The 72089-nt window shown below is 42.9% G+C and overlaps 3 protein-coding genes and 2 pseudogenes across 5 annotated transcripts in view; 1 reads left to right on the top strand and 4 right to left on the bottom strand.

Annotated features, from left to right (window-relative positions):
* LOC123491174 overlaps positions 1-6528 on the bottom strand; it is an 11043-nt pseudogene extending 4515 nt beyond the window's left edge.
* Positions 6529-7600: 1072 nt separating this feature from the next.
* LOC121569485 lies at positions 7601-21817 on the bottom strand (annotated as a pseudogene).
* An 8170-nt stretch (positions 21818-29987) lies between these two features.
* On the top strand, positions 29988-39763 carry LOC121569641 (NEDD8-conjugating enzyme Ubc12). Its single transcript, XM_041880774.2, has 6 exons — positions 29988-30308; positions 32126-32220; positions 32531-32569; positions 36536-36639; positions 36788-36851; positions 38761-39763. The coding sequence occupies exons 1-6, from the start codon at positions 30194-30196 to the stop codon at positions 38899-38901; spliced, it is 558 nt and encodes a 185-aa protein (XP_041736708.1). The 5' UTR covers positions 29988-30193; the 3' UTR covers positions 38902-39763.
* Positions 39764-40908: 1145 nt separating this feature from the next.
* Positions 40909-53906, bottom strand: LOC121570547 (zinc finger protein RFP). 3 transcript variants are annotated; one of them, XM_041882020.1, is made up of 10 exons: positions 53667-53906; positions 49756-50388; positions 48060-48155; positions 47391-47624; positions 46946-47117; positions 46198-46275; positions 44207-44233; positions 42515-42541; positions 42116-42291; positions 40909-41871 (listed from the first exon to the last, which is right to left on the bottom strand). In XM_041882020.1, exons 2-10 carry the CDS (start codon positions 50380-50382, stop codon positions 41506-41508), a joined length of 1803 nt encoding a protein of 600 aa, XP_041737954.1. In that variant the 5' UTR covers positions 50383-50388; positions 53667-53906; the 3' UTR covers positions 40909-41505. The 3 variants fall into 3 exon arrangements, with proteins under 3 accessions (XP_041737954.1, XP_041737953.1, XP_041737955.1); XM_041882019.1 differs by lacking the exon at positions 53667-53906 and adding an exon at positions 51100-51186; XM_041882021.1 differs by lacking the exon at positions 53667-53906 and adding an exon at positions 51105-51181.
* A 2825-nt stretch (positions 53907-56731) lies between these two features.
* The window catches only part of LOC121569642 (U3 small nucleolar RNA-associated protein 18 homolog), an 18163-nt gene continuing 2805 nt past the window's right edge, over positions 56732-72089 (bottom strand). Inside the window, exons 3-13 of the mRNA XM_041880776.2 lie at positions 69717-69812; positions 69553-69629; positions 68965-69068; positions 68578-68703; positions 68111-68285; positions 63763-63863; positions 63537-63627; positions 60412-60535; positions 57514-57688; positions 57181-57323; positions 56732-57032 (exon numbers count right to left, since the gene is read on the bottom strand). Of these exons, the coding sequence (XP_041736710.1) occupies positions 57008-57032; positions 57181-57323; positions 57514-57688; positions 60412-60535; positions 63537-63627; positions 63763-63863; positions 68111-68285; positions 68578-68703; positions 68965-69068; positions 69553-69629; positions 69717-69812 (1237 nt within the window). The 3' untranslated portion in view covers positions 56732-57007. The remainder of the gene's footprint in view (positions 57033-57180; positions 57324-57513; positions 57689-60411; positions 60536-63536; positions 63628-63762; positions 63864-68110; positions 68286-68577; positions 68704-68964; positions 69069-69552; positions 69630-69716; positions 69813-72089) is intronic.

Here is a 72089-nt window from a genome sequence, read left to right as displayed (position 1 = left end):
GCGTCCTGGTGCTGCACCTTCCTCAGCACATTCTATAGAGAAGTGGGGAGGGAAAGGTTTTAACCTAACATAGCACAGGCTAACTATCATCATTTAACTACAGTGAGGAGACGCGTGGAAAGAGGCTAGCATTGAGACAAACTCCAACCCACAACTTGTTTCCTTGTTGGGTGCCGGTCTCGGTATCTTTCCTCATAAAGCACTCTCCTTTACTAGTCTCTTATTGATCATGTCTGTGCAGGTCTCAGATTCTTCCTATTAGTGTCATCAGGGTTTTCAGTACACGATTTCTCGTCACAGACCAGACAGGTACTAAATGTATATTTTTCTAAGGCTTTCAAATACTCAAGACAGCTAAATGTATTCATGGAACCCCCTAGGTATTCTACTCCTACCTCTAGTTCGAGGAGGTTGAAATGGTTTCAGGGTCAAACTGAATGAAGCCAGCTCGTCTCACCTGCAGTGTGGCACACAGTAGAGACTGGAGGTCATTGAACTGAATTCTGTCCGACGTGCTCTGGATGTGGGACTGAGAGGAGAGAGAACACATGAAATCAACATTAGATTCTTCAAAACAGAAAAGACTCCAAGCAAAATGTCTAATAGTTTAAAGTAGGCCTCAGATAAATCCTTAAGTAAACATCAGAGCTTTTCAGAGTAGTGAGTACATGATTTCTCATCACAGACCAAAAAGGTTTCCCCCTTTTTTTGGGACCACATGCCCCCCCCAATCCATCTCTCTCTCCCATCCCTCCTCTATCTGTTGGGACCCACCTCCATCTGCAGGACCTGCTGCAGGCGCTCCATGATGACCAGGGTGGTCTTCTGCACGGCTGGGTAGCAGTCCTTGGCGCTATTCTTCACAATCTCCATCAGGGCCTCGTAGGCCGCGCTACGCAGGTTATTCTGGTGACCGTCCGGCCTGTTGGACACAGAGGGAGAATATTGCTTTAATTCACTTAATCATCATTACTACGCATCAGGAAAACATTTATTATTAATATTATTATTATTTTATATTATATAGAAATGCGTACAATTCTTGGCAAAAATTTGGTGCATTCAAATACATAAACCAGATCTAGGACGACGAGACTGGACAAGACAGACTCAGAGCCTCCAAAAGGGTATGTACAGCTAAGGGCTTCAAAGGATTTCCTGAGGAAGATTTAACACCATTCTACATCTCCATCAATGTTGTCATTCAAGGTCTCAGATATTGTGGTAGGGGTTATCCATCACACGTTCAGCGTGGTGCATGATTTCTCATCACAGACCAGAGAGTTAGTCTCTAGCTAACTTTCAAGAACTCCTCCAGACAAATGTCTAGTTTGTTTGACTAGCCAAGTTGAGAGGTTTTTTAAACCTCTACAGTCCTGGACAACAGAAGGTGCCGTGCCGTTCCCTCCCCCTGTCCTGCATACCTGTCTGTGGTTGTGTTTCTAGGAGTTTCTGGACAGTCCTGCATACCCGTCTGTGGTTTCTAGGAGTTTCTGTTGCAAAGTCCCTCCTGTGGTCTTCTGGATCTAGTCCTGCTACCTGTCTGTGGTTTCTAGGAGTTTCTGCTCCTCCCCTCTGTTTGAGTTTAATCCTCTACCTGTGTTTCTAGCAAAGTCTGTGGTTTCTGGACAGTCCTGCCTACCTGTCTGTGGTTTCTAGGAGTTTCTGGACAACGAGCTCGAAGGAAGAGGAGAGGCAGTACGTGGCAGGCTCCTCCTGGTCCTCCGCTGCATCTGTGGCTTCGTACGCCGCTTCTGCCAGGCTGGAGAAGGCCTGAGGGGAGGGAGGGAAAGTTATGAGGGCATTCATATGGAAACACTGAATGATCGAGTCATCATTTGTGGTCCTTAAAAAAATAATCTATTTAGCTGGTCTCAGATATTGTGGTAGGGGTTATCCATCACATGTTCAGCGTGGTGCATGATTTCTCATCACAGACCAGACAGGTATTTCTCTCAACTACAGATACTTTGATACAACCTATTCCACTCGAGTGCGGTGGATTGAGATCTAAGGCATCAATTGTTGTAATTGAGCGAGTGTCTTTGTACTGTGCAGTCTATCGCTGATGCTTGTGGTGATAAAACAATGATCTCTGTGGGATTAATTAAGTACTACTGCTACATGTGTGGTGGAGGCCCACAATGGAAATCAAGCTGTGAAACTTTTTGGAGTTATCCTCGATTATTTTAAATGCATTGTACCCACGTGTTGTTGAATTGGGTTTTAAAATGGACAAACAAATAAAAAGCGGCTCCAGCTTCTGTCTCACCCAGCAGACGTTGGATGCGACGCGTGGCTCGGCCCCCAGGCCCTCGATGAGGCACTGCAGCAGAGGGGCCAGGTACACTTCCGTTGATGGCCGCCTCCGGCAGCAGCTCACAGATCCTGCCCACCGTCCAAGCTGTGGTGTCCCTCACCACCACACTGGGGTCCTTCATCAACTCAATCAGCGTGGGCATCGCCTGGGAGGGGAGAAACAAGAGCAGACTGGTCACTAACCACAGTAGTGTCAATTAGCAGAGGAGGGGGAGCGGAGATACATGAAGTCTTCCCATTTAAGAGCTTTGAGATTCTATGAAAAGCGGCTATAGACATGTAATAATTAATTATTAAGTACTGTTAACCAGCATTCAAACTCTTTAGCTAACGTTAGTTAGCTGTCCAAATTACATCACCACGTTCAATGAACAAAGTAATTATCAATCACGTATACTAGCTAATGTTTAAATGATCGAATCCCCGTTATTATATATTTTTTTCCACATCATGCACATGCTAACTACAGTACTCAGCTAGTGTACCCAGAAAGTTAGCGGGCGAAGCAAGGCAGGGCCGACTTAGTTGTACATGAATGGCTAGTTAAGAAAGGTGAATTGATAGGTAACTAAACGTATCAAACCAGTAAAAACATCACATCAAAATGACAACCTATGTGGGTGCATAACTTTTTCAACGGATAATATATTTTGGAAACTGGCAGCACTGTTAATGCCGCCCAGACTGAACTATTAGATAACGTGCTAAAAGCTAGCATGTTAGCGAGCTCACTACAGAAGCTGCATCCGCGGGGAGTGAGTAGGCCGTAACATTAGCAGCCCGAGCGCAAGGCATTTCCTCCTCCCTTTTTCTGATTTAACTTTCGCCCGTTATCGCTATCAAATACAGATATGCCGAGTTATGGGCCTAAACTCTTCACATAGCAAATGTTCAAAGACAAGCATTTGGAGCTGTACAATTTCACCTGGAGAGACAGTGTTTTTTAAGGATTGTTATCAGCTCCATTCTGTCCCAACCACTCAGAAGTAGTCGCTAGCTAGTTGCATTGCTGCAAGCACAACCCAACCCGGATTATATTTCTTCAGTGTTCAGCCAACGTAACAGGACCGTGGATAAATCAATGAAAGCCGGTGAGAAAAAACATACACGCCCGGTATCCCCAGCCGATGAGTTTACTCTGGATATGCGCTATTTCCAAACGCGGAACCTCAAAAAGTGTTTTAGCAGCAATGCTGCTTGTTCATCCTGTGTTGTTGGGAGGGAAAGGGGCCGCGCTTGACTCCCGCGGAAGGATATCACGCCCCGCTGCTATGGCACAAAAAAAAACTCCTCCCTATCTCCCCGCGCGAGCGCGTTTTCATGTGCGCGTACCTTGTCTGGACCTATTAATTTTTAACCAAACTTGATGCTTGTTCACACAGGTAAAGTATTAGCCAACTGTTGTATAATTGTTGTTGTAACTTTGATGTCCTGCACTTCTCAAATAATCAACCATAAAATTATACCGGACTCCTCTCAGTCAATTCTAAACCAAAGGTGGAGTGGACAAAATGGCAAGCTAGCCTAATGTAATGACATTTGATCATCATTAAAATTGGTACGAGTCATAATGTGTTTATAATCCCCTATGCTTTGTGGTACTTTATAGCTTTTAATTCCCAATGAATGTGATGAAATAAGTCATGGAAAAGTGCAACCAGGGCACCTAACTTGGAGGTCCACCTGCATAATAATAATAATTGGACAAAGTTCAAATAAATCAGCCCTTAGCCTGCCATCCAGGGCACTATTGATTTGGTCAGTGACAGTCTTGGTTGAGCTGTCACAGCTGCCCTCCAGGGCTGGCCAGTAGTTTTGTGCACCTGTTCACAAACTGACAGCAGCTACATTGAAAGTGGACTATGTAGAATAAGAGTGAGCTGCTATGTAGGCAACCTCACTTAATATAAATTCTGACAAATCAGTAGAGGCCACACAGTGTAAAAACCACCCCACTGTCTTTATTTAGTTAGTCATTTTACAGTAGTCACTCATAAGTAGCTGCCTTGAGTTTCTTTTTATGTCTCTTTTTTCACATTGTTCTACTTTTCTTTCATTTGATCAACACAATGGAAGAAACAACGAACAAATAAACAAGAGCAAAACAAAAAAAGAAAATTGATACAATGCCCCTTATCAAAGAAAGCAGGAATTTTGGCAAGAGGTGATGATGGTGGTGATGACAATGTTGATCCAGTGCGTCTGTCTGGTGCAATACAGTTTGGTAGAGACAAGACTGTACAATATAGAGGTCAAGTCCGAGTAAACTTGACTAGGCTGGGAGGTTGGGGGTGAGAAGATGACAGATTTTGGTGTCTGGAATAATTTCCTTATCGGACTATCGGATCAATTCCGATAAACCACCACACATTTATTTTTTCTCTGAAAGTGGTTGTCAGTTTTACTTTTGATATGCTTTGACATGCTAGATTGTGCTCTGGTGAACATACTGGATGACGAGGAGGAATAACAACCCCACATTACTGATGGAAGTAAACAAACATTTAGAAAAACTGACCCGTTCAGTCTAAAAAGTGAAATATTGATTTGGATGAGTGTGTATGGCACAAGGCAATTTCCCACCCTATCGGACATTTGCGTCACTGTAAGCCTCAGCCCACCACAATTACAGATGCTACGTGGGTAAGCTCTGCTCTGTTAGGATAGCTTAGTGGCAAACAACAATGACTTTCATCTATGATCTAAAGTAGGACACAACCACAACAACTGAAATACAAACTTCCTGGACTACCCAGCTAAATGGTAACTAGCATGGACAGCCAATTAGTTATACCTTTGAATCAAAAAATTTTTTTTTAAGGTTCATGATTTGGCTGTTTTAATCGATACCCTTTCAGGGTAATAAAGCACACTATAGCGCAGTGTTCCCTCCTTAATTGTCTTCTGATTGATCAGTTAGTGCAATCTTGGTACAAATGCTTTGTACACAAGTCAATAAATTCACACAGGAACACTGGAAGCGATTTAGAATACACAACTGGGTAAAGATGAAATCACTGTCCAAGCTGGGCATGTGACCTTTCAAACCAACCTTTTAGGGAAAGGGAAAGGAGACCTAGTCAGTTGTAACAACTGAATACATTGGGACAACTACCATTTGTCTAGTCGCTCAATCTTTACTTGGCAGGTCTCTAGCCCTATATGTATACCCAAAGGAAGCTGATTTGAGTTCTAATAATGGCATTGGGAATTGAAACAGAACCGATGAGGATGGAATCACTGAAAGTCAAACAGAATAGTTGAAAGGATACAGAAATACAGATTTAGATGAGAGTTACAGATTGAGGCTTAAGACCGGTCCACCAACCTGCCTACAGTTGGTGGGGTTTAGCTTCAGATAGCACACAGCAGTTAAAGATCCACTGCGGCACTGAAGCACAAATACAGATCAACATGGCTCAGGAAGTGGACAACCGCTTTAGAAGGAGAGATACACAGACAGACAGGGGAAACACTGACCCAACCTGGTAATGGTTGAGTCCAGCATTGCAGGGACAAAGTGCTGTCCAGTCCAATACTGAATGAACTGGCCCTATCAGTCCAGATCAGTCCGATAAGCTACTGTCTGAACTGGTCCAATGCAGCCCGATTCAGCTGAATACCGTTTACGCATGTCAAATACTGCTCATGTTAATTCAATACAGCTCAAGTCCTGTACCATTTCCGCTCAACCAAATTCAATACAGCTTGGGCTCTGGGTCTGAACGACTTCCTCCTGACGTGCTGGTTTCAACCGATAATATCCATTATTAATAATGATAGGGTGAGCAGGAAAAGGATAAACTGACTGTTGACGTTGTTCTCAACTGGATTGGTTAAAAAGTTCAGCCTGAATAAATACTGCACTGGATTTGTGATTAGAGTCAAAACCCAGCATGCACAGAGGTACCTAATGGAGAAACGATTTGGGGAAATGCTGCAACTGTGTCAATCAAACCCTCATCCTACAAGACCTTTAAGGTAATGACACTGCGAGGCAGGTTGATGGGCTGGGATGTTTCTGGCTTTGGAAGACAGCATGTGGACACTGACATGAAAACCCAATTCTGGGAAATCTTCCAAGTCCCTCACATCTGAGGCAGAAGTCCAACCAGGGTCAGCCTTCGTTTTGAATCCCCCTGCCACGTGAGCAGCGAGCGCAGTGCAACGGACGGTCTTTCTCTTATCGAACGGTTTTCCCAAATTCATATTCAGAAACGTGCAGTCATTCACTCCTAAAGTTCGTGCGGTAGTGATCTAGACTGAACCTGTCTGCACATCTACAAGATAATGTTTACATCAGCCAGGCATCGTGAAGCAGGAAAGAAAGGAGCCTTGGCGAATTCCAGGTCTGGGTATGGAACAGTACGGTAAGCATGGTTTCATTGCAGTCGGGACACAGCAAGGTCCAGCTCTCTGCATAATGTACGCACTTTTCAGCACAGACGCTTGGGCACCACAAGCTGCAAAAGGGCCATGGCAGCAGAGAGCGGGGCGTAAAGAGGAGGAGGTGATGGGAAGGTAGGACAATCAGATTCACAAGGATGGACAGACCACATAAGAATGGCACGTTGGGCGGGAAGAGAGCGGAGATGGCACATAAAAAGGCTGGACAAGAGGAAAATAAGGGGTTGTGGTCAGGGCTAGGAGTTTTGGGCTCTAGTGGCGGTCGGCCATTGAACAGGATATGTAGGACCTTGAATGTCCTTACCCCCCAGAAAGATTGAGGGCAGCAGAGAGCTTAGTGGTAAAGGAGATGGACATTGGTCATACCTCCATCTCTTTCTCGCTCCAATTGTCATATTAACACTGTTTACATCTCTCACACATACTTACAAAGACACACATACACACACCAACACCAGCCCAGCATCTGTCTGTACATTAAACGGCTTCCGATGGGGCGCAGCCTCTGGCATTGGGTACATTCTTCGTAGTCTGACACCACGAAAGAGGAAATTGATTATGGAGTGCAAATTATGCTAGTTCAAGATGGTTGGCGCCAGATGCAGTGCCCTTTACACATGTCGGCTGGATAATGTGTTCCATGGTTGGTGTGAAGGTAGAATGAGGGAGGGAAGGGGCGGAGAGTGGGTAATTTACAGTAAACTACATTTATATACACACACCCATTTTACAGATATTGAATATGTACATGCTAAAACATTTTCAAAGATGTCCGTTCACAAACAAGTCAATCCAGAGAAATGTAGGCAAAGGTCTATATTTCGCTCATTCCCCCCTTTCTCTTTCGTGGCTCCCCACTCCATGTCCTTTTCCCTCAGTGGCTGGAAGGCTCACCGCCCACAATGCAGTGGCCTCTCATTCTCTTATCTCTGTAGTGTGGTGGTTGTTGTGGGGGAAGGTGGCGGAGGAGGGTGTCGCAGGCCCTTAGCTGTTCTTGAGCAGCACTCTCGTAAGAAAGGCAAGGGAAGGAGAGGAGCTGACAGGCATCGGGAGTGAGCAAGGTGCAGGAGCGCAGGTCAGCGCTCTGCAGGGAGGCACAGCGGGAGGCGTAACAGGGGCAGGCACTGCTCAGTCAACCTTCACACAGCCTGCGGACAGGAGGAAACAACAGGAGGTTGACAACCAACAGTCAACCTACATAACCACAATAGACTGCAACACTTCCATGAGTAGACCTGGATTAAATATTTGAACCAGGAGCCAGGTTGATATCGTTGGGAAATAGGAGAACAAGTATCTATGCATGTTGCTCTACTTGTACTTTAGCATGATTAAACATCTCAGAAGGAAGAAGTCAGTATCTGGAGCAGATCCCTGCTCATCAGTGGTCTGATAACCTGCAATACTCAAATACACAGAAAATAAATTAAAAAACAGGGTACCAACCTTGGTGTATTTGGGGCTAGTGAGTCTAACGTGTAGTCTTTACCTGCCAGGTTGAGGTGGGTGAGGCTGTGTCCTTCAGTGGAGACATGGGGGAGGTCAGTGTGTGGATGGTCTGGTCCGTGATATTGCCACACCATGACTCAGGTCCAGCTTGGTCAAGTGGGGCAGGTAGCGCACCAACAGGCGGGATGTGACATCTGTCAAGTCCAGCCCGGCCAATCGCAGCTCCGTTACGTTCTGGAACCGCCCCCCTCTGCTCTCTCCATGAGCTTTTTGACCAAGAACAAAGCAAAACATGTTACAGGACTTTAGATTCACAGTCTGTGTTTATCATGCTTATGCACTATGAAAAGGGAGTGGTTGTTCACTTGCAACAACATTCACTGGAGACAAGCATGACAGTACATTTTACGGATTGGCATTTGTGAGATCAAGTCTATCCAATGAACACAACATGGCATCTAACCTTCCATAGTGTATTGCAGGTTATGGATGCCTAATCAATCATGTGTGAGACTTGTCACTAACCTGTCCGAGTGTCAGCAGGGGGCGCCAGTAGCTCCCTCAGGTGCGAGTCCTTCATGTCTTCTACCCGGCTGAGGTCGAGCAGACGTAGGCAGGGACAAGCAGCCTGACACAGGGCCGACACAGAGGACCAGGGACAGCCCGACACATTCAGCTCCAGTAGACCTGGGAGAGAAAGAGGAAGGCCAGGAGTTAGCATAACCCCTGAGGCAGACTAGCAATAACGCAATGAGGTGACGACAGCCCAACTACAATAGGACATGATCAGGCTATATTGATGGAAAAAAGATGTGGTAGGGAGGCAGAGGTGTTGAATGAACGCAAGATACCTTGTAGACGGTTGATGAGCCACATGAGCTGTTTCTTCGAGATGTTGGTATAGCCCAGGTTAAGGGAGACTGGTTGCCTGGCGGATTATACCACTCAGCATAGGAGGGGTGATGGAGCGCTGCCGGCTAAGGTCAATCTGAGTCCACAATCCTTATCACAGCACCTGAGAGAGAGCAAGACAGAAAAAAAAAAGACCGGGATGAGAATTAAAGAAAGAAAGTCTGGTCTACTGTACACCACAGAATGTGAGCCACTGCAGTCAATGAATATCCTTCCAGGGATGGTTTCTATTGTTCTCAACATGAAAGATGAATCTCTTAGTAGTCCAAACAAGTTTGTGTTGAACCACCCCCTTCCAGCCCAACCGGATGCTGACCCCATCTGAACCTTTTGTCTAGACTTACCACCGGCTCCATGTCCGACAGACCCTCATGCAGACGCACAGCTCCCTCTGGCTGAGGTGCTGGAAGACGCGAGCCAGACGTCGTGGGCATCACGTGGGGAGGAGCCGCTGTCCAGGGGCAGGCAGTGGGGCTCGGGGCAGGCTGGCGGTGGCCTCACCCAGGTGCCGCTCCATCTGCACAGGCCGGGAGGCGAAGGCACGGCAGGGGGCTGCGTTTCATCATCTCGCGAGCGTGGAGCCATCCGGGGACGGCTGTGACCGGGGTGAGGCGGCGAGGCGGCTGACATGCCCCCTGAGGAGTTGCTGCCTGGGCCTAGCAGGCCCTCCCTCCGTTGGATGTGGTAGTGGTAGTAGAAGCGAAGAGTTGCTACTGTTCCTCGACGTTGGTTGGGACCCTGTTTGCTTGTTGCTACGGATCTTGTTGCTCTTTGTTGCCCTTGCCAGTTCCGTGTCGGTGGTTGGCCACCGAGCCTCCTGCCGCTGCTGCTGTTGTTGGCGTTCTCCTTCTCCTGAGTCTCTCGGTCCCTCACCCCCGCCCGCGTCCGTCCATTGCGCGTCTCAGAGCCGTGCTGCGTCTCGGTGAAGCCCTCGGAACCTGGCGAGGGGCCGTGGCCGGAGGAAGGTAGGCTGGGTGGAGGAGAGAGAGGAGGTGGAGGTAATGGGGTAGACTTCCGACTCCCTCTCCCGCTCTCCTCGTCATTCCCATCCGTCGGAGCCCCTTGCGGCCCCGTGGAGTCCCTCCCCCTACGCCGGAGCTTGTCTCTCACAACCTGCTCCTCCACCGCCTCCTCCTCCTCCTTAACACTTCCCTCTCCCTCAGAGTCCTCACTGGCACTGAAGCCCAGCTCCGCCAGCCTCCTGTCTCTCTCCCTGTCCCGTTCCCGGTTGCGCTCCCTGGCACTGTTGCTATAAGCAACAGGTGCGGGGGAGGAGGGTTCAGAGCCGCGGCGGATCTGAACCGGAAGGCGAGTCAGAGTCGGACTCCAAGTCGGACTCGAAGTAGACGAGCTCGATGAACTGGACTCGCGGACACGCCAAGAAGCTGGCACATTTGCTTGAAGCGCTCCAATGTCTCTCGCGGTGGTGCGAGCGCAGGTCCCTGGCTGGCCGTGGAGGTGGGGGACTGCGTGGAGTTGGAACCCCCTGAACCCTGGCCGCCTCCGGTGGAGGAGAGTTGGGCCCATTGACTGCAGTCTCTGACCCACATTGGGCTTCTGTTTCTGTCATGGGAGGGGTAACGTTAGTAAAGAGAGTGAAAGAGAGCAGACCTCTTTACCATTGATTTCCTATGACATTTCTCTCTGAAATTTCATTTCGACATTCCTAGTCGTCAAAATCCTTCATTTTTGTAACTCAAGATTCTTAAACAATAACTAAGCATGTTCATATGAAGAATTTACCTTTTTCAAGCGTTTTCATGGGCCCCTTTCATCCTGAGGGAGAAGGTCAGCAGACCAAAAGAGTTGGCAAGCTGTGTTCTAGCAACTTCACAACTGTAGGCAACTTACCAACTATATACTGATACAACAACATTAAGTACACCTGCTCTTTCCATCACATAGACTGACCAGGTGAATCCAGGTGAAAGCTAAGTGATCCCTATTGACGTCATTAAGACCAAATTCACTTCAAATCAGTGTAGATAAAGAGGAGGAGACAGGTTAAAGAAGGATTTTTAAGCCTTGAGACAATTGGGACAGGGATTGTGTATGTGTGCCATTCAGAGGTTGAATGGGCAAGACAAAGGATTTAAGTGCCTTTGAACGGGGTATGGTAGTAGGTGCCAGGCGCACTGGTTTGTGCCAAGAACTGCAACGCTGCCGGGTTTTTCACACTCAACAGTGTCCCTGTGTGTATCAAGAATGGTCCACCACCCAAAAGACATCCAGCCAACTTGACACAACTGTGGGAAGCATTGGAGTCAACATCGGCCAGCATCCCTGTGGAACCTTTCTGCCCCTTGTAGAGTCCATGCCCCAACTCAATATCGGGAAGTTGTTCCTAATGTTTGGTATACTCAGTGTGCATTTCTAAATGTTTGCATACTGCAACACTTCACAAAGATCTTCCTACCTTCTTTTGGGGGCCGCTGTCCTGGGGCAGCTCCTTCTCCTTCTTCCTCTTGTGACCATCCTGCCTTCCCCCGTCCTCAAAAGAGGAGGGGGTTTCTTTGGGCGGAGGATCGTCCGTCAGCTTCCATCGGCCCACCTCCCCGTTGTCCATCCGCCTCTTCCCTGAGCCATCACCCCCGTCCTGATGTGTGGAGAAAGGAGAGGAGGATTTAAGAATATGTACAGTGCATTCGGAATGTATTCAGATCCCTTCCCCTTTTCCAACTTTTGTTACGTTACAGCCTTATTCTAGTATTGATTAAATTATTGTTTTCCCCTAAAATCTACACAATACCCCACAATCACAAAGCAAAAACCGTTTTTTAAAAGTTTTAGCAAATGTATTATAAATACCTTATTTACATAAGTAACTATGAGACTCGAAATTGAGCTCAGGTGCATTGATCATCCTTGAGATGTTTCTACAACTTGATTGGTCCACCTGTGGTAAATTCGATTGATTGGACATTATTTGGATAAAACAACTGTCTATATAAGGTCCCACAGTTGATTCAGAGCAAAAAACCAAGCCATGAGGTTGAAGGAATTGTCCGTAGAGCTTCGAGATAGGATTGTGTTGAGGCACAGATCTGGGGAAGGGACCAAAACATTTCTGCAGCATTGAAGGTCCCCAAGAACACACAGTGGCCTCCATCATTCTTAAATGGAAGAAGTTTTGAACCACCAAGACTCTTCCCTAGAGCTGGCCGCCCGCCAAACTTGAGCAATCGGGGGAGAAGGGCCCTGGTTGGGAGGTGACCAAGAACCCGATGGTCACTCTGACAGGGAGAACCTTCCAGAAGGACAACCATATCTGCAGCACTCCACCAATCAGGCCTTTATAATAGAGTGGCCAGACGGAAGCCACTCCTCAGTAAAAGGCACATGAAAGCCGCTTGGAGTTTGCCAAAAGGCACCTAAAGGACTCTCAGACCATGAGAAACAAGATTCTCTGATCTGATGAAACCAAAATTGAATTATTTGGCCTGAATGCCAAGCATCACGTCTGGAAGAAACCTGGCACCATCCCTACGGTGAAGCATGGTGGAGGCAGCATCATGCTGTGGGGATGTTTTTCAGCGGCAGGGAGACTAGTCAGGCTCGATGGAAAGATGAACAGAGCAAAGTACAGAGAGATCGTTGATGAAAACCTGTTCCAGCGCGCTCAGGACCTCAGACTGTGGTAAAGGTTCACCTTCCAACAGGACAACGACCCTAAGCACACAGCAAAGACAACACAGGAGTAGGACAAGTCTCTGAATGTCCTTGAGTGGCCCAGCCAGAGCCCGGACTCGAACCCGATCGAACATATCTGGAGAGACCTGAAAATAGCTGTGCAGCGACGCTCCCATCCAACCTGACAGAGCTTGAGAGGATCTGCAGAGAAGAATGGAGAAACTCCCCAAATACATGTGTGCCAAGCTTGTAGCGTCATATCCAAAAAGACTCGATGCTGTAACGCTGCCAAGGTGCTTCAACAAAGTACTGAGTAAAGGGTCTGAATACTTAGTAAATGCGATATTTCAGTTTTAATTTTTTATAAATTGCAAAGATTAAAAAAATTGCTTTTGCTTTAGTATGGGTATTGTGTGTAGATTGGATGAGGGGAAAAAAAATTTCATCAATTTTAGAATGAGGCTGTAACGCAAATGTGGAAAAAGTCAAGGGGTTTGAATATTTTCCGAATGCACTGTATATGTAATAGCCTACCACAGTATATGAAATGGGGATAGGGCCAATGAAACACAAAATTATATTCCAATTTAAGAGCTTATTTACACAAATGATCTGTAAGGAAGAACGTGTTCCATCCCATTCCAAATCGATCCTCCTACCATATCAACCATTATTGATTAATCCATACATCATAGATATGTCCATTGTCACTCCTCTCTGGTTTAGTTTTATCAGCAGAGCCTGACAGACCAGTGTTCCCAGCCACTGTTCCCACCTTACTGGTCTTGCCTTCCTTGTGGCATTTTGACACTCCTAACAATTCCGGATTTCACCGCTATGATGCCTTCAGCTTTACCCATCTGTAGGTTGGAGAAAATAAACAATGAAATCACAATCATCATCAATCAATAGTATGTAACCAATACTAGATAGAGCAGAGCATTTGACTAAGACAGTATGAATGGAAGATGTGTCTCTCTCGCCCCCACACACTACTTTCCAGCTATGACAGCCGCCAACACATGGAGGGTCTGGCCCCACCTTGAGGCAGCTGGGGTGGATGATCTCGCACAGAGATGGTACACTCCATCAGAGAGAGGCTAAACTTCTCTTCTTCCGTGTCACCGTGTCCTCCTCCCCCCCCACACGAGAGCACACTGCCGCGGGGGGGCAACACAGGCTGCAGGGAAGAAAATAAAAACATAACCATGTTACATAACCATGTTAAACAAATGTAATAAAATACACATAGGTTTGGAATGTAGCCTGTATTTATTCAATATAAATCTAATATTGTATGTGCGTAACTAATATAAATGTGTATATGTACAAAATCAAATATTGTATGTGGGTCCGCTTAGGATAGAGGGCTCGATTGGAGCTGAAACTATGTACTCATTCACTAAGGATGGTACATTTATTATGTATCCAAATTGAAGCTCAGAAATAAAAATTGGACACCTGCTGCTCGTATGAGGACCCAGCTAATTGAGAGTGTGTGGATGAAAGCAAAGTGCATTAATTTAGAGATATTTGCCTGCCGCTTCAAAAAAAAAGAGGTAGAGGGAGGAGTGATTTTTCAGAAGCACAGGGACAGAGCATATATATTTTATTTTTTGACATTTCCCCCAGTGTCCAGCTCAACATTTTCAATAACCTGCCAACAGTGGAATTTTGACAGTATCAAAAAAATAAAAACTGTACTGAGGTGAAAAGGACTCACATATGAGGGTCAACAGAATCTAGCCTAGATCCATTGACAAATGATTAGGTATTAATATGAGAGTAGGTCTTCATTTGCACAAGATTCTGTGGATTAGTATCTCTGTAGACCATCCAACCTAATTTCCTTCCTTCCCCACAAGATCACAGTCTCCGCAGCTATCCGTCTAAAAACACACAACTGATCAAAGCAAATTACTACCCTCCAAACAATAACAAAAAAAACCCCAAGTAACAATGTGCTCAGTTACCAAGGAAACGAATCACATTTCCAACATCCAAGCTACCACCATCTACGCCATTTGAAGCATTCGCAAACCAATCAATAAAAATCACACAGATCATTTAACGTCCAAAAAGCTTATCCATTTTCATGCAGGGGATGACGACTCTATTTTGATGACAATCGCTCTCTGAAACAGCTTTGCTAAACCAGAGGGGCTGATTTGCAGAATGTAAGCAGCAGCAAACAGTTGACATGTTGTATGTCATACAGTGCCTTCAGAAAGTATTCATTCCCCTTGACTTATTCCACATTGTTGTGTTACAGCCTGAACTCAAATTAATTTGTTTCCTCTTTCACCAATCTACACACAATACCCCATAATGAAAAAGTGAAAGCATGTTTGTAGAAAATTGCTAATTTATTGAAAATTAAATACGAAATTAATTTACATAAGTATCCACACCCCCTGAGTCAATAGCCAAGCTACATATGACGGCAACTACAGCTTTGAGTCATCTTGACGTGTCTGAATCAGCTTTGCAACATCTGGATTTGGGGATTTTCTCAAACCCTTCTTGTAGATTTTCTAAGCTCTGTTAAAATTAGATACGGATCAGTGGGTGTAGAACAGCAATCTTCAAGTCTTTCCACAGATTTTAAAATGGGATTCAAGTCTGGGCTTTGGCGAACCACACCAGGGCGACTTCTACATTCTTGTTCTGAAGCCATTCCATGCTGTTGCTTTTGCTGTATGCTTGGGGTCATTGTCCTGTTGGAACGCTAATCTTCACCCCCAGTCTAAGGTAATATGCACCTAAAGCACAAGTTCCCCCTTGGCCTGCATTTGCCCACTCATTGTTCCCTATCGCTACCAGTCTCCAGTCCCTGCCGGCGAAAAGCATCCACATACCATGATGCTGCCACCACCATACTCCAAGTGTAGGGATGGGTGCTGGACAGTGATGGAGCGGTCTGCTTTTCCAGACAGTGCTGGCATTCCAGGCTAAAGTAAAATGTTTGTCCCAACAGACCACAGAATCTTTGGCCTTTATGATTCAGAGCCTTTTTTGCAAACCCCAGGTGTGGCCCCATTTGCCTATTCAGGATGGCCTCCGCCCCTCTCCCACAAAGCCTAGATTGGTGAAGTGCTGCTGAGACTCATTTTTTTTTCATTCACTTTAATTTTATTTAGCCAGGATAGTCATATAGTATTATATTATATTATAGTCCACTCCGGAAAAATTGCACACTGTTTTCAGGGAGTCCTGAGTTCCATAGAATCAATAAATAAAAATGACATGTAGCATAAGTGGTATATGCGAAAGTACTCCCCCCTTGGTGTTTTTCTTCTGTTGCCTTACAACCTGGAATTTAAAAATCCTAAGGGAGATTAATACTTAACATAGGAACTGTACGTACAAGCACATCTAAGTACTGCTTTCCTTCTGGCATGGCTCTCCCATCTCAGCGCAAGGAATTTGGTAGTTCTGGGTTAGTGGTCACCGTGGGTTCTTGGTCACCTCCTGACCAAGGTCCTTCTTGCCTAAGCTTCTTAGCTTGGCACTGGATGTGTGGCCACCTTTAGGGCAGAGAGTCTGCGTAGTTCCATATATTTTTCCCACCAATGTGCTCTTGGAAATTTTCAACACTCTAGAAATTGTTTTATACCCTCCCAGATATATGCAGATCATTACACTTATATCTCAGAGATTTACGGACAGTTCCTCTGACCTCATGGTATAGTTTCTGCTTGAACATGTCACTGCAACTGTGGGATTATGGTGTTTTTTCTTTTTTAAATCATGTCCAAACAATTGAATGCTACAGGTGGACTCCAATCGAGTTGTAGTGACATAAAGGATTATCAAAGCGAAATTGGATGCACCTGAGTGACAAATGGGTGTAGCATATTTATGTAAAAAGGGGTTGAATAATTTCTTTAGGCACTGTAAGAGCATACAATGGGTTGAGCCGCTGATTGTGTATCATGAAATATAAGAGTTTATATTCCAGTCTGGAACAGTGGTTTCGGGGTTTAGATGGGATCTCAACTGAGTGTGAGGGATATACCAAAAGCTCTTAAAGCCTCGCCTTCACTGCCCTCGGGAAAAGACGCTGGTCGAGAACGATGTTAGGAGTCGATGTGGAGACTCCCTTCTTCACGTGTTTATTGTTTGGCAGGGTGGATGGCTTGTACAGGAAAACAACCTTAACTTCTGAGTCTTGTGGATAAACCTACAATATCGAGATGTCCGGCTAGTTGGGCTGGGCCACATGCTGAGATTAGAGACTTCAGTCCTGGAAGCACATGCGCTGCCTTGGCTGTGTGCTTAGGGTCGTGGTCCTGTTGGAAGGTGAAGCATTTCAATTCTGAGGCCCTACACTTGGAGCGAGTTTTCATCAAGGATCTCTCTCACTTTTGCTCTGTCTATCTTTCCTTTTGATCTTGACTAGTCTCCCTGTCCCCGGCCGCGAAAAACATCCCCACAGCATGATGCTGCCACTCATTGCCCATGCTTCACCGTAGAGATGGTGCCAGGTTTCCCCAGACGACGCTTGCAATCAAGCAAAAAGTCCTAATTTTCACCCAGACTAGAATCTTTGTGTTACTTAATAGTCATTTAGCAGACGCCCTTATCCAGGAGCGTCTACTTACAGGAGCAATTAGGGGTTAAGTGGGCCTTGCCCAAGGGCAAGATAGATTTTCTCACCTAGTCGTGGCTCGGGATTAGAACCTGCACTTCGCCACTGGGCACAACGCTTCTTAACGCCACCGTAAGCTACCAACGCTTCACCATTGCTTCCTTTATGGTCAGAGTCCTTTATCGGCTTTCGGCAAACCAGCCGGCTGTCAGTGTGCCTTTAACTGAGGAGTGGCTTCCGTCGCCGCTTACCCGCATCCAAAGGCCTGATTGGGCGCTTAGATGGCTTGTCTGGAAGGTTCTCCCCATCTCCACGGATGAACTCTGGAGCTCTAGGGACGACGGGTTTGGTCACCTCTGACCAACCTTCTCCCGCATTGCTTCCAGTTTGGCCGTGCGGCCAGCTCTAGGGAATATCTTTGTGGTCCCAAACTTCTTCCATTTAAGAATGATGGAGGCCACTCTGTTCTTGGGGACCTCTGACGCTGTAGACATTTTTTAGCACCTTCCTCAGATCTGACTTTCGACACAATCCTGTCCCGGATCTTTACGGATAATCCCTTCCAACTCATGGCTTTGGTTTTTGCTCCGGCGATGTACTTCCGCCAACTGTGGGACCTTATATACAGTTGAAGTCCGAAGATTACATACATTGCTGGAGCCGCTTAAAACCCGCTTTCCAAATCCACTCCACAAATGTCTTGCTAACAAACTATCGCTTTGGTAAGTCGGTTAGGGACATCTACTTAGTGAATGTACTTTCAAAAATTGTTTCACAGACAGATTATTTCACTTAAATTCACTGTATCACAATTCCAGTGGGTCAAAAAGTCTATATACACGTTGACTGTGCCTCTTAAACAGCTGGAAAATTCCAGAAAATGATGTCATGGTTTTAGAAGTTTTCTGATAGGCTAATTGAGCACTATTTGAGGCCAATTGGAGGTGTACTCTGTGGATGTATTTCATAGTCCTACCTTCAAACTCAGTGCTTTGTTTGATGTATCATGCGGGAAAATCAAAAGAAACCAGCCAAGACCCCAGAAAAAAATGGTAGACCTCCGGGTAATGGTTCATCTCTGAGGAGCAATTTATAAATGCCTGAAAGTACTAATGGTCCATCTGTAAAACAGTACGTAAGTATAAACACTATGGGACCACGCAGCCGCCATACCGCATAAAGGAGACGGGCTCTGTCTCCTAGAGATGAAACCGGGCGAAAAGTGGGGCATGCAACTCACTCCAGAACAACAGCAGTGTTGACCTTGTAAGATGCTGGAGTAAACAGGCTAAAAGTATCTACATCCACAGTAAAACGCAGTCCTAGATCGACACAACTGAAAGGCTCGCTCAGCAAAAAAGAAGAGCCACTGCCCAAAAACTGCCATAAAAAAGCCAGCCTACGGTTTGCAACTGTACATGGGGATAAAGATCGATTTCTTTGAGTAGAAACGCCCTCTGGTCTGATGCGAAATAAAAATAGAAACCGTTTGAATGCCAAATGACTTATGCGTTTGGAGGAAAAAGGGGGGTACTTGCTAGCCAAGAACACCATCCCAACCGCAACACGGGTGTGGCGGCACCACGCTGTGGGGGGTGCTTTGCTGCAGGAGGGACTGGTGCACTTCTACAAAATAGATGGCATCAAGAGGAAGGAAAATTAAGGGAGTATATTGGAGCAACATCCAAGATATCATGTGAAGCAAAGCTTGGTCGCGAAATGGGTCTTCCAAATGGACAATGACCCCAAGCATACTTCCTGTAAAGTTGTGGCCAAATGGCTTAAGGACAACAAAGTAAGCTGTATACTGGAGTGGGCCATCACAAAGCCCTGACCTCAATCCTAGAGAACATTTGTGTAGGGCAGAACTGAAAAAGCGCAAAGTGGAAAGCAAGTGAGGGCCTACAAACCTGACTTAGTTACACTAGCTTGTTGGAGTGAATGGGAAATTCACCACCAACCTATTGTGGGAAGCGAGAAGGCCACCAAAAACGCGTTGACCTAAGCTAAACACCTGGAGGCAATGCTACCAACTACGCACTGAGTGTATGTAAACTTCTGACCCAATTGGAATGTGATGGAAAGAAATAAAAGCTGTACTAAATCATTCTCTATTCTATTATTCGCATTTCTACATTCTTAATATAAAGTGGTGAGCCTAACTGACCCAAAACAGGGATGTTTTACTTGGATTAAATGTCAGAACTGTGGAAAACTGAGCTTAAAATGTGTATTTGGTAATGTGTATGTAAACTTCTAACTTTAACTGTGATAGGTGTGTGCCTTTCCAAACCATGTCCAATCAATTGAATTTACTACAGCTTGGACAACTGATGGTTGTAGAAACACCCAAAGGATGATCAATGGAAACAGGATGCACTGTGTGGAGCCCACCCCGAGGCCCATAGCAAAGTGGTCCGGGACACTAAGGTATGTTATTTGATTGTTAATATATCTTGCAAAAATGTCTAAAAACCTGTTTCTACTTTGATTATGGGGTATTTTGTGTAGATTGATGGGGGAAAAAATTTATTTAATCCATTTTAGAATAAGGCTGTAACATAACAAAATGTGGAAAAGGGGAAGGGGTCTGAATATTTTCAGAATGCACTTGTATGTCCCATCCATGTTCCAAAGGTTAGTGCCAGTTGTTCCAGCCTATCTTAGAAACGGTTGTACACTTTTTTATATCATTTACTAATGTATCTACTCTCGGATGCTATAGGAGCAGTGGTACTTTTCCTAATGAGAGTACACATAATATTGCTAACGTATGTATGTGTGTGAGGTGCAAAAATAGCCTATGTTTATTGCCTTATTGCCTTACCTCATAACTTGTTGGGCATTTGCACTGTACACTGCTATATATTTTTGGTGTATTTGACTTTATGTTTTTTTTTACCCCCATATGTAACTCTGTGTTGTTGTTTTGATCGGTGATGCTATTGTTTTTTTATCTTGGCCAGGTCGCAGCTGTAAAATGAGAACTTGTTCTAAACTGGCATTTACCTGGTTAAGGCCAGGTTAAGTAAAAATCTAAATTAAATAAAAAAAAAACAGCTTGGAGTATATGAAAATGGCAAAAATGAGAAGTGCGTTTAGGCTGGGAATTGCCAGGACCTCACGATTATATTTGATACGATATGTATCGCGATTTCACAACTCTATATGTATTGTACCTGGATAAATGTCAATTTTGTTGTTGATTCGATGTCTCAAACATGGTTGCCCACTATAGGTCTACCGTAGAGGGACGTAAGAGATTGCATTAGAAAACAAGTTTTGACCAGCCGTGGAAATAAAAATTGAAAACAAATTGACATTGCCCATTTAAAAAGAAGATGGAGAACAACCTATAGCACGCATAAATACTGGAGTTTTGGTGCAGGTACACCAACTACGTAAAATGATACTGCAATATTGTAAAACAGACATATATCACTCAAAAATACCATTGTGATATGCAACTATCGATTTCCCCCATCACTAGTGTGCTCTAACTTACCGCTGTGCACTGTCGGAGCAGACAGGACTGCCTCATCCTTCCGGGCCCGCCAAACTTCCTTTTCATGTCCTTGCAGAAGTGGCGACTCGCAGCACTTGTCCGCATGCAGGTCTGATAGCGCCGGCACCGCTCCGCCGCCGCCGTCCCTCCCAGAGCCTTACTGCCTGAGCATTCTCAGCCAACCGGGGAGAGTGGAGGGAAACACAGGCTCACATAACACATATACTCTACATATACTAGATGCTCTATGCAATCAGACCTCCCCACTTCGGAGTAGAAAAAAAGAGATCAGGTGTAAATACATAAATGTTTTGATACATTACAGCCTTATTCTAAAACTTTTTTAAAAAATCTCATACCTCTACACACACTTATCAGTACTGAGTTGAAATAGGTTTTTGGGAAATGTTTACAAATTTATAAAAATTATGAAATAGAAATACTCTGTATTTACGTAAGTATTCAGACTTTGCTATGAGACTCAAATTGTCCAGGTGCATGCTGTTTCATTGATCATCCTAGAGATGTTTGATAACTTGATTGGAGTCCACTGTGATGTAAATTCGAATTGATTGAACATGATTTGGAAAGGTACACCGACCCATTCTAATATAAAGTCTCCCGCAGTTGAGCAGTGAAAAAAATGTCAGGGAAAAAAAAAAACCAAGCCAAGAGGTCAAAGAAATTCTCCAGAGAGTTCTTAGACAGGATTGTGTTGAGTTACAGATCTGGGTATGGTTACCAAAAATGTCTGCGGCATTGAAGGTCCGAATAATAAGTGGCCTACCATTTTGAATGGAAGTTTGGAACCACAAGACTCTTCCCAAAGAGCGGGCCGCCCGCCAAACTGAGCAATCGGGGTTGAAGGGCCTTGGTCAGGAGGTGACCAAGAACCCAATGGTCACCTGATGAGTTCTAGAGATGGAAACCTTCCGTAGAATAACAACCATCTGCAGCACTTTACCAATCAGCAGCTGCACGGAAGCCAGTCTCAGTGTGCACATTACAGCCTGGCTGGGAATTCCCACAAGGCAACTAAGACTCTCAGACTGACGAAACAAGATTCTCTGGGTCTGTCAACAAATTCTGAACTCTTTGGCCATCCCTTTACTGGGCGAAGCATGGTGGTCAGCATCATGTTGTGGAATGCTTTTCAGCGGCAGGGACTGGGAGACTAGTCAGAATCGAAGGAAAGATGAATGGCGAGCATATGATAGAGATCCTTACGAAAACCTGCTTCAGAGTGCTCAGGACCTCAGAATGGGGGCGAAGGTTCACCTTCCAAACAGGACAATGACCCTAAGCACACAGCCAAGACTACGCAGGAGTGGCTTCGGACAAGTCTCTGAATGTCCTTGGAGTGGCCCAGTCAGGCCTGACTTGAACCCGATCAAAGATTCTGGAGAGACTTGAAAATAGCTGGGTGCAGCGATGCACCCCATCCGACATGAGCTTGAGAGGATCTACAGAGAAAAATGGGAGAAACCTCCCAAATACAGGTGTGCCAAGCTTCTGTAGCATCATACCCAATAAGACTCAAGGCTGTAATCGCTGCCAAAGGTGCTTCAACAAAGCCCTTATAAAGGGTCTGAAGACTTATGAACATAATAGTTCCGCTTTTTTAAAATGTTTATAAATTAGCAAACATTCCTAAACCTGTTTTTGCTTTTGTCATTAGGGCATTGTGTAAGATTGATAGGGGGAAAAAACTATTTTATCCACTTTAGAATAAGGCTGTAATGGCACAAAATGGGAGACGTGAAGGGTTCTAAATACTTCCTGAATGACTCACATAACAGATAGTCTTATGCACTACATATGCAGCTACAGCTCTACCATATACTGTCTGACATCCCCTCTGCAGTCAACTGAGGATAGAGGTCAACACAAACTTTACATACACAAAAATAAACTGGAAAACAGGAGACAGGTTAACATCCGGACATCCCCACTGCAGTAACTGAAGAAAATTAGACAGGTTAGCAGAAATATACACTGCAAATACAGATAAGCACCACAATCTGGATATCTCATGTCATATGGGAGGGAGGACAAACAGTTCATGAACATACACAAACTGGAGGTGCTCCAAAGACAGCAGGATAGCTAAAGAGAAGGAAAGAGGAGAGAGAGAAGGACAAGAGCTTATTCAGTGAACATACTGGACACGCATGCCAGACAGAGAGAAAGACTGACAGTGCAAACACTAGTGGGCAAACAGGAGGCCTGTCTGCTCTGTAGACTACCTCAGACAGACACCATAAGTGCTGACAGGTTATAGCTATAGCGCATGGTCTATGCTCCCTACCCCCAATGTTAATATCAACCCAACAAGGCAATATACTGTAGGGGGAGTGTAAGTGAACCTCCGCATTCCGGCCTCTATTAAAAATAGGCTTGGCTTTACTCTAGCCCAACATGACAAATCCTGTGCTAGGAACAGCAATCAAACCAACATAAAAATTACCATGCCTTTGATGATATTATCACCAACGAATCCCGCCTCGCCCTTCACTCCAGGAACTCAGTACAGGTGATTCTAAATTTCCTTGAACAGCCAGGATCAAAGAGCACATGGCTAAGGCACTGAGGCCCTGGGTCTTCTCTTCAAATTAAGAATGTGGTTCCTGCCTAGAACAAAGATCAATAGAAGATAATTATTGCACTCAAGTGGAGTGGATCAGTGATATTGAGGTATTTTGAAAGGTTCAAATTGCATTGAAAGTGGGCAACTAAACAGATATAGTTTAGGCTGGAGAGAATAGGCTTTGAAAATGTCTAATGGTCCTGAAGGATGCATCATTAGATCGCGGACATTTGTTTAAGAGGCCAACTTTAATGTTATGCCACAACCTCTGGATGGTGCTGAAGGCATAGTGTGCTTATTTAAAAACCTGGCAGGAAACAGAACTGTACAGGCCTATCTACTGTACAATTACACGAGGGTTAGCATATTTTGCCTGTTAACGAGTAATACACAACGAAAAGTGATTCCTTCTCGGATAGAATTCAGAAGGCTTTTTTGACTTCTTTTTTGGGTGCTGCGGAGTGCAGTGTCTGGATTTTAAAGACCAGCGATTCATGGGTGTATGTCATCTGCTCCCGTCCAGCATGAGTTTTTCATAGCACAGACTGGAATATGTTCCGGGATTCATCCGAGGTCATTGAGTACCACATCAGTCACCGCCTTCATTAATAAGTGCATCGACAACGTTGTCCCCACAGGACAGCACGGGACATATCCCAACCAGAAGCAATGATTTACAAGCACCATTCCGCACTGAGCTGGGGGCTAGAGCTGCTGCTTTCAAGGAGCGGACACTAATCCGGACGCCATAAGAAATCCTGCCATGTCCTCCGACGAGCCATGAAACAGGCAAAGTGTCAATACATGACTAAGATCGAACTTACAAGATCGAGCTCTGACGTCAGATGTGGCAGGGCTTGCAAACTATCACGGATTACAAAGGGAACCTGCCGTGAGCTGCCCAGTGACGCTAGCTCACTAGACGAAGCAATGTTTTCATGCTTGCTTTTGAAGCAAGCAACACTGGAACCATGCATGAAAGCACCAGCTGTTCCAGATGACTGTGGTGATCACTCTCTCTGTAGCCAATGTGAGTAAGACATTTAAAAACAGGTTAACATTCAAGGTCAGACGGATTACCAGGACATCGCACTCAGAGCATGCGCTGACCAGCTGGCAAGTGTTTTCACCTGACATTTTCAACCTCTCCTGACCTAGCCTGTAATACCTTACATGTTTCAAGCAGACCAATTAATAGTCCCTGTGCCCAAGAACGCCCAAAGTAACCTCTCTAATGACTATCGCCCGTAGCACTCAGCATCTGTAGCCATGAAATGCTTTGACAGGCTCACATCAAGACCATCATCCCAGACCCACCCACCCGCATACCGCCTCAAACAGATCTCACAGATGACGCACCCCTATAGCAATCCACACTGCCCTCTCCCACCTGAACAAGAGGAACACCTATGAAGAATGCTGTTCATTGACTACAGCTCGCATTCACCATAGTGCCTACTCAAGTCACCCTCCTCCTCTGCAACTGGATCCTGACTCTTGACGGGCCACCCCCAGCTGGTGAGGGTGGAGGCAACAACATATCTGCCATGCTGACCCCCTCAACACGGGGAACTTTCAGGGGCCCATGCTTAGTCCTCCTGTACTCCCTGCTAATTGTGGCTGCACAGGTGGCCATCACCACCAACACCATCATTAAGTTTGTTGACGACACGACGGTAAGGCCTGATCACCAACGACACAATCAGAAAGCTTATAGGGAGGAGGTAAGAGATCTGGCAGTGTGGTGCCTAAACAACAACCTCTACCTCAAAGTCAGCAAGATAAAGAGCTGATTGTGGGACTACAGGAACGGAGGACGAGCACGCCCTCTATTCACTGGCCAGTGCTGTAGTGGAGTGGGTTGAGAGCCTAAGTCTTCGGTTTCCACATCACTATAAGGACCTATCATGGTCGACATACACCAACAGTTGCAAAGAGGAAACAACAACGCCTCTTCCTCAGGAGGCTGAAAAGATTTAAGGGGTGCTAAGATCCTCAAAAAGTTATACAGCTTCACCAAGGCTGAGAGCATCTTGACTGGCTGCATCAATGTATGGCAACTTAAGCTACATCCGACTGCAAGTGCTACAGAGGGTGGGGCATACGTCCCAGCATGACTGGGGCCGAGCTCCCTGCCATCCAGGACCCACCAGGCGGTCAGAGAAGGCCCTACAAAGACTCCAGCCACCCAAGTCATTGACTGCTCTCTCGCTACCACATGGCAAGCAGTACCGATGCACCAAGTCTGGAACCAACAGGACCCTTTAACAGCTTATACCCCAAGCCATAAGACTGCTAAATAGCTGGTTAAATAGTTAACCAAAATAGCCCCCGGACTTCTAGCTTCAACATTCTTTGCAATGCTTACCAACAAATCCCCAAAATTGACTCATCACTTATGCTTCTGCTACTGTTTATTATGTCTGTTGCCTAGTCCCTCTATTCCTAGTTATATGAACATATATATATAAAAAATATATATATATATATATATATATATATATATATATATATATATACACCTCAATTACCTTGTACCCCTGCACATCGACTCGGTACTGGTACCCTGTGTATATAGCCAAGTTATCGTTACTCATTTAGTATTTAGTATTACTTTTCTATTATTTCTCTATTTTCTTTGTCTCTGCATTGTTGGGAATGGCCCATAAGTAAGCACATCACTGTTAGTCTACACCTGTTGTTAACGAAGCAAATGTGACAAAAAAATAATATTTGATTTCATGTCAGATGTGTAGTAGGGTTGGGACATATTTGAGGAGTGCTACAATATGCTACTTCAAAAATCGCAATATCCAAAAATCGTTTTGCACTGTTAATGACTAAATAATTCCTGACTGTTCAATTTGTGGGCCGATTTACAATATTGGTCACATTCTCATTAAATAATCTTAGTTCATTCATTTGGACTTAATTTTCAACATATTGATACAGCCTAACTGATAAAACTGCACAGTTTTGATTCAATAGAGTATAGTCTTGCACGTCCCGATATATCGTCAATGTCAAATATCACGATATTCGATTTAATCATATATCAGCCCAACCCTAATGTGTAGGCTATACTTTGCATGAATTAATGTAGATAAATAGATGCGTGTGGAATATAATGAGACAGAGTAATGCACTGACACCAAGCTGGTTTAGGAGGGGGGTGAAAAGCAGAGATGAGGATAATATAGGATGTTATAAATTAGAGCCAAACATGGACCAAGTGTATTGCTCTCTCTCCATCTCACACAAAGAGAGGGGCTAAGGAAGGAGAGAGGGTAATGAAGGACAGAGGCATGAGATTGCAGAAACTGAACTGAGATATGGTATGGGCGGTAATGTATATACGCTCTCACTAATTTTAGTCCTCTCTGGAGATGGGCTCCTAAATGCTAAAATCATTAGATCACTAAAAAAAATTTTTTGTCCCAGCCAGGCACTCATGAAATGAAAACAGTCATTTCAATGTGTGCCTCCCCAGAGGAACCTTTGCCTATTAAGCCAAGGCATTAAATGGGTGTGTTATAGCGCAGTAAACATACATCCAGTGACATGTTTTATAGGAAATAATTCAGTAAATACTGGGGTTTGATTCATGAGATGGCAACAAATCATTCAACCAAGTCTTGGCGTTGCTAGCTACTGTGGCAAGCAAGCTTGTTAGCCTACTTGCTAACAACCACAACAACCATTTACTTAGCACACAAATCATGTATTGATAAAACATGCTTGTAATTTTCATAGCAATGTTTTTTGTTGGGAGGTACTTGGCCATTCTGTAAGGATACATGGCTGCCCACATTATGGCCTGTAGCGCAAGATTGAATTGGATGACTAGCTAACGTTAGCTAGCTAGCTACAATGAAGATGCGCAGCCAATAACTTAGCAGCTAACGTTAGTTAGCTAACCAGTGTGGCTGCTTTACTAGCTACTGTACGTAGTTAGTTCACTACATGTTGTGTAGTGAACATGCTGTACATTAATAACATTGAAAAAAATGCATTGTTATATAAATGAATACAATGATCAATTGATTAGACAAAGTCCTCCGTCATCTCTCCTCTATTCGCTTCCCTGCAATATACTCTTCCTCTTTCATATTGCTCACCATCTTGCAAAAACAATGTAGTTGATACCTGCTCACATTGAAGATGAGTTTAGTGGTAAACTGTTATAATTACTAACCTCTTGGTATCGAGTCGCATACTCCTTGGTCGCGCATTAGAAATAATATTATTAGCCAACAGTTAGCTAGCTAGCTTTGATATTAGCTGTTAGGGGATCGCTTCCTTGTTTCTCCTGCAGCCTTTCTTGCTGATTCTGGGTCCTGTGTGGCACGTTCACATGCGTTCCATGTTGTTACAGTAATAATGGTAGCTAGAAAGCTAGCTAGATTTTTCCTTCTTGCCCGTGTTCGCTCTACTCTAGATTAGGCAGAGATGTAAAGGGTTGCCGAATGGGTATGTAACAATACATTTCAAGACGCAACACAGAGCGTTTTTTGTGCCATTCACTCCTTTCTTTGACCCCTCTCCCTGTTTCTTGGTCTCTCAAACGTCTTCCGACGTGTTCTTGAGGTCTTCAAAACATGCAAAATGGCACATGATTTCGAGAGAAAGCGTTTAGTAAAAAAAAAATCGTATTTCGCAGCTTAAACGTTTGCTGCGGGTTTCCCTATAAATTCCAGTCAAAATGAAATAGAAAATCTGAGTAGACGTGTGAGCGTGGCTATTGTTCTCGTTTTCTATTGTGTGATTCTTGTTTTGTGGTTTTTTTATTAGCTCGTCAGCGACCTTGGTACTTCAATTCTTAGACACGTTCGGCCGTATGTTCTTGGTAAGATATGTGGCCATCGTTCTCCATTTTTGTATTGAAAAAATTAAATAAATAAATATAGTAAATAAAATATGGGGAGGAAAAATATTGCCGCGCCTCCCCTTCAGGACGTCAGGAGTGAAGTCTATGGAATTGTGGGATTTGTAGTATAAAGAGTAGAACCAACCAACCCCAAGTTCTAATTGTCCCACTAAAAGGCTGCAAAGGAAGCCTTGTTGGACATTCATATAGGTATGGGATAATGTCGTCCAGCACCCGGCTCTCTGTCAACCTGTCTATATGCGGTAGCAATTGAGCTATCTCTCTCTCTCTCTCTCTCTCTCTCTCTCAATTAAATTAAATTTAAGGGCTTTATTTGTCTGGAAACATTAGATATGTAGTTATCAGAATGATATTAAAAGTAAACGTTGAAAATAAAGCGCATTTCAAGTACAATGATATAAGACTTTATGTATGTGTGAACTCAAATATTAAAGTACGGGAAAATAAATCTAGTATGTTGTTCTCTCTCTTCTTTCAAGACACTCACAAATCTAGCACACTGACACTCACACTTTTTTCACTCACTCACTCACTCACTCACACACACACACACACTCACTCACACTCACACACACACAACAGTTATAGAGCCACACACTGGAAGTGTCATAATACCCATAAAACCTAGCGGTCAAACAGGGAAATGGTTCCAATTTTTTTCCACCATTTATTTTCCCCACAGGGAATTTTAGAAACACTTACTAAGGGCTGTGTTTCGTGTAGGCTTACCCTGGCGTGACGTTTTGATAAGCATGTAAATCTCTCTCGGACAAGGTGACTTTTCAATATATTCGGCTCTATTTACTCAGATTCAAAAACACAAATTAGCATCAAAGTAGACACCATGCAAGACTACAAATCCCTGCATGCTCCTGCACGCTGACACCTTTGCTAACAGGTATTGTGTCAATTTAAAACTAGCACAAGACAGTTCACAGAATTGTCAATTTAAAGAAATGTAGCCAATTTATTCATTACTAAATTTTGCTAACATTAGATAGTTAATCCAGAGATTCTTACCTTTGCCTTGATTTGGCAGTCTCGTCCAGATCATCATGGCATTTGTAGTTAGCAGCTAATTAGCATTTCATATTTGGCAGGTAAATACAGGCGAATATGTTGATAATTCCCTTGTCCTAGAGTGAATTACACAGTTATCAAAACGTCTCTCCAGGGTAAGCCTACACGAAACACAGACCTTGTTTTAAGTGTTTCTAAAATCCCCTATGGGAAAAATGAATGGTGGAGAAGTTATTGGAAAAATTTCCTTGTTTTATGGGTATTATGACTCATACTGTGGTACTCTATACTGAGATAGTAATAATTAAATGTGACAAAGATGTTTTAACTCATTTTCCAAGCATATTGTTCTTGTCTGGGAGACAGAATACTGTCCAGTGCAGTGCTGCAAATACATATGTGTATCCTACATGATTATTTTGTGTAAGCTATGATCAACACTGATTTAACATTGTACATCTGAATCAAATAGTTTCTGGCTGTTGCTCAACCAGAAAATATGAACATTTGCAGTAACCCTAATTAGCTTACCCTCCAATATGAGTATAAGTTAAATAAAGCTTATGAATATGAGTAGCCCAACTAGGCAATATCCAATGATTTCATATCAACAGAAACAAACTGGTCCAGTTTGTGTACCTCCACTGTTCTTTCAGAACCCCCCCCTCACTCTCGCTACCTTGGCATCGTAACGTTACTGTCTCACGCAGCAGTGCTATCGAGCTAGCTAGGCTATTAGCTAGTCTTCCGATATTGTAGCTGAGACGCACCGGCTACAACAACATTACGGTGCTGTATTGAGTCATACCTCTGCCTAAATTTAAGACAAAGAGTTGTATCTAATTGAAGGAACTGAAATATAGATCTTCAATAAACTAATTGAAGATGATTAAGCTATTTTCTCTGAAGCAGCAGAAGAAAGACGAGGAATCTGCTGGAGGAAACAGAACAGGAGCCGGGGGTAAAAAAGCAAGCGCGGCCCAGCTTCGAATACAGAAAGGTAGGCAAACTGGCTTCTTTAAAATCAGATGGTTTATTTTTAAACCATGAACATATTTGTTTAATTAACTTGTCTGTCCACATGGTTAATAAACAAAGACACAACAAAAACGGGTGTGAATTGCCATAGGAGGCTGAGCTAGTTACCTAGCTAGTTGGCTAACCATCTGGCTAACGTTAGCTAGCTATTATGAAAACAAAACTCAAAACGTCGCAGCCAGAAGATGGTGAAGGCAGGGAGTCAACTCAAATTTACAGCACTTCTTGTTAGTTAGCACCCTTGTAAGTTAGTTAATGTGCCCTGCTAGTTAACTAGTGACTTAGATAGCTAACTAACTTACTGTATATTTGGTAATTTGTTCAGTAGCTAGCTAAGTTATCAATGTTTCAATTTAGATGTGCCACTAAGCAGTTCGTGCAAAAGAGAAAACACAAGCTACCAGTAGCTACACCCATTAAGCAGATTAAGTTAGTTAGCTTGCTACTTCTGTCTGATGCTAACTAGTTCAAAAACGTGGGTTATTATTATTGTTAATTATTCAACCGAATATCACAAATGTGTCTTACACTATTGAGGATATCACTATTGGTGTTATTGAGTAACGTAAAAGTAACCTTTGCTTTTCATTAGTCAGCAACTTATACAATTCTAGTTAGCTGTACTGACTTGGAGTAACTATCACTAGCCAGGATGTTTGCCTCACTTACTTACTTACCTAGGTTGCAAACATAGTTTCTGGCCAGTGTGTTGGAGTACACTGTTTGTCACAAAGTAACTGTGTACAACATGTAGATAGGCTAGTTAATGTTATTAATGCAAAGATACATGTGAGACATTGAAACTTTTCATACCTTTCATGACAGAACACATGACACTTGGAACAGTTAAAGACTGACGGAGTTGGATGGCAAGAAATATGTTTTATAACCTCAGCCTTATAAAGTAGTTACAGAGTTGTTAAGCCAGGTCTTTCGCTAATAATATTGATTCAAAAGTGAACTTGACATTTCCAGCTGTCCAGAATGAGGAAATGCTGTGGTTGGATATATGTGAAAAGACATGAACCATGTTTTGAAAAGCCCCACACAACCACGTAAACAAATGTTTTCCCAGATACTTGGATAATGGAATTTAAACCACCCCTGTGATGAGTGTGGTGGTTTTGTTCCAATGGCTCAGTTGTTTGGTGCATGATCCTTGTAACACCATGGACCTCATATAAGATATCCAGTTGGCCTTTAATTCAAGCTGCTGTATAGACTCAAGCCCATGATTTTGAAAGATTAAGCTAATCTTGATTTCATAGTGGATGAAGGCCACCTAAAACCAATGGGACCTATATACCGTGACCAATATACTTAAAGAATGTTGTTTAGTTATTAGGCTAGAGGCCCACAACATAGTCAGGAATTGGTTTTCCTCATTTTTAAGTGAACTGACTCTGTTCGCATATTAAACTCTGTAGAAAAAGATCAGGTGTGTTATTCAAAGCAGAATATAGGAAATACTGCGGGGCGACCATTACAGTTTGAAAGACCTCAGAGTGAGAGGGAAAATACCACCACTGGTGTGGGATCACCCCAGCACTTCAGAAGGAATCATTGGACGGTGTTCATTGGACTGCGTTGCTCAGGTGCCTTCTTCAATACCATTTACACGCCACTTTTTGTCAGTTTTTTTTTAAAAAGCGGGAAAAAATAACACTTTAGTTTTCATATTTCTGCCAGGCAGGTTTCATTCATGCCACTGAAAAGAAATCGATGCAAAAACTCTGTTATTCATTGAGACATATTAATTTTCTCCTTACTCTCTCGCAGACATCAATGAGCTGAACCTCCCAAAGACGTGCGAGATCGTCTTCCCCGACCAAGATGATCTGCTCAACTTCAAACTGATCATCTCACCAGACGAGGTCTTCACTCTTTCCTGAAAGAAGTTGTAGCTACTAGCTACTTGTCAGAGAGAATCCTCCATATGTCATATGTGTTTATTAAACCTTTAACTATTGTACTCAAACTTGTACAGTTGCAACTAATGAATGGTTTGTAATGCTAACGTGGTGGCTTATCAACTAATATCCAAGGATAAATACTTTGTACACAATGTATTATTTAGCACTGTACATTGACATTATCTCATGCCAACCCACCAAACAGGCTATGAACAGCATTCATAGAAACCCATATGTAAACACATTCTCAGGTTATTTTCTCTCTTTTTAGGGCTTTTACAAAGGGGGAAAGTTTGTCTTCAGCTTTAAGGTAAGGGGGCTTAATGTGGGTGGACAGACATCGGGACGACATGAGTCACTACACCCTTGCTTTACTTTCACACTAAACTGTTGTTAATGGCATTACACCTACTTGATAGCTATTGTTTTGTGGTATTTTTAGGGTCACAATTTGGTATCAGACGTTTTTAATGTCAGTATTGACTGGTTAAAGGCCCAGTGCAGTCAGAAATGTGATTTTCCTGTGTTTTATATACACTCAGTGGCCCGTTTTTGGTACACCCACCTACTACTGTGTCGGACCCCCCTTTGCCTCCAGAATAGCCTGAGTTCTTCAAGGTGATTCTACAAGGTGTGGTGTTCAAACGTTGCTCAGTTGGTATCAAGGGACCACACCATTACACCACCGCCATCAGCCTGTACCGTTGACACCAGGCAGGATGAGGCCTTGGACTCATGCGGCTTATGCCAAATCCTGTCTCTACCATCAGTATGACGCAACAGGATCCAGGATTTTTCCCGCTCCTCAATTGTCCAGTGTTGGTGATCTCGTGCCCACTGGAGGCGCTTCTTGTTGTTTATAGCTGATAGGAGTGGAACCCGGTGTGGTCGTCTGCTGCAGTAGCCCATCCGTGACAAGGTCAGACGAGTTGTGCGTTCCGTGATGCCGTTCTGCACACCACTGTTGTACTGCGCCGTTTGTGGCCCGCCTGTTAGCTTGCACGATTCTTGCCATTCTCCTTTGAACTCTCATCAACAAGCGGTTTTCACCAACAGGACTGCCGCTGACTGGATGTTTTTTGTTTGTCGCACCATTCTCGGTAAACCCTAGACACTGTCGTGCGTGAAAAGCCCAGGAGGAACCGACGCTCCTGGCACCTACGATCATACCACGCTCAAAGTCGCTTAGGTCACTTGTTTTGCCCATTCTAACGTTCATTCAAACAGTAACAGAATGCCTCAATGCCTGTCTGCCTGCTTTATATAGCAAGCCATGGCCACGTGACTCACTGTCTGTAGGAGCTAACCATTTTTGTGAATGGGGTAGTGTACCTAATAAATTGATCACTGAGTGTATATTTCCACACTATGAGGATGGAATAATACTGTGAAAATTATTATAAAGTCGTTTTAGTGTAAGAGCTGTTTTGAAAAGACCACCTGAAATTTCGGCCTGTTTTAGTGGGATGGAGTTTTGGCCTGCCTGGTGACATCACTAGGCGGACATTGGTTAATAGACTAATGAGAACCAGAGTTCCAAACCTTAATTCCAATAACAGCTACCGTATTTTTCGTTTTCCCCTCTACACTCAGACCACTCGCAGACAGTCCCAGCAAAATTCTTGCTTGAGAAACTGCTCTTTGCTAAGAAGCTGTTTTGGCTTCTTGTTTACCATTTTAACTGAAAACAATCACAGTAAGATTCTTATTTGTTACCCAGAAATTATTTGATATTGAGATAAAAATGGCTGCACTGGACCTTTAACAAAAGTTGTGCTGTTGCATGTTTTTAGATTAAAGCTGTTCTCTTTTTTTGTTTTTCTGATTCTAAATGCCTTAAAGAGATTCTCCGGTACTTGTGTATACTTTTTAGACAGTAGTTCTGAAAGTAGCGCTCACAAGCCAAAAGTGGCCCCTGAAAATGGTGTACTAAATCACATATGCTGATACAAAACATTAAGAGCACCGTCCTAATATTGAGTTGCCCTCAGAACAGCCTCAATTTGTCGGGGCATGGACTCTACAAGGTATCGAATGCGTTTCTCAAGGATGTTGGTCGATGTTTACTCCAATGCTTCCCACAATTGTGTGAAGTTGGCTGGATGTTCTTTGGGTGGTGGACCATTCTTGATACACACAATACCCCGTAATGTCAAAGTGGAAATATGTTTTTCGGAATTTTTACAAATGTAATAAAAAATGAAAAGCTGAAATGGCTTGAGTCAAGTATTCAACCCCTTTCTTATGGCAAGCCTAAATAAGTTCAGGAGTAAAAAATTAGCTTAACCAGTCACATAAGTTGCATGGACTGACTGTGTGCAATAATAGTGTTTAACATGCTTTTTGAATGACTACCTCATCCCTGTACCCCACACATACATACAATTATCTGTAAGGTTACTCAGTCGACCAGTGCATTTCAAACATAGATTCAACCTCAGACCAAGGAGGTTTTCCAATGCCTTGCAAAGAAGGGCACCTATTGGTAAATGGTAAAAAAAAAAAAAAGCAGACATTGAATATTCCTTTGAGCATGGTGAAGTTATTAATTACACTTTGGACGGTGTATCAATACACCCACTCACTACACAGATGCAGGCGTCCTTGCTAACTCAGTTGCCGGAGAGGAAGGAAACCGCTCAGGGATTTCACGATGAGGCCAATGGTGACTTTAAAACAGTTACTGAGTTTAATGGCTGTGATAGAAAATTGAGGATGGATCAACATTGTAGTTACTCCACAATACTAACGTAATTGACAGTGTAAAGAAGGAAGTCTGTACATAATAAAAAAAATATTCCAAAACATGCATCCTGTTTGCAACAAGGCGCTAAAGTAATTAACTTTTTGTCCTGAAAAGTGTTATGTTTGGGGCACATTCAATACAACACATTACTGAGTACCACTCTTCATATTTTCAAGCATAGTGGTGGCTGCATCATGTTTTGGGTATGCTTGGAATCGTTAAGGACTGGGGAGTTTTTCAGGATAACAAATAAACGGAATGGAGCTAAGCACAGGCAAAATCCTAGAAGAAAATCTGGTTCAGTCTGCTTTCCACCAGACACTGGGAGATGAATTCACCTTACAGCAGGACCGTAACCTAAAACACAAGGCCAAATCTACACTGGAGTTGCTTTACCAAGAAGACTGAATGTTCCTGAGTGGCCAAATTACAGTTTTGACTTAAATCTGTTTGAAAATCTTTGGCAAGACTTAAATGGTTGTCTAGCAATGATCAACAACCAATTTTGACAGCGCTTGAAGAATTTAGAAAATAATAATGGGCAAATATTGTACAATTCAGGTGTGCAAAGCTCTTAGAGACTTACCCAGAAAGACTCACAGCTGTAATCGCTTCCAAAGGTGATTGTAACATGTACTGACTCAGGGGTGTGAATACTTATGTAAATGAGATATTTCTGTATTTCATTTTCAATACATTTGCTAAAGTTCTAAAAACATGTTTTCACTTTGTCATTATGGGGTAGATGGATGAGAAAAAATAATATTTAATCTATTCTGAATTCAGGGTGTATCACAACAAAAATGTGCAGTTAGTCGGGGTATGAATACTTTCTGAAGGCACTGTGTCTTTTGTCTTGCCCATTCAACCTCTGAATGGCACACATACACAATTCATGTCTCAGTTGTCTCAAGGTTTAAAACCCCTTCTTTAACCTGTCTCCTCTCCTTCATCTACACTGATTTGAAGTGGATTTAACAAGTGACATCAATAAGGGATCATAGCTTTTACCTGGGTTCACCTGGTCTGTCTATGTCATGGAAAAAGCAGGTGTCCTTAATGTTTTGTGCACTCAGTGTAAGTGAAGATATGTGCACCACGTCATTGCTCTCTCTCTGGCTCGACTGTGTGGGCATCTTGTTAGCTCTCACTCAAATGGAAAGGGCTGAAGCTCATTGGCTAGAACTCAAATTGCTAGGGGCTGGCTCACGTGGGGGAAAATGTATGGGAAATGGTGCAATACAGCTTCCAAAAAAACTGTCGCTTTCAAACTAGGGATTTTGTGGCTAATTGAGGTAAGACAGTAATTCAGATCATAGATTATGCATGTATGAACTACACATTGACACATTCAGCCCATAGCGGGAGGTTTAAAAAATACTTAGTAGTCGCCAAAGTTCCCGATCATGTCTTTAAGAATCTTGATGGTAAGCATGTTGTTAATAACTCAGTCGTTAGTCGAAAGAAAGTGAATGGATAAAGGTCCGAGAATATCTTCCTTTGACTACTTGTGACTGCTCTGTTTTACAGGTAGGACAGGGCTACCCTCATGACCCCCCGAAGGTGAAGTGTGAGACAATGGTGTACCACCCAAACATTGACTTGGAGGGCAATGTCTGCCTAAATATCTTGAGGTACACAACCTGCACTGTGGCCACTTTGTTGGCACTTTGTGGTCACTTTGTTTTCATTGTCTCGTTTGATAATTCAGAATGACTACAGAATTCTACATTTTTACTATTATACTGAGCAGTGTCTTTAACATCTATTTTTCTCTTACAGAGAGGACTGGAAGCCTGTGTTGACAGTTAACTCCATCATATATGGACTACAGTATCTATTTCTAGTGAGTACAGGGAATATTCTATTTCCAATTTTGCCCAGCCAAGTTTGATTACTCTTACTTGTTCACCATGCTTAGAATCAGGAATGTAGCAGGATGTACAGTGCATTCGGAAAGTATTCAGATCCCTTGACTTTTTCCACATTTTGTTACGTTACAGCCTTATTCTAAAATTGATTAAATCATTTTTTCCTCATCAATCTACACACAATAACCCATAATGACAAAGCGAAAAAAAGTTTGTAGAAATTTTAGCACATTTATTAAAAATACAAACATAAATACCTTATTTACATAAGTATTCAAACCCTTTGCTAAGAGACTCAAAATTGAGCTCAGGTGCATCCTGTTTCCATTGATCATCCTTGAGATGTTTCTACAACTTGATTGGAGTCCACCTGTAGTACATTCAGTTGATTGGACATGATTTGGAAAGGCACACACCTGTGTATGTCAGAGCAAAAACCAAGCCATAAGGTCGAAGGAATTGTCCGTAAAGCTCCAAGACAGGATTGTTGTCGAGCCACAGATCTGGGGAAGGGTACCAAAAACTTTCTGCAGCATTGAAGGTCCCTAAGAACACAGTGCCCTCCATCATTCTTAAATTGAATTAGTTTGGAACCACCAAGACTCTTCCTAGAGCTGGCCGCCCGGCCAAACTGAGCAATCGGGGAAGAAGGGCCTTGGTCAAGGAGGTGACCAAGAACCCGATGGTCACTATGACAGAGCTCCAGAGTTCCTCTGTAGAGATGGGAGAACCTTCCAGAAGGACAACCATCTCTGTAGCACTTTACCAATCAGGCCTTTATGGTAGTGGCCAGACTTTATTTGTATTTTATTTAACCTTTTATTTAAATAGGTTACTGACTGAAGCCAGACTGAGGCCACTCCTCAGTAAAACGCACATGACAGCCCCTCCCTGGCTTCTGATTCGGTTCCGCATGGTTAATCGGAAGCACATTTAGTTAAATGCATTCGGATATACATTAGCTGAAGACATAAACCTAATATATCCCCCTTCCCCTTTCCCTTGGAGTTAAAGGACTCTGACCATGAGAAACAAGATTCTCTGGTCTGATGAAACCAAGATTGAACTCTTTGGCCTGAATGCCAAGCGTCACGTCTGAAAGAAACCTGGCACCATCCCTATGGTGAAACATGGTGGTGGCAGTATCATGCTGTGGGGATGTTTTTCAGCAGCAGGGACTGGGAGACTAGTCAGGATCGAGGGGAAAGATGAACGGAGCAAAGTACAGAGATCCTTGATGAAAACCTGCTCCAGAGCGCTCAGGACCTCAAACTGGGGTGAAGGTTCACCTTCCAACAGGACAACGACCCTAAGCACACAGCCAAGACAATGCAGGAGTGGCTTCGGGACAAGTCTCTGAATGTCGTTGAGTGGCCCAGCCAGAGCACGGACTTGAACCCGATCGAACATCTCTGGAGACCTGAAAATAGCTGTGCAGCAACGCTCCCCATCCAACCTGACAGAGCTTGCGAGGATCTGCAGAGAATAATGGGAGAAACTCCCCAAAAACAGGTGTGCCAAGCTTGTAGCGTCATACCCAAGAAGCCTCCAGGCTGTAATCGCTGCCAAAGGTGCTTCAACAAAGTACTGAATATTTACGTAAATGTGATATCAGTTTTTATGTAATTTCTTTAGTTAGCAAACATTTCTAAAAAACGGTTTTTGCTTTGTCATTATGGGGTATTGTGTGTAGATTGATGAGGGGGGGGGAAACAATTTAATCAATTTTAGAATAAGGCTGTAACGTAACAAAATGTGGAAAAAGTCAAGGGGTCTGAATACTTTCCGAAGGCACTAAGGCTTTCAGATTCTGAAAGATTGGTCAACTGGTTGGAGCAGGTAGGAACACCTGGCAAATAACCACGCCCTTCTCCTCCTCCTCAGGAGCCAAATCCAGAGGACCCCTTGAACAAAGAGGCGGCGGAGGTCCTGCAGACGAACCGACGGCTCTTTGAGCAGAATGTCCAGCGGTCGCTGCGGGGGGGCTATGTGGGCGCCACGTATTTTGAGCGATGTCTCAAATAGCTCCTCGCCCATGTTGCTTTAATTTTTTCCCCCCCAAGACGCATTACCGTTTACACACGCTGAGATACTGACTGACACACAGACTTGAGTGGTCGGGGAGGGAGGGGGTCGATGGGGCCGGGAGTGGGAAGTATGGTGGGAGTTTCACCCGGGGGAAGGGGGGGGATCCGAAGGTAAAGATGACAGGTTTGGATGGTCAGTGAATGTCGCTCAGAGAATCGGTATATGCCACTTTGCTGATGCCCACAGTTGTTATTTTGCGGAGATAGACATGCCAACTGATTCTCCAGCTCGCGGACAAGGACAAAAACACACAGACGAGATACGCACTTAGACATACAGACATCTTACTCACTTTTACAAAAGGATTGCGTTGTATGTTTTGAACGCTATGCGAGCGCCTCTCGATTACTGGAGCTCTGAACCTGACGGACCGCACCCATGCTTGGTGGCAAAACGTATAATATACACACACACGCCTCAACAACATGCCTACTGACACGCAAGGCATATGCTATCACATGCACACACGTGTTTCAGACAGGTACACATACCAACCCAGACGTATAATACAGACAATAGACACACACTGGCAAGAGGACTGATGCTCGGACTGACAGACAGGACGACCGGACGGACGCAGACATAGATTGACAGGATCAGTAATGCAGGCAGGGCTGTTGTGGGATTGGGAGATCTTTTTTGTTTTGTTATGGTTTTCTGGGTGGGGTGGCCGTTAGATTTCATTGGGTAGGGAGGGGGGTGGGGGCTTACAATGTTACAATTCTATTGTGTATATTGAAATCCCAGCTGTTCACAATGACTGCAATATGAATTATGTTAAATAAAATATGAACTTGAATGATTATAATTATTCTAACGTCAATACAAACTGCATGTCAATGGGGCTTTATTGAATTAAAGGTTTTATTTTGTAACCAAACTCTAACCTGGGTTAAGGGCTTGAAACATGATTAATAGTGAATGGTTGTTGTTCAGAAATGTTGAGGCCATAATGGGTTATTCCCATAAAACAGTGATACTGTTCACTCACAGGCCCATTTAATCAGTCAAGGCTCTGTTAATGATTTGGTTATGTAATCATCTTAGGGCTGCCAGTGGTGATTTAGCTTATTGAAATGAATTAATCCTTTCAAATGAACCATGCATTCTCGCTTTAGTGGCTAGGATTCAACAGTGACAGGATCCTTTGAAGAATCAATGAGATCAGCTGAACAAAGATACATTGGTAACCCCTACTGTTGAATTAGATTTCCTTGCCATGGACTGACGCAAAAGAATGCTGGTTTGTATAATGTTTTCCTTTATAATTGAGCTATAGTGACGAAGTATGCTTACTCTTTTCGCATTTGTCAATGTTGGGAGTTCGGTGCATGATACGTCTCATGAAATGCTGGGGTTGAGTTTGCGCCTGCAAAGAATGGCTATCCAAGAGCAGGGATGAGGAAAAGCCTGCTCTTGTACTCCAGTACCCTCTTGTGGCTGAAACCAACAGCACCTATTGCAGCTGAAGTGGTGTAGCAATAATATAACAGTTCCAATGACCAAGTGTAAAACCTGAGGCACTCCTTTTTCTCTCCCCAATACATTTTTATTGTTAAAATATACATATTGGGACAGACAGCAGACAATAAGAACAAGCAATATTGCCACAAAATAAATAAGCAACTCCTTGCTGTAAATAGCCACAAAATACATTGGCATCTTTCACAGCGTTCCACTGTAATTGTGTATGGATGGTGATTCAGCAAAGGTCTATGATCATCATCAACCATAATTCTGACACAACTGTAAAACATGTACCCATTACACAATGCTGCAAACAGGACAGACTTCATTTCCAGATCTAGAACAAAAGTAATTTGTGCAGCGTTTCCCAAACTCGGTCCATAGGACCCGAAGGGGTGCACGCTTTGGTTTTTGCCCAAACACTACACAGCTGATTTAAATGATCAAAGCTTAATGATTAGTTGATTATTTGAATCAGCTGTGTAGTGCTAGGGCACAAACCAAAGCTTGCACTCCTTGGGGTCCCGAGGACCGAGTTTGGGAAACCCTGAGTTAGTGTGAAACAACCTTGAAGCAACTGACACAAATATTAGAAAATTATGACAACGAAGAGGGTTAGAATACAACAAGTGTACCATTGTGATTTCAGATTCCAATTCTGACTTACTAATTCCTGACCATGAAGTAATGCCAAGATTCCACACAAGTGTTTTGCCCCATCACCTGCCTTTCAGTGCATCAGTACATTGTGAACCAGTGTGTGTGCAATGTGTCAAATGTGCGGTGGGTACAGGACATAATGCCAACAGTTGAAATGGAGTTTGCAGACAAAATGTAGAGATGAGACTTCTCTCCATCTTATTTTCACCCCATACGCCTCAATTTCTCTTTGTCCCCTTCCCCCCTCCGTCTCACATGCCTCATCTCACTTCCCCTTTTCTCACAATCCCACACTTTCACTCCCACTATTAAATTGCCTCACTTTCATCTTCAAGCACATTCACCCTAAAAACGTTCATAATTTTCTATACATACGCTCACCATTCATTCTCACTACCGTCTCTCCCTATCCTCTCACTCGGGCACGCTGCCACACTGTGTGGTCATGAGAGCCAGGGGCACCTCCCTGTCCCCAGTGCCCAGCAGAGGAAGCATCCTCTCAGAGAACTCTGCCACGCTGAAGCTGTACACCTCCGAGCCTGTCTTGGCATTGTAGAAGGTCACCTGACCCACCTCGTAGTCCAGGTAGACGCCCACTCTGCGGAGGCGCACCGATGTCTTAACCTTGGTGAGGGCCGGGGTGGTGAGGGCACGCAGGTGGGTGCCCCCCCACCAGAGGGCGTAGTAACCGCTATTGGGGCTCATGTCAAACAGACCTTTCCTCTGGGCTGACTCCCGCATCACGCCCACCTTCCAGTCTTTATTCTCACCCACGTTCACCTGAGATGAAGAGATAGAAAGAAACAAAGATAAAGTGATACCGACAAAAGTGTGAGTGGGGAAGAGCATGCAAGGGTGAATCCTAAATGATTTACTCTCCTAGATTGCATTTCCTACACATTTCTAACATCAAATGCCTAAATAGACTCAATCAATACAACTGAAGCCACTATTTCAGTCATTTCTCCCACCCTCCAGTTTCTATGAGATCCCCCCCCCTAACTCTTGACCCCTGCCCTCTCACCTCCCAGTAGTGTCGCCCCGAGGTGAAGCCCTCTTTGGCCAGCACGCAGGACCAGACGTCGAAGCGCTGCGTGCTGTTCCTGTAGAACTGCAGCTTCTCTCCTCTCTTCACCTGCTTCCTGTCGTCAGAGAGGATGAGGAAGGGGTACGCCGTCACCGGGTTTAGCGTCACATCCTCTGTGAATGAGAAGGAACACGAAATGGTCAAGGCTCAGTCAAATAATGTTAGGAATCATGGCCAAAAAGACAGTGGTGACAGTGAGATGGCGTCTTGTGTAAAACAGACAATTATTTGGAGAGCTTTATTGGAAAACATTAGTCAATCACTACATCCAGTAGTACAGTAAGAGAAATGGTAGAGATCAGATCAGGATAAGATGGTATTTAGATCAGAACTCACCTAAATAAGACTGGATCTTCTTCAGTCCTGAAAGAAAAAGTAATTTGAGTCTCTCTTTTCCAATACATAGAAACTACTATTGGTTTGATTAGTTAAAGGCCCAATGCAGCAGTTTTTTCAATAATCAATATCAAATCATTTCTGGGTAACAAAAGTACTTTACTGTAATAGTGTTCCATTAAAATTGACAAAGAAAATTGCTTTTTAGCAAAAAACTATCAAGGAAGAATTTTGCTAGGCGTGGTCTGAGTGGGGAGGGGAAAACTTAAAACTAGCTGTTATTGGCAGAGAAGTTTGGAACTCTGTTATTGGTTTATTAACCAATTTACCACCTGGTGATGTCACCAGGCAAGCCGAAACACCCACCCATGCAAACAGGTTGATTAGAAGATCCTGTGTAGATTGTAATTTCAACCAGCAACTATCAGGAAATAACACTAACTAGCTTTCCATCCAATTAGCGACAGATTTATATTCTAGAATCTGCATAAAGAAAATATGCATTTCCCACCAGTGGTGTGTTTCCACCCAACTTACTTTTGCAGATAAAAATCAGTGTGTAATGACAGTGCACACATTAAATGTACTTTTTCGCTTAAGTACTGATGTACTGAACAAAAATCTAAAATTCAATGCGTTTCAATCGCATGTGTCACAAAAACTGTTGTGTTAAATAGCAAATGTGCCTACTCTGGTCTTGGCACGTGCGCTCTAGCAACAGCTCCCAGATACAGTGCGGGTAGGCTACTCTACATGATGAGATTATTATGGAAAAGAGGGAGAATATTTTTATTTGTCAAACGGCAGTCAAGCATCAATCATGTCACCAGAATAAGACCCTCAATATTTATTGGAAAGGAGCCTCAAGATCACTGTGCACTTTCACCACCCTGTGAAGTTCATAACTTCTTTCATCTGTAGCCTAATAAATTGCATGGTTTCCCTGAGTCGTAGCAAGAGGACCACACACACACCATATCATCACGTGACTCCAAGTTTACTTCGATATGATGGTTATTATATCAATATGTGCATTAAGGCGTTTCCACCGCCATTTCTTGCCTAATTAATTTGACTGACACAAAAATTATCTGCTAGCATTTTACAAATTGTAGCGAAACTTCCTGTTTCCATCACAGCTGTCGTGATTTTTTATACTGTACGACTTTACTTGCATAAAACTGTGGATGAAAATGTGGTTAGTGATTAACTTTTTTACACTTTTACAGTGTTCGTTTCATCAGCTGTGATACAAAACACAGGAAAAACTGAACTTCGACTGCACTGGGCCTTTAACTATTAGTGAACTATTGTGAAGGTGGGGGAAGATGTTCTATTAGATGTATGTGTTTAAGAAGAGCATACATTGTCGAACTATAAAGTCAAAAAACGACAGACAATCTTTAGGTCTACATCAAATTAGTTATTTTAAAACTTCTTCAAAAAGGGGCATCGTGAATCACCAAGCACCAATCTTCTAAAAAGGTATTTGAAGTAAGTGAAAGGAAACAGCTTACAAACCTGTTTGAGTTTAAGACATTTGTCTAACATTTCCTTTGAGCTAAAACATCACAAAGCATCTGCAAAATATCCCATCTCATTACCCAATAGTTCATTCACATGGGTCCTAGACCCTAACCCAAAAGAGAATCTTTGGAGTGGAGAGCGCCAATAGAGTGAAGACAGACATACCTGATCCTGATTTGATCTTTTTTAGATCTGAGGGGAGAACATGAAGACATGTTGTTTAATGGAAGTATGTGTGAGTACAGAATGAAAACTTTAAAAAAGGTCCAATGCAGCCATTTTTATCTCAATATCAAATCATTTCTGGGTAACAATTACCTTGTTTTCAATTAAAATGGTCAAAAATAAACTAAAACAGCTTCTTCGCTAAATGCAATATCTCAAGCAAGAATTTTGCTAGGGACTGTCAGAGTGGTCTGAGGGGCCTAATTGGAGGAGTGTAATGGTAGAGATGTGTAACTTTAAACTAGCTGTTATTGACAGAGAGAAGGGCAAACTCTTGTTTCAGGAGGCCTTTTCAAACCGCTCTTACACAAAGTGCTTTATCATAGATTTAAAAAATGTCAGGATTATTCCAACCGTAGTGTGGAAATACAGTGCCTTCGGAAAGTTCAGACCCCTTGACTTTTTCCACATTTTGTTACGTTACAGCCTTATTCTAAAACTGATTAAATCGTTTTTTTCTTATCAATGTTCACACAATACCCCAAAATGACAAAGCAAAAAACATTTACATAAATATTCAGACCCTTTACTCAGTACTTTGTTGAAGCAGCTTTGACAGCGATTACTGCCTCAAGTCTTCTTGGGTATGATGCTACAAGCTTGGCACACCTGTATTTGGGGAGTTTCTCCCATTCTTCTCTGCAGATCCTCTCAAGCTCTGTCAGGTTGGATGGGGAGGGTCGCTGCACAGCTATTTTCAGGTCTCTCCAGAGATGTTTCATCGTGTTCAAGTCGGGACTCTGGCTGGGCCACTCAAGGACATTCAGAGACTTGTCCCGAAGCCACTCCTGCATTGTCTTGGTGGTGTGCTTAGGGTTGTTGTCCTGTTGGAAGGTGAACTTTCGCCTCCGTCTGAGGTCCTGAGCGCTATGGAGCAGGTTTTCATCAAGGATCTCTCTGTACTTTGCTCTGTTCATCTTTGCCTCGATCCTGACTTGTCTCCCACTGAAAAACATCCCCACATCATGATGCTGCCTCCACCATGCTTCACCGTAGGGATGGTGCCAGGTTTCCTCCAGACGTGACGCTTGGCATTCAGGCCAAAGAGTTCAATCTTGGTTTCATCAGACCAGAGAATCTTGTTTCTCATGGTCTGAGAGTCCTTTAGGTAAACTCCAAGTGGGCTGTCATGTGCCTTTTACTGAGAAGTGGCTTCCGTCTGGCCACTCTATTATAAAGGCCTGATTGGTGGAGTGCTGCTGAGAGATGGTTGTCCTTCTGGCAGGTTCTCCCATCTCCACAGAGGAACTCTGGAGCTCTGTCAGAGTGACCATCGGGTTCTTGGTCACCTCCCTGACCAAGGCCCTTCTCCTCCGATTGCTCAGTTTGGCCGGGCGGCCAGCTCTAGGAAGAGTCTTGGTGGTTCCAAACTTCTTCCATTTAAGAATGATGGAGGGCACTGTGTTCTTGGGGACCTTCAATGCTGCAGAAATGTTTTGGTACCATTCCCCATATCTGTGCCTCGACACAATCCTGTCTCTGAGTTCTACGGGCAATTCCTTCAACCTCATGGCTTGGTTTTTGCTCTGACATGCACGGTCAACTGTGGGACCTTATATAGACAGGTGTGTGCCTTTCCAAATCATGTCCAATCAATCGAATTTACCACAGGTGGACTCCAATCGAGTTGTAGAAACATCTCAAGGATGATCAATGGAATCAGGATGCGCCTGAGCTCAAATTCGAGTCTCATAGCAAAGGTTCTGAATACTTATGTAAATAAGGTATCTGTTTTTTAATTTTAATAAAATGCACAAACATTTCTAAAAACCTGTTTTTTGCTTTGTCATTATGGGGTATTGTGTGTAGATTGATGAAATTTTTTCATTTAATCCATTTTAGAATAAGGCTGTAACATAACAAAATGTGGAAAAAGTCAGGGGTCTGAATACTTTCGAATGCACTATATATGACAATTTAAATTGACCCACCTCGTAGAGACCACTGACTCTTAGTGGTCCGTAGTGTCTGTACACTCATCATACTGTCGCTCTCCCGTAGGGAAGTAACTGAAATACACGCATAATGTGTTATATTAACAAACAATTAGGTCGGTCCACACCATACAGTGCATTATACTTTATCAGGACAGGTGTGATAGTTATGCAGGTTATCTGTTTCTCATGCGTTTCCTTGTATGTTCGTGTTCCTTCTGGTATTTTTACAACCCACTTTTGTCAATGACTCATTCTTTACCAGACCGATGTTGCAACACAGCAATGGATGACAGAAGTACGAGTTCTATTGGCATGAGGTATTTGAGTAGGAATGGTATTTTGACTGCTTACAGACTGGACTGACTGCTTACAGACTGGACTGACTACTTTCAGAGTGACTCAGAAAAATACCTGTCTCAATATTTACCATCCACTCGTTAATTTATGAGAAACTTCACCCGAAAACCACAGTAGGGGAACAACTCATGATGACTACACAAAATAATGATGTTGTAGATGATGAAGAGATGTTTGGTAACATTATGATGAACATTATGGAAATGATCCAAATAATTACATTGATAGAACCCACAATCTGAAAATAATAAAATTAACATTGTGAATATTTGGTAACTGTGACGTCCATTTTCAAAAGGATAATGATGATAATAAATAATGATGATATGACTATGGTGATTATGAGATTGGTTAAAACGATGAAACTGATGATGGTGCTACTCACTGGAGCCTCGGGAGTGCACCTCCCCCATGCGGATCTCATCCATACTCTTCTTCAGTTCCCCCAGAGCCACCTTCACCTCCCCCAGAGAGAAATGCAGCGACACCTCCGCCTCGGCATCCAACTCCTGGGTGTCAGAGTCTGCCTGTAGGGGGGCACTCGCCTCCTCAAAACTCTGAAAGTGGGTTGAAGGCAGGCATTGACAGATATGTTCAATTGTAAGACTTACAGTTCATAGTTTAACATCAGTGGAATGGACGTGAACTCTGGTAATCTCTCTGATAGCTTGCACTTATAGAGGCCATTGGAACGTACACGTGGTACACCCGGTGCATGTCCCATTACCCTCAAAGTGCGAAACCCACCCAACTATTGCAACAGACAAGCTAAATGAAGTGCACCCACAAATGATAAAAGGTGCCTCAGCTAAAACACATTTCCTCTGTACCTGGAGGAAGCCAATGTGGTCATCAGACGTGGCCTGGGCTTCTAGTCTGGATCGCCGCACCTGCAGCTGGCCAAGCTCCGCCTCCAAACGAGTCACTAGTCCCTCCCCCCTTGTCTCCACCGACGCCTGCTTCTCCTCGATCCCGCCCACCAGCTCTTCACGTATCCTGTTCACCGAGCGACTCAGGTTCCCCAGCAACTGCTCCACCTCCGACAGCTCACCCCGTGCATAGTTCTACAAAGAATGGAGAGGAGTAGGATTAAGTTGCTCCTTGACACTGATTTAAGGTCAGTTTCTTTCTCTCCAGTTGAGGTAATTATTGTGATCACAGGTCAAAGAAGAAAAAACATAGTCAACTGGCAAATTTGTGAATAATCAATCCTAAAATGTGTGTTGTTTTTTTACATTTTAATCTAGCTTTTTCTGTAATGTACCTGCTCCAGGGGTATGGCAAACATCATTTGGGTTGACTAAACAAACTGTCTTGACCTGCTAATAGCGACTGCAGCGGGAGTAATGGTTGTTAGTAGACGGTACCAACACTAGAGGGAGTGGTAGCGTGATCTGATGAATATGAAGCCCAACATGTTTTGAGGGGATTAGTGAAGGGGTAGAATAGATCTATCACAATGTTGATACAACTTCGGGGCCTGTGAATCAGCTGCCTACCCTGACGGTCTCCAGTCGGCTCTTGAGCTCATTCAGACGGAGGCTCTTCCCCTCAATCCTGTTCTGAATCTCCAGTTCCGTCTTCCCAATGAGTTTCTGTGTGACAGACAAAGGACAGTAAAGAGATGGAGGAAGAGAGACAAAGAGACCAATTATGTGAATGCAGTGTCATTGAGAGTATATTTGGCATCATGTCAGTTCACTACTTGTCCAAACTAGACAATGCTGCTGGCCTGCTGCTGCTCAAACGGGCTCTCTTAGGGAACACTTTCAAGTAAAATGTGCTTTGTGAAGTGCAAAAAACAACAACCTATAAATTATTTTTAGATGCAAATAGAAACATTGCTCTTGAAATAGCCATATACATTTCAGATAACATAATGAAATACATTCATTCAAGAAATCATGCATGTTATTCATTTGCCTTGAGCCAAACCCATTATCCACAAGATTAGACCTAAATCATGTAAAATTGCACATCTATGGTCAGATGCCCGACCCATAGAGATATATAGGGGACTCTAGTGCCCAAAAGCCCATTTTAGCACCATTGAGGACTTTGACCATAGAGTACCACAGTAGGAGTCATAATACCCATAAAACCTAGCGGTCAAACAGGGAAATGGTTCCAATCGTTTTTTTCCACCATTCATTATTCCCACAGGGGATTTTAGAAACACCTAAAATAAGGGCCGTGTTTCGTGTATGCTTACCCTGGCGTGACGTTTTGATAACCGTGTAAATCTCTGTAGGACAAGGTGACCTTTATCAATATATTCGCCATTGTGGGGCTCTATTTTGAAGTAGTCAACTGGATGGGACTTCCTATAGGTTAAGGAAGGATCACAAGATTCCATCCGTGTCATCAGGAGGGATCAGCCAATGAATTATACTCATGAGCAAACATTCCATAACTGCAGGTGGCAGTAAATCGCAAACCTTGGCTTTATACCTGTTCAAACAACACATTCCAGGTGGCAGTGTGCACCCTTCCAGTTTGTTTGCCAACTCATAGAAGTGGAAGAAAATTGAGTACTTCAAAATAGAGATGGCCTCAATGGCGCAGGCCATTTTCTCACAGATACAATTATGCGATGAGCTGTTTCTTTGTTTTCTGCCCAGAGCCAAAGGAGGATCATGTGTTATATTTAATGACTATTAAAATACAGTGCAACCGGGAGCGGTCATATTGTGATGCAGTCATTGAAGTCATTTAATGGAAATTAGTTGCTAAATTTGGAAAGTTCAGGAACGTAGTTATCTGAAAGCGAACCAGATAAATAGCCAGTCACTGTTTTTATGCAGGTTGTTTACATTAGAAATGTGGATGCAACTTAGACAAGAACATAACCAACTCCCATCTCAGATACTAATCTTTAGAGTAAAATCTGCAATGCAAAATTTTAGTGGCTTGTTTACAAAGGGGTTATCTATCCATGTCATCTGCATTGCAAGAAGCTGAGAGTCCCCTATGACATGTCTGTTCTGACTGTTAGGGCACACCACCAACCACAGAACTAAAATGAAATCATATTTCTATAAAGGTACACATCCAACCCCAAGAAACACACCCTTAAGTAGCTTTCACACTATAGCCTTGGCACAAAAGCATCATTGAGCTGCGTGGGCCATTGAGGTTCTGAAGCGGTGTGTGTTCCAAGCGCCTGATATGAAAGCTGCTTTGCCTTCTCCTCACCTGTTTGTTGACTCTCTCTGTCTGCACGGACACGGTGCGGTGTGTGCGGTGCTCCTCCAGCACACAGATGGCACAGATACAGATCTGGTCCGTGCGGCAGTACACCTCCAGAAGCCGGTGGTGCAGTGGGCAGGTGCGGCCGCGAAGTGCTTCCCGGGGCTCCAGGAGCTGGTGGTTGGCGTAGAAGGGCGTGTTCAGGTGAGGCTGCACATGGGCCTCGCAGTAGGACGCCGTGCAGGTCAAACACGAGCTGATCGCCGCTTGTTTTTTCCCTGTGCACACGTCACATTTGATCATCTCCTCCAGAAACGGGTTGCTGTGGGCCATGGCTCCCGGTGTCTTCATGTCCAACATGTGCGGCTTTCCCGTGCCGTAGCGAGCTTCTTTGTATTTCTCTGCGATATGGGCGAAGACTCGGTTGATGTTGAGCTGAGGCCGCTCGGGGAACTGATGCTTGCAGAGCGGGCAGGTGCAGGTGGCGCTGGAGGCCCAGTAGCCTCCGATGCAAACCTGGCAGAAGTTGTGTCCGCAGGGCGTCGACACTGGGTCGTTGAACAGGTCCAAGCAGATGGAACAGGTCAGTTCCTGCTCCGAAAACAGCTCCAGGACCCCCGCCTCAGCCGTCATTGTCTCCTACGGGTGAGACAACATACTAGATCACACAAAAACATTGAACTAGGCCCATAGGTCAACACATGGGTCACAAACATTGAACTAGGCCTTTATAGGTTCAATAAACCAGATTGGTGTGTTGTAGAGGCCGATGACTCATGCAACTCTAACTAGGCTATCATTATTACTGGGCTATATATGTCTTCAACTTACTTCAATACAAGTAGGCCTACAACCACAAGGCCATCTTTTGCCATCACCAGTTCAAAAACCAACACAGAGCACAACAATTGGCCTACTAATTCTACTGCTGGTTGATGTTAGCTGACAAGGACTTAGGCTAGGGATTTAGAATTTAGCCTTCCATCTGAGGACTGCCCAAGCTGTTGAGAGTGTGGGTGTGTGGTGGTGACCCAAGTTAACATGCTGTTGATTGAGAAGCGCCCAGAGGGATGTTATCTCACCAACAGAAACCGCTTTGAAAATCACAACTGGATAGTTTTAGAATGGGCCAAGGCCTATTAACCCTTACAAGGCAAGCAAATGATGGTCACAAAATACAAGGGCTGATAAACAACTTAGCCCAAAATATGTCTGTTACAGTAAGGGCTGCATCACAAATAGTCAGTAATTCCTAAGCAACATTTTTATTAAGCATTTTGACTATGCATTCTAAAAGATAACTAAACCTGACCCTGTCTAGGTGTGTATTTTTGAGTGGGCTGAACACACCTTACCCGATCCCAGAGTAGTATTTGTAGCCTGTTTTCAGACTTGTTTGTTTTAGATTAGAGATAAGAGGTGTGTCTGACAGTGGACAAACTCTCACTGGTATGCACAGGTGCATTGTAGGCCGCCTCCACCGGGATTGGCCAAACACCTGTTTACAATCAGTGCTGATTCAGGCCAAGGGTGTATCTCAATAGTCTAAAGTGGCTACCTCTCCTCACTTCCTCGCTTTCATCTTCACTGATCCTCATCAATCTAGGTCTTCCAGATCAGTGCAGATGCAGGAAAGGAGATATTGAAAGGAAACCACTTTAGACTATTGAGATTAACCCAGAGGCACATTTGTGTTAAATAAATACTTTTTGGAATCTTACAATACTTGTTGCCTATGATCATTAACTGATCGCTATTATGGTCTTACCCTAGCCCAATAATGGACTAAAGGAGCCTACAGTGACAACATGTTTGTGGTGTCCATCTTCCATTTACACACAGGTGTTCAGAGACGCAGATGGTTACATGGAAATGTGGCTGTGTGGGAACCCTAACCCTATAAAGATGTGTAGTAAATTAACCTTTAAAAAAAAAAAAGTAGTTGTTGCTGATATGAAAGATACGTTCCGCAAGCGATGCGTGTTAATGTTTAGAGCAAGCGTCGGGGCTCTTAACAGAAATCCCACCGTCAGACGATACTATCGTCAATAGATGCTAAAGCTGTTCCTGTCTATGAATGGGGGTAGTCTTAGCCATGCCTAAATTTTTTACATAGGTGTAAAGAGGGACATGGATGAATTCATGCAAGTCACGTACCACAGCAAGGAATTTTGACTCCCAAAACAAACAACGGTAAACGCACAATTCTGAGTCTGGTTTTTCAGAATGCTCTCCACTAGTCAATTGATATTTCTGGTCCTGCAGCATTCCATTATATTTTCGAACACTCACTCCCATGCTGTGTGTGGGATTTCTCAACAGAATTCCTACAGTGCACCTTGTGTGCTCTCATAATCCCTCCTGAAAGCACAACAATAGACTGCATTACCCCACATAGGCCTAATGGGAGCACACAAATGCACGAGAGGTCGAAATAATTATTCTGCCATGCTACTTGAAACTGACAGACAGACAAACGTCAGACATGCAATTTCAACTGATATGTGAGCTCATGGCTTTCATCCCACCACGTTTTAAGAATAGAATAGTTACTGAAGAATAATCTCTGATTCCAGTACTTCCATTATCATTTGAACACAGGTCTCTGACCACAGGTACATTTTCTGACAGACATACTGGCATTTAATTTCCAACATTGCCATAATATAATTCTCCACTTAGAGGCGGGGGACTCCATACTTCCGATGCTTTACAACACAATTTAACATGTAATCTATCAGGTTCCTCATTACTTATGTTGTAGTTTGTCCCAAAAGAAGACTCCCTTGTCCACCCATTAATCTACCTGTGTGGCATGCTAGTGATTTTCCTCTCTCGGTGACCTGAGAACTTATCAGGACACTGTGATGCCACAGGGCTTCACATCTGAGCCAATGGAAAATAACAGGTGTATCTCTGTATGCTCTGTAGATAATAGTCAGTTTTGTTGTGTGCGTGGCTTAGATTGTCTCAGATATGAGTGGATGTGGATGTCATAGCATACATGCTGTCAATGCATGTGAACTCCAATGCTCCATCTCCCTCAATAGAAACAACCATGGCCTCATTGCGATGCAGTAAATTACTCTCTTCCAACCCTAAGACCTTTAAAAATGTATTTCTTTGGAAAGTGATCCGTAAATCCAACAAATAAGTTATATAACCTCAAAAACATGGGGACATACTTTCAAGCTTCCCTGCCAGTCAGGTAAACAATATCCAATGTCTTATCTACTCTTATTTACTACTGCCAACTGCAGGCTGTCAACAGGCCGATTCTTGTGTCCATGCGGCTTCTATCAGCTTGGCCCAATGCCAAATGGCTGTCCAAAGCCCAGGTTTAATTTACTGTATCCAGTTGCATGGATGTTACCATCCAAAATGACATGACACATGCATTGTACTAGCTTTTATACTTTAAATGATTGGCGCTAGCTTGTCAAACCTGTTCACCAGCAAGTTGCGGTGAGGTTTGTATGTAACCAACACTATGTAAATGGCTGTGTAAGAATGGAGAATAAAATACAGTCAATGGTTGTCCTGTACTGAGGCTTACCTGGAAACTTCTCAGTGACTAAACCACTGTCAATCAAGGAAGAATGGTATCTGCCAAACTGGGATTTTCACTGTTATATGTTCAGATGATAATGTCACTGTTTAGTTGTGAGTGTTTAATTTTGAAACTTATCTGACCCACATTAACAGTCAAAAGATTGGTTGGAATGAAAACATAAGAATCGTTGCTCTCATAAAGAGTATTTACAGTACTGTAACTGTACAGCAGTCAATATTGCTACACAAAAAACATTGTATGAGCTATTGGCGTAATTGTATTACAATACATAGGCATATTTCACATACAAATAATATATTTTTTGAATTGCTATAGGCAAAAAATTGTTGACACACAAACGTACCTTATATCTATTTTTCTTCTGGGTGCTTTCTTCTGCAATGGAGTTGAAAGAATGAAATAAGTCTGTGACTTTCCTACAAAGCTGCTGCACCACTGCCAAAAAAGGTACTTCCAGCTAGTCAGGTATATGTGTGATTGTGCGTGGGTGTGTGTTGTGATGGGTTGTTGACAGCAGCTTGCACAATAGGCAGGTGAGTGGGGGAAACAACTACAGTGCCCTGAAAGTATTCACACCCCTTGACTTTTTCCACATTTTGTTGTTACAGCCTGAATTTAAAATGTATTACATTTAGATTTTGTGTCACTGATCTACACGTTTTTAGAAATGTTTACAAATTAATAAAAATGGAAAGGTGAAATCCCATGAGTCAATAAGTATTCAACCCCTTTGTTATGGCAAGCCTAAATAACTTCAGGAGTAAAAATGTGCTTAACAAGTCAGATAATTTGCATGGACTAACTGTGTGCAATAATGGTGTTTAACATTATTTTTTAATGACTACCCCATCTATGTACCCCACACATACAATTGATCTGTAAGGTCTCTCAGTCAAGCAGGGAGGTTTTCCAATGGTTCGCAAAGAAGGGCACCTATTGGTAGATGGGTAAAAAATATATATATTAAATATTCCTTTGCGCACTGTGAAGTTATTAATTACACTTTGGATGGTGTATCACTACACCCAGTCACTACAAATATAAAGGCGCCCATCCTTACTTGGTTGACGGAGAGGAAGGAAGGATTTGACCATGAGGCCAATGGTGATTTTAAAGCAGTTACAGCATTCAGGAGGACAATAATCTGAAACGCAAGGCCAAATATACACGGAGTATACCAAATATTAGGAACATCTTCTATGGCAAGACTTGAAAATGGCTATCTAGCAATGATCAACAACCAACTTGAAAGAGCTTGAATAATTTTTTAAAGAATAATGGGCAAATATTGTACAAGCCTGGTTTGTAAAGCTCTTAGAGACTTACCCAGAAATACATCGCTGCCAAAGTTGATTCTAACATGCATTGACTAAGGGAGTTGAATACTTACCTAATCAAAATATATTAGTACTTTATTTTCCATTAATAAAAATAAAAAAAGTAGAATTCTTGTGCCACTTTGACAGAGTATTTTGTGTAGATCGTTGACAAAAAATGACAAGTAAATCAATTTTAATCCCACTTTGTACAACAAAATGTGGAAAAAGTCAAGGGGTGTGAATACTTTTTGAAGGCACTGTATTTCTCCTTTAACATGTATGTCAAAGAGACATACTGTGTAAGACGATACTGCTAATTATTGTAGATCAATTTGTTACTAGCACATATATATTCATAAGAGATAGATTAAGGAGTTTGTGGTTATTTTGAGAGGTTCACCAACTACACAGCTGCAACCTGCTGCTGAAATCGCAAATCTGTAAATTAGTCAGACCAGAGAATAGATAGAATCTGTGTTGATCCTAAGCACAAATTACCATTCATTTCACAACTGCAGCTATTTTTCCATGTCCGATCTGCAGGGCAAATATATTTATTTTTGACTCTCAAGACACCCTCATGAGAACAAAAACTAAGTAAAATGCTGATGAGGCCCATTATTCATGTTTCAGCACTTCCCACCCGTTATAGTTGGTTTCTGCATTAGGGGGACTACAGGGGACAACTCTGTTTGTTTGGTGTTAAGGTTCATTCATCATAAAGACATTTCTCCAGCATATTATATTACAGGAATACCTCAGGACAGACCCAAACAATAAATGTGATAAAGATGCACTGAAACACGAGGAGAGAGAAATGATTTGGCTGAAAGCAGATCCAAACGCCTTAGTGCTTCATCTTTTACTAATGAGGAGAAATGTAGGTGTTGGAATGCTGCCTATCCTGACTGACGTCTTAAAGGAGGATCTAAAGTATGTAACACATGGTGCTGTGACTGTCATTCATCTGGAGTCTGTAGGTGTGTTTCTCTCAAAGCTGTGGCTCAGCAGGGAGGGAGCTCCCTTTGGTGCAGTAAAAAATAAAGCAGTCAATTTCACAGTGCGAATGGCACCATCAAGCAAACTCTTCTATGAGCCATAATGGGAGCATGAATCCAAAGTAAGGGTTCATATCAGCTTCACTTTCTGATGTGTCTGTCTGGCCTGGGTCTTGTTCTGCTGATAAACTGGGTCAGATAGGCTGTGCCTTCAGAAAGTATTCATACCTCGACTTGATTTTTCCCCCTCAGTTTGGTCAGAGGTCCAGCTCTAGGCAGTCTGGTTAGTTCCATATTTTTTTCAATTTCTCAATGATAGAGACTACTGCGCTCTTGGAAACTTTCAACACTCTAGAAATTGTTTTATACCCATCCCCAGATATGCCTTGTCACAATTCTACCTCAGATCTATGGACAGTTCCATGGACTTCATGGTATAGTCTCTGCTCTGACATGCACTATAAACAGTGGGACCTCAAATAGACAGGTGTGTTTATTTCTAAATCATGTCCAATGGCTCAAGGATGATCAAAGGAAATTGGACGCACCCGAGCGCAATTGGGAGGGTCATAGCAAAGGGGTGTGAATACTTGTGTAAATGAGATATTGCTGCATTTCATTTTCAATACATTTGCAAAAATTTCAAAAACATGTTTTCACTTTGTCATTATGGGGTATTGTGTGTAGATTGGTGAGGAAAAAATAAATATTTAACACATTTTGAATTTAAGCTGTAACAACAAAATGGGGAATAAGTCAAGGGGTATGAATACTTTCTCTAGGCACTGTACGTTAAGTATTTAATCCAAAGTTGTGTGAATCTGGTCAATTTTACACACTATCAGATTTAGAGGAGCGCCATCCTCATAAAATGGCAGCTTTGGTCAAGATGGAATTCACAGTGAATAGTTCTAATCCATTGTTGTGGCTGGTAGCAAACATATTCTCATGTCAACAGAGTGTACTAACAGGTCTATAGTGCATACAAGTTTGACAGCTTCTCTATACTAGTTTAAGCATTATAGTCAATCTATAATGTTATTGTTCTCTGCGATATCATCATGAAACAGAAAAAATATAATAGCCAAGAATCAAGGAAATTAAGTTGTATTTTATCCATTACGCAAACATTTGTAAAACCCTAAAGCAGACCGAAAGAAATATACAGGATGTGCATTCTGAAAACAGAACACAAAATGTAATTGCTCAAATTAAGGGGAAAAAACAGGATAACGAAAACATGGTATCTTGCTGTGAATAATCAATTCTTCAAGTCAAGTCCTTTTCATGGTAAAATGTCTTCTTGAAGACAATGCTAGTTGTATTGAGGGAGCTTGGTGTCTTGATCCCATTTGCGATGCTCTTCTTCAAAAGTCTTTGTAATGCAACAACCTGAAATGTAGTAGAGAAAAATAAACCAAATTAATATTATTCTAATATCTTTCTTAGATGTATTTATTTGCATCAAAAATCACCCAGTGTTGTTTTAATTTTCTGCTTTCCGAAAATACAAAAACGATTCAGGAAAAACAAGACTCGCCTGAAGAGAGGGGCATGGCCCTTGTTGTTGGCCAGGGAGAAGAAGCCACTGTTTGGGGAGAAGTCCAGGTAGTGGGCCCTGTAAATGGTTTTCCTCTGGAACATGGGGAAGTTCGAGAACACTGTGAAGCTGGGGATATGAACCTGAAATGATAAGGGTAGACACATTGATGACAGTAAAAGGGAGACATGGTTTTACTTCATTTTAAATAAATTCAAACTTTATTCATATCCAAGTCATGCTTTAATAAAACCTCTTATTTACATCATAGCTGTAATGATGACAAAGACAACATTAGGTTGGTTTGTGTGTGTGAGAGAGAGAGAGACTGACCAATCGGGCAGCCTCGTCATCAGCCCTGGAGGCGATGGCCAGGATCTCGGAGGTGGGGTTGAAGCGGAGAGAGGTGGCAGAGGTCACCAGGTTCATGATGGCCTTCAGAGGCTTGGGGTTGTTCTGCCGCATACACACCTCCTGGGAGTACACGTTCACCACACCTGCCGCTGACCTGAGATAATAGAAATGGTAGAAAATGTATGTGAAAAACGAGTGCGCTACAGGAATCCTAGGTACAGTGGGGGGAAAAAAATATTTAGTCAGCCACCAATTGTGCAAGTTCTCCCACTTAAAAAGATGAGAGAGGCCTGTAATTTTCATCATAGGTACACGTCAACTATGAGAGACAAAATGAGGGAAAAAAATCCAGAAAATCACATTGTAGGATTTTTAATGAATTTATTTGCAAATTATGGTGGAAAATAAGTATTTGGTCAATAACAAAAGTTTCTCAATACTTTGTTATATACCCTTTGTTGGCAATGACACAGGTCAAACATTTTCTGTAAGTCTTCACAAGGTTTTCACACACTGTTGCTGGTATTTTGGCCCATTCCTCCATGCAGATCTCCTCTAGAGCAGTGATGTTTTGGGGGCTGTCGCTGGGCAACACGGACTTTCAACTCCCTCCAAAGATTTTCTATGGGGTTGAGATCTGGAGACTGGCTAGGCCACTCCAGGACCTTGAAATGCTTCTTACGAAGCCACTCCTTCATTGCCCGGGCAGTGTGTTTGGGATCATTGTCATGCTGAAAGACCCAGCCACGTTTCATCTTCAATGCCCTTGCTGATGGAAGGAGGTTTTCACTCAAAATCTCACGATACATGGCCCCATTCATTCTTTCCTTTACACGGATCAGTCGTCCTGGTCCCTTTGCAGAAAAACAGCCCCAAAGCATGATGTTTCTACCCCCATGCTTCACAGTAGGTATGGTGTTCTTTGGATGCAACTCAGCATTCTTTGTCCTCCAAACACGACGAGTTGAGTTTTTACCAAAAAGTTATATTCTGGTTTCATCTGACCATATGACATTCTCCCAATCCTCTTCTGGATCATCCAAATGCACTCTAGCAAACTTCAGATGGGCCTGGACATGTACTGGCTTAAGCAGGGGGACACGTCTGGCACTGCAGGATTTGAGTCCCTGGCGGCGTAGTGTGTTACTGATGGTAGGCTTTGTTACTTTGGTCCCAGTTCTCTGCAGGTCATTCACTAGGTCCCCCCGTGTGGTTCTGGGATTTTTGCTCACCGTTCTTGTGATCATTTTGACCCCACAGGGTGAGATCTTGCGTGGAGCCCCAGATCGAGGGAGATTATCAGTGGTATGGTATGTCTTCCATTTCCTAATAATTGCTCCCACAGTTGATTTCTTCAAACCAAGCTGCTTACCTATTGCAGATTCAGTCTTCCCAGCCTGGTGCAGGTCTACAATTTTGTTTCTGGTGTCCTTTGACAGCTCTTTGGTCTTGGCCATAGTGGAGTTTGAAGTGTGACTGTTTGAGGTTGTGGACAGGTGTCTTTTATACTGATAACAAGTTCAAACAGGTGCCATTAATACAGGTAACGAGTGGAGGACAGAGGAGCCTCTTAAAGAAGTTACAGGTCTGTGAGAGCCAGAAATCTTGCTTGTTTGTAGGTGACCAAATACTTATCTTCCACCATAATTTGCAAATAAATTCATTAAAATTTGATTTTCTGGATTTTTTCTTCTCAATTTGTCTGTCATAGTTGACGTGTACCTATGATGAAAATTACAGGCCTCTCATCTTTTTAAGTGGGAGAACTTGCACAATTGGTGGCTGACTAAATACTTTTTTCCCCCACTGTATTTCTATATAAAAAAATAATAATTGGGTCGTTCCACGAAATGGGTGCCTTTTGATATTTGAAGTAGAAATTGTGCACAAATATTACATTGTTATATTAAATGACGTGTCCTTTAAGATAGACCACATGGAGAATTCAATAAATCAGTTTTTTTTTTTTTTATATAAAGACTTGCTAAAGTGCTAAAATGTCTGCATTATGACATGTCCCTCCGTCAACCACCTTCACCTCTAGGAAGATTTTAACCCACTTAACCCCAACATTTCTCCAAGTTTCACCATCGTTGTACAGCCCTAGTTATTTTGTTGCTTTGACAAAGTCATTTCTGAAGATGATTTATTTTAATGTTATTAATTTAAGTCTGTCCCTCATTTTAAGATCAACAATGTTACTTGAACTGAATTCTCGTTTTAATATAATGAAACTATTGCTTTTTAAATACCCCCCCCCCCCATAGAACATCTAACAGTCAAATCATAGAGTAAAAGCAGGTGAGCTGGTTCTACTCTTTTTGGCCATTTTCTGGTGTTTTGTGGTGGAAAACTGAGCGGGTTGAGCATAACACGTCAACCCTGTAATCCATAGATAGACATGCTAGACATTTTTTAAATTAACACTTCATGTTGCACTAAACAAGATTACATTCCCCCTGTCACAATGAAATTTATGGCTGATTAAAGATGAAATCATCAACCCTGTTACTTTATTTGGCACTTAATAGGCATTCACTATAATTGTTTTATTTAACCTCTTAAAAAGTGGGAAAACTTGTTTTTTATTAAATTGAACGTGCTCTTTATGACAGAATGTTAAAATGTGTTACACTTCTTAAAAAGGCACCTAATTGGTGGAACAACCCAATTATCCTGAAGGTTTTGTGGCAGAATCATGCATAAAAACTAAAAAAGACATCTGAAGTAAGACAAACAGGACAATACAAACATTGCAATGGTTTGATCACAAAACGACAGGGTCAATCGCTGCTGAATCATATCAGCAAGGAAATGGATGAATGAATAAAGGAGCTACACACCAACAACCTTATGAAAACAAAATGGCTGACTCACCCGCAGGCCAGATACTGTCCATTCCTGGATGCAGCTATGGAGGTCCCACTCACACAGCCATCATCTGTGAACCTGTTCAGGCATTTACTGCTCCTCATGTCCCATATGTACACCTCACCCTCCTCTGCAACATCAAAAAGGTTTAGTACATACAGGTACTAAAAAGGTGCAATATGCAGAAATCGCTCCGCCATTCGCATTCTGCTAAAAGTGACAAAACAAGCAATGGTCACCAATGCAGTGGTCACTTTGAGTCAAAATGCAAGCCAATATCTTATTTTATTTTTTTATATGACAAAAACCAGAAGCCTATGTATGAAACATTAACCAATTAAAAACTGATCTGTAGCAATGAGGTTTGTCGTAGGCTATACAGTGGGGGAAAAAAGTATTTAGTCAGCCACCAATTGTGCAAGTTCTCCCACTTAAAAAGATGAGAGAGGCCTGTAATTTTCATCATAGGTACACGTCAACTATGACAGACAAATTGAGAAGAAAAAATCCAGAAAATCAAATTTTAATGAATTTATTTGCAAATTATGGTGGAAGATAAGTATTTGGTCACCTACAAACAAGCAAGATTTCTGGCTCTCACAGACCTGTAACTTCTTTAAGAGGCTCCTCTGTCCTCCACTCGTTACCTGTATTAATGGCACCTGTTTGAACTTGTTATCAGTATAAAAGACACCTGTCCACAACCTCAAACAGTCACACTCCAAACTCCACTATGGCCAAGACCAAAGAGCTGTCAAAGGACACCAGAAACAAAATTGTAGACCTGCACCAGGCTGGGAAGACTGAATCTGCAATAGGTAAGCAGCTTGGTTTGAAGAAATCAACTGTGGGAGCAATTATTAGGAAATGGAAGACATACAAGACCACTGATAATCTCCCTCGATCTCACCCCGTGGGGTCAAAATTATCACAAGAACGGTGAGCAAAAATCCCAGAACCACACGGGGGGACCTAGTGAATGACCTGCAGAGAGCTGGAACCAAAGTAACAAAGCCTACCATCAGTAACACACTACGCCGCCAGGGACTCAAATCCTGCAGTGCCAGACGTGTCTCCCTGCTTAAGCCAGTACATGTCCAGGCCCGTCTGAAGTTTGCTAGAGTGCATTTGGATGATCCAGAAGAGGATTGGGAGAATGTCATATGGTCAGATGAAACCAAAATATAACTTTTTGGTAAAAACTCAACTCGTCGTGTTTGGAGGACAAAGAATGCTGAGTTGCATCCAAAGAACACCATACCTACTGTGAAGCATGGGGGTGGAAACATCATGCTTTGGGGCTGTTTTTCTGCAAAGGGACCAGGACGACTGATCCGTGTAAAGGAAAGAATGAATGGGGCCATGTATCGTGAGATTTTGAGTGAAAACCTCCTTCCATCAGCAAGGGCATTGAAGATGAAACGTGGCTGGGTCTTTCAGCATGACAATGATCCCAAACACACCGCCCGGGCAACGAAGGAGTGGCTTCGTAAGAAGCATTTCAAGGTCCTGGAGTGGCCTAGCCAGTCTCCAGATCTCAACCCCATAGAAAATCTTTGGAGGGAGTTGAAAGTCCGTGTTGCCCAGCGACAGCCCCAAAACATCACTGCTCTAGAGGAGATCTGCATGGAGGAATGGGCCAAAATACCAGCAACAGTGTGTGAAAACCTTGTGAAGACTTACAGAAAACATTTGACCTGTGTCATTGCCAACAAAGGGTATATAACAAAGTATTGAGAAACTTTTGTTATTGACCAAATATTTATTTTCCACCATAATTTGCAAATAAATTCATTAAAAACTCCTACAATGTGATTTTCAGGATTTTTTTTCCCTCATTTTGTCTGTCATAGTTGACGTGTACCTATGATGAAAATTACAGGCCTCTCTCATCTTTTTAAGTGGGAGAACTTGCACAATTGGTGGCTGACTAAATACTTTTTTCCCCCACTGTATGCCCAACATATTATCACTGAATATTGGCTACGCTTGAATTACCCTGCCAATGTTGTTCTTCTCAGACCTGTTAGAAATTATATTTCAAAATTGTAGGTATATGATCACACTGGTAATAGATAATTTGCTGTATTACTTAAGGCACTGCTTTTATTTATTTTACTGGACTGATGGCCTGCATCTGATGATCAGTCTGAGGGGAAGGAGAGAGCAGCGGTGAGGCTGCCTCTCACCAGAAAAGGGAACACAGTCTTCCAGCTGATGGAGAAACTCAAGTCGCACTGCATTATTTCTGCCTCATGCACCAATTCATGTTGTTAATCCGATGGCCAGTTAAAGTGAAATATTACTCGATATAAAAAAAGAGACACGCCGCTAATAACACTTTGCTATACTGGTTTGTAGTATGAGTGGAAGTAGGGAGAACGCGCATCGACAGTGCTGAATAACAACTTAAACATGAACTTACTCATAAAAACAGTAGCTCTTTGCTGTATTCGTTGAGTCTCTCTCAAGTCATGGTTTTAAAAGTTACGAAATCTCACAGTATCAACTTTGCTGTGCGCTCGAGGCTTCTTTTTACAGTCTATGGCTCGAGGAAACTGTGCAGACACGGTGATCTGAGCCATCTGATTGGCCAGCGGTAGGCCTGTAGGTGCACTTGATTTGCTCTCTGGGCCTGCCGGGTAAGTGGAGTTCTACCTTCAGACACATGACATTTTTCAAAATGGGAACACTTTGCCTTCCCAGTGCTAGGGTGAATCAAGTGCCCCGACCGCCAACAGCACGAAACAAACACAAAAAATAGGAACACAAGGCTTTATCGTTGTTTTTATACAGAAATGTTTGGTGACCGACTAGGAATGCCTTGGAGATGGACCGGTTTGTGACCACTGGTGTAGAGAATCATTGTACCATCTAAACCGCTGTTAAATATATTTTCCATAAACAAAAATATTGTATTTTCAGCAGGTGTACAAAACCGAAAGTAAAAGACACAAAAACATATCTACCGCTTTTTAGAATTGCTTTCAAAGAGAATGACAGATCTATAACTCACATTTCTATGTGAATTTGGTCAGGTCGCCCAAAAAGTTACATATTGCAGCTTTAACTAAAATGATCTAAAAAAGGCTTTAGGATGTGATTAGGATGGGGCTGTGTGTAAAACCCACCAGAATTGGTGAAGACTTTGCTGCCGTCGTGTGAGAAAGCCACTCCCGTAATGTTTCCGTTGATCTTCATGCTTTTCACTACCTCCTTTGTCTGAAAGAAACAACAAATGAGAAAATACTGACATTTATGCAATGCATGTATGCTCCTGATCCAAAATGGATTCTTATGTTTTGATCCATTTTGGATGTGTGGTATATCAGGTATTTGCCATCTACAATCACCTACCTTCATTGTTAATACGTGGAGGTATCCGGAGGCGCCAGTGAGAAGGAGGGATTCTCCATCAGGGGAGACTTCAAACTCTTTCACCCTCTGTTCCCTCAGACCTGGGGGACAACCATAATTGTTACTGCACTCAATCACACCCATTAAAAAAATAACAGTCTGGCTGAGAATATACAGTGATTTTATGTTTAAACCAATCACAGAACACAGTAATTTGCTCAGTAATAACTAGGCTTGGGCGGTATACGGTATAACAGGGTATTTGGAAATAGCCACGGGATGGTTTTCAATAGCGTCAATACAGTTGAAACTTTATTTTCTATACATTTGAATATTTGTAGCTACTTTTTAAGTAAATACCTGCAGTCAACTTGTGCAATACGTTAGGAAATAAAGCAGTTCCCGTTCTCCATTTCACCGGTCACATAATCTTTCATTATGAAGCTTACCGGTAGTTCCCAGTCACATGGTGTTTGGTGTTCAAGCACACAACGACGAGAGACCCGGAGCCTTGTAAGTCACTCAATGTTTTGCACCACGTGCCATGTGATCTAGGGGCGGCAGGTAGCCTGGCGGGTAGGAGCGTTGGGCCAGTAACTGAAAGGTTGCTGGATCGAATTCCCGAGCTGACAAGGCAAAAATCTGTCATTCTGCCCATGAGCAAGGCAGTTAACCCACTGTTACCCGGGCGCCAATGACGTGGATGTCGATTAAGGCAGCCACCCGCACCTCTCTAATTCAGAGGCTTTTGGTTAAATGCGGAAGACACATTTCAGTTGAATACATTCAGTTGTACAACTGACTAGGTATCCCCCTTTCCCCGAGTTACACCACTAAATGTTTGCTAGATATCTTCTAACTATTAAGTTAACTGTCTAAAACAGGGGTGTCAAACGTCCGGCCCGCGGGCCGGATCAGGCCCGCAAACAGGTTTAATCCGGCCCGCGAGATGATTTTGTAAAGTATAAAAATGATCTGCAATTTTTCAATAAAAGAAACTGCTGTTCCAATTGTGTCCACTGGATGGCGCAATAGCAATTGTGTTAAGCAAGCAAACTGTTTATACCGGGGCAGAGCAAATAGGTCAAGCAAGTGCAGCCAGTCCGGATGAGCTACTTTGTTTTGCCCGCGATATTTATTACGGCTTCTACTTTTAACATTATGTGCTTTGGCACCCTCATTGCCCCAATATGTCTCTGTCAAAAAAGAGAAAAGTGGACGCAGAGTGCAGAGTGCAGAGTGTTCCAAGAAAAATTGTCATCCTTCTATTTATTCACGGAATTGAATGGGAAAGCTGTATGTTTGGTGTATTCACAGCATGTTGCAGTGCTGAAAGAATATAACCTTCGTCGCCACTATGTGAGTCTTCATGCCGACAAATATGACAACTTTCAAGGACAGCGGAGAAGAGAGAAGGTGAATGAACTGTTGGCGGGTCTGAAGAAACAGCAGTCTGTGTTTACTCACAGCCGAGACATCAGTGACGCTGCAGTGAAAGCTAGCTACCTCATTGCTAATGAAATCGCAGTGGCTTCAAAACCATTTAGTGAGGGTGAATTTGTAAAAACATGCATGATGAAGGCAGCGGAGATTGTGTGCCCTGAAAAGCACCAGGCTTTTGCAAATATCAGCCTGACAAGAAACACAGTTGCAGACAGGATTTCCGATCTTTCAGTGGATTTGGACAGCCAGTTGAAGCAAAAAGTAAAGTAATTTATTGCGTTTTCGGTTGCAATTGATGAAAGCACGGACATTACAGATGTTGCACAACTGGCCATTTTCATCCGCAGAGTTGATGACACATTGACCGTCACCGAGGAGTTCGTGGAGTTGGTGCCGATGACAGATACAACGACAGCAGCTGATATTTTCACTGCACTCGTCAGCGCGCTGGACAGGGTCGGAGTGGACTGGTCCCGCGCTGTCAGCCTGGCTACAGATGGTGCGCCCTCAATGATCGGGAAAAAAGCAGGCGTTGTGACAAAGTTCAGAGAGAAAGTGCAATCTGCAAATGGAGGACGTGATTTTTGGACTTTTCACTGTATTTTGCACCAGGAGGCTTTGTGTTGCAAGTCATTAAAGATGGATAACGTCATGAAGGTGGTTATTATTATTATTATATTATTATTATATTAATATATTATTTTATTATTATATTATTATTATTATATTATCCAAACTGTTAATTTCATCCGATCCAGAAGCCTGAATCAACGTCAGTTTGACAGCCTTCTCAGAGAGAAAGACCACATCTATGGCCTGCCATACCACACTGAGGTAAGATGGTTAAGCCGAGGTGCTGTGCTGAGGCGTTTCTTTGATTTACGAGAAGAAATTGAACAGTTCATGGAAGAAAAGGGCAAACCAGTGTTAGAATTTCATTCCGCAGAATGGATGCAGGACCTTACATTTATGGTGGATGTTACAGAGCACCTGAATTACTTGAACAAACAGCTGCAAGGGTGCAACAAAGTTGCCACGCAGTATTATGACAGCATACGTTCTTTCAAGTTGAAGCTGTCATTGTGGGAGACGCAACTCGCCGGTGGTGATGCAGCTCACTTCCCCTGTCTGAAAAATGTGTGCGCGACCCAACATGTGGCAGACATGAAGCGGTTCAAAGATAAAATAACGGGACTGTTAAGGGAGTTTGAGCAACGCTTTCAGATTTTTGGTGAACTGGAGAAAGACTTCAACGTTTTTTGTTCGCCATTAACCGTGAATCCCTCTGATCTGCCCGTCAGCATCCAACTTGAAATAATATACTTGCAGTGTGACTCGGATTTGAAGGGCAAATTTGCCGCAGCTGGCTTGGACACATTTTATCCGAATCTCTTGCCAGGTGACCCCAACTTGACAGCCCTCGCTGCAAAACTGTTGTGCATGTTTGGAACCACATATCTTTGTGAGCAAGTTCTCTGTAATGAGCATAAATAAAACAAAGCTGCGCTCAAGGCTCACGCACAAGCACTTGAATCACATCCTGAAGTTGGCTGCCACTCAGGATGTGACGCCTGATATTGATGCGCTGGTGAAAGCTAAAAGATGCCAGGTATCAGGAGTCAAATAAACTATGCAACCCCACTTAAAGTGCTGCATGAGACACCCTGATATAGTTCTGTGATCTGTGATATACTTCTGTGAATCACTGAGGCATTGTGTGTTTGTGTGTTGTTTGTCCTCAGAATTTCAAATAGCTTGAGGTGTTTTATGATTAATAGTGATGTTGTGCTTTTGGACACACTGTCCTCAGGCTCCAGCTTTATGTTTATATGTTTTTATGTTGATGTGCTATTGTTTTTAATTGATTGTATTTTATTTGTATATTTAACCTATTCTTGACTCTGTGGTTCTTGCACTTGTTTGGGGAACAGGATTTCATTATTTGTATCTACATTTCTGCCTGAGAAATGACACCCTGATATAGTTCTGTGATCTGTGAAACAGTTCTGTGAATCACTGAGGCATTGTGTGTTTGTGTGTTCTTTTTCTTTAGAATTTTCAAATAAACTTGACGTGTTTTATGATTAATAGTGATGTTGTGCTTGTACTATTTTGGACACACTGTCCTCAGGCTCCAGCTTTATGTGTTATGTTGATAGTATTAAAACAAAGAAAACAATCTGAAGTTGTTGTTTTTAAGTTATATATACCATGATTTTACCGGTCCGGCCCACTTGGGAATAGATTTTCCTCCATGTGGCCCCTGAGCTAAAATGAGTTTGACACCCCTGGTCTAAAATGTGCTAAATACTCTGCAGTTGTGCATTTGGTTTGCTAACTTACAGTAGTTATCTAGCTGGTTAGCTTCTTGCAAAAAACAAGCTTCTCTTGGTAACAGCAGAGAATCCCCTCCTGGATCAAGAGCGTTGCCGTCTAATATTGTGCAGCAAACTGTGAGTATCATTTTTTTGTTACTTGTATAACTTTGAGCTGGGATGTCTGTCCTGCAAATAATTTAGGTCAGAGACTGTATAAAATGTTCACAATGAGATTTTACATGTACTTGTTAGCATTGCTAACCTTCGGATTACAGAGGCTCAGTGGGGTTTGTTTTCAGTGCCAGTATTACCGAATATCCTGGGATGGCACAAGGTCAGTATGATGGTTTGACAATCTCGATACCGCCCAAGCTTAGTAACAGCCAACAGGTTAGATTACTACCCAACAGCCAACAGGTTAGATTACTACCCAACAGCCAACAGGTTAGATTACTACCCAACAGCCAACAGGTTAGATTACTACCTAACAGCCAACAGGTTAGATTACTACCCAACAGCCAACAGGTTAGATTACTACCTAACAGCCTTGGGGTTCTAGTGACTCCCCATGGCTTCCTCCTCCTCACCTCTGACAGTGGGGACAGGGATCACCTTGCCCTCCATCATGTCGTAGATGTAGAACAGCTTGTTCCTGAAACTGGTGGCCACCACCTGCTCCCCGTCCACGCTGAACTGGGCCTTGTGCACCGGGAACTTCTCCAGGTGGATACTCTGGATCTTAGGGTTGGTCTTCCCATCAACCTGGAGAGGAAGGAGTGACATTTAGAGTGAGGTGGAAGGTAATTAATATTAGTGTCACAGATTCACTAAATAACCCTTAAATAATCATCCCTAAGGATGTTTGGTGGTCCATTGAGAGTTTTGTATATATTTTTTGCTTATAGTTTGTATGGTCAAACAAAAGACCTGGAGGATATTATTAAAAGCATATAGCCCCAACCGGCCCGTTTATGACATTCCCTATACCATGCCTCATGATGACAGCCACAGGAATGCCTGAGAGAAGACTGAAGCTGATGAGTAAAATGAATACCTGGAACAGAGAGATGGACTGGTCGAGCCCTGCTGTCATGACAACCTGGGCGGAGGGGTGGAACTGCACCGTGGTCAGCCTGTCCTCAGACGGCCGGTCGTTGTTGGCGTGTAGGCACTTCTTCATCTGCAAGAGAGTTAAATAAATCCATGATAAATGTACTAGTATCACATGTAAACATGATGTTGAAAATACTCTACTATTGTGATCTCAATTGCCAAAACCACATGATCTAATAATGGAAAATGTAATGGTTTTGTAACTCCCAAGCCTCTAAAGTACTCTGGTTAGAGAGTCCCCATTTGCAGTCAGAGAGAGACCTGGTTGTTTTACTCTAACTTAATCTCAAATGTAGTAGTGATGAGATGATGGGAGAACAGAACTCACCCGTATGATTCCTTTGGGAAGGCTGTCGGATGAGCCCACAAAGTTGCCCGTCTTCCTCATCAGGTCGTCTCCATCTTCATCAGAGTCTTCATCATCAGAGTCATCTTTAGATTTTTAAAAATAGACACATTGTTTATTGAAACGACACAAATGTATACTATATACAAGGGATCATCAACTAGATTCAGCCGCAGGACGAACATAATTACAAATAAGTTGTAGACTGCAAATTGACTACAAGAAACATTTTATTAAAACAATCATTTCAAACCATCTATATCATGAAAAGAGTGTTCATAATGTTTTGTACACTCAGTGTGTATCTCTCTATTATGCGTGGGAATACTTCGGAACAGATTTCCAAACTTAAAATCACTTGGAGCTGATTTGCTGGTGTTTTTACAATCTTTTATGTCCAAAAATAAAAATAACCTTCAGAAAACTTGGAGGATCAAATATAATCAGTTGGGGAACCCTGCTATATACACAATATCACCATTATATAGTAGGCAATCATCAGTGAGGGGCATCTCTCATAACATATTACACGGACCATGAAGATATTTATGACCAAATTTGTGAGTTTACCTTTTTTCTTGTTCTTATTCTTTTTCTTTACTTTTGTCTCTGCCCAGGACGGCTTTCCACCCATTGCTTTTTGGAACCTGGCAAAAATGAGTTGGAAGTGTGAGTTTGAACCACCAGATCCCAGTGGTATTTACTCAATGGCTGTATTACTAATATCCACTTACTGTTCTTTCATCCTCTGCTGTAACTTCTGTTTGGACATCTTGGCCTCTGTCACACTCTTGGTCAGGTCTCTACGGAACCGGTGTGTCATGTCCACTCTAGGAAACGGGAGGGAAAGATCATGGAAGAATGAATAAAAAACAGTGACGTAACTGCTAGGGATGTAACGGTTCACCGATACGCATCGTTCCCCGGTTCAAGTGTTTAGATCGGTTAGTATCTTAAATGTACCATGCATCGGTCAGAAAATCGATTCAAATGTTATGAATCGTTGATTCACTGAAAGGTTTTGCTCATATTACTTTCTTTCTACCTTCAGAAAATACAGTGGGGAGAACAAGTATTTGATACACTGCCGATTTTGCAGGTTTTCCTACTTACAAAGCATGTAGAGGTCTGTAAGTTTTATCATAGGTACACTTCAACTGTGAGAGACGGAATCTAAAACAAAAATCCAGATAATCTCATTGTATGATTTTTAAGTAATTAATTTGCATTTTATTGCATGACATAAGTATTTGATCACCTACCAACCAGTAAGAATTCCGGCTCTCACAGACCTGTTAGTTTTTCTTTAAGAAGCCCTCATGTTCTCCACTCATTACCTGTATTAACTGCACCTGTTTAAACTCGTTACCTGTATAAAAGACACCTGTCCACACACTCAATCAAACAGACTCCAACCTCTCCACAATGGCCAAGACCAGAGAGCTGTGTAAGGACATCAGGGATAAAATTGTAGACCTGCACAAGGCTGGGATGGGCTACAGGACAATAGGCAAGCAGCTTGGTGAGAAGGCAACAACTGTTGGCGCAATTATTAGAAAATGGAAGAAGTTCAAGATGACGGTCAATCACCCTCGGTCTGGGGCTCCATGCAAGATCTCACCTCGTGGGGCATCAATGATCATGAGGAAGGTGAGGGATCAGCCCAGAACTACACGGCAGGACCTGGTCAATGACCTGAAGAGAGCTGGGACCACAGTCTCAAAGAAAACCATTAGTAACACACTACGCCGTCATGGATTAAAATCCTGCAGCGCACGCAAGGTCCCCCTGCTCAAGCCAGCGTATGTCCAGGCCCGTCTGAAGTTTGCCAATGACCATCTGGATGATCCAGAGGAGGAATGGGAGAAGGTCATGTGGTCTGATGAGACAAAAATATAGTTTTTTGGTCTAAACTCCACTTGCCATGTTTGGAGGAAGAAGAAGGATGAGTACAACCCCAAGAACACCATCCCAACCGTGAAGCATGGAGGTGGAAACATCATTCTTTGGGGATGCTTTTCTGCAAAGGGGACAGGACGACTGCACCATATTGAGGGGAGGATGGATGGGGCCATGTATCGCGAGATCTTGGCCAACAACCTCCTTCCCTCAGTAAGAGCATTGAAGATGGGTCGTGGCTGGGTCTTCCAGCATGACAACGACCCCGAAACACACAGCCAGGGCAACTAAGGAGTGGCTCCGTAGAAGCATCTCAAGGTCCTGGAGTGGCCTAGCCAGTCTCCAGACCTGAACCCAATAGAAAATCTTTGGAGGGGAGCTGAAAGTCCGTATTGCCCAGCGACAGCCCCCGAAACCTGAAGGATCTGGAGAAGGTCTGTATGGAGGAGTGGGCCAAAATCCCTGCTGCAGTGTGTGCAAAACTGGTCAAGACCTACAGGAAACGTATGATCTCTGTAATTGCAAACAAAGGTTTCTGTACCAAATATTAAGTTCTGCTTTTCTGATGTATCAAATACTTATGTCATGCAATAAAATGCAAATTGATTACTTAAAAATCATACAATGTGATTTTCTGGATTTTTGTTTTAAATTCCATCTCTCACAGTTGAAGTGTACCTATGATAAAACTTACAGACCTCTACATGCTTTGTAAGTAGGAAAACCTGCAAAATCGGCAGTGTATCAAATACTTGTTCTCCCCACTGTACCTATGATCTTTTGGGACAACTGATGCGTCCTCTCCTTCAGTGTCAAACTAAGCATGTAACTGCGTTGACAGTCATTGATCAGACAAGTCACTTTGCATGCGGAACAACCCCAGGCAATATCAGTAGCCTCCTCAAACTGTGCACTGCTTCGCACGCTGACCAATAACGCTTCAATCACACCGATAGCGTCATTGCATTTTGGTACACTAGAAGGTGAATGTTGAACTTTTGTTGCACACATCCAGATGATGCTGCGTACCGTTTTGCGCAATGACTCTGCAGGTGTGATCGAGGCTTAACAAAAGTTCAACATTCACCTTCTGCTACCATTTCTGTCAAGCTGTCTACAATTTGATGCAAGAAAGCCCCCCCAGTCTGATAGTGGGGTGGTAGATGCCCACTAGTCTCCCTTACGGCTCAGCTCAGGTGACTACATAC

Source organism: Coregonus clupeaformis, chromosome 7, assembly GCF_020615455.1.
Source record: "Coregonus clupeaformis isolate EN_2021a chromosome 7, ASM2061545v1, whole genome shotgun sequence".
NCBI lineage: Eukaryota > Metazoa > Chordata > Actinopteri > Salmoniformes > Salmonidae > Coregonus > Coregonus clupeaformis.
This window is presented reverse-complemented; position numbering and strand designations above follow the sequence as displayed.

What these genes read in the sequence shown, in the direction of transcription:
- LOC121569641 (XM_041880774.2), top strand. Translation starts at nt 30,194, where the DNA reads ATGATTAAGCTATTTTCTCTGAAGCAGCAGAAGAAAGACGAGGAATCT. An exon ending in CCAGCTTCGAATACAGAAAG is followed by an intron (nt 30,309 to 32,125) that starts GTAGGCAAACTG and finishes ACTCTCTCGCAG; the next exon opens with ACATCAATGAGCTGAACCTC. An exon ending in TGATCATCTCACCAGACGAG is followed by an intron (nt 32,221 to 32,530) that starts GTCTTCACTCTT and finishes CTCTCTTTTTAG; the next exon opens with GGCTTTTACAAAGGGGGAAA.
- LOC121570547 (XM_041882020.1), bottom strand. Translation starts at nt 50,382, where the DNA reads ATGACGGCTGAGGCGGGGGTCCTGGAGCTGTTTTCGGAGCAGGAACTG. An exon ending in GCCGACTGGAGACCGTCAGG is followed by an intron (nt 47,625 to 48,059) that starts GTAGGCAGCTGA and finishes CATTCTTTGTAG; the next exon opens with AACTATGCACGGGGTGAGCT. An exon ending in ACCACATTGGCTTCCTCCAG is followed by an intron (nt 47,118 to 47,390) that starts GTACAGAGGAAA and finishes ACCCACTTTCAG; the next exon opens with AGTTTTGAGGAGGCGAGTGC.